At 43.6% G+C, this 72089-nt stretch overlaps 1 long non-coding RNA gene across 2 annotated transcripts; it reads right to left on the reverse strand.

Moving 5' to 3' along the window:
- Window positions 1-459: 459 nt before the first annotated feature.
- On the reverse strand, window positions 460-35896 carry LOC128344811 (uncharacterized). Of its 2 annotated transcripts, XR_008316068.1 has the most exons (4): window positions 35808-35896; window positions 32794-32903; window positions 12218-12284; window positions 11834-12085 (listed from the first exon to the last, which is right to left on the reverse strand). It is a non-coding gene; the product is annotated as an uncharacterized LOC128344811 (long non-coding RNA). The 2 variants fall into 2 exon arrangements; XR_008316067.1 differs by lacking the exons at window positions 11834-12085; window positions 12218-12284 and adding an exon at window positions 460-888.
- Between the last annotated feature and the right edge of the window lie 36193 nt (window positions 35897-72089).

Raw genomic sequence — 72089 nt, forward strand, 5'->3', positions numbered from 1 at the left:
TCTGGTTCTCCAGGGTTTTTAACTGTTTAAAATGTTTTAATTATTAATTAGTTTTATGCTGTTTTTATAGTTTTGTTTTTAATTGTTTTATTTTGATGTAAACTGCCCTGATCCATTTTTGGAAGGGCGGGATATAAATCATTCAATCAATCAATCTCAGACCTGCCAACTGCCCCAATTTACCCAGGACAGTCATGTTTTGCCATTTCATTTCCCAGCTCATGACTCTGCAATAGAAATTCATGATTCCCACCACCTCCCTCCTCCCCACTCACTTCAGAGAGATGTTGGTCTCTCATTCTCTGCCCTCTCCAGCTTTGAGGGAGGAGAAACACAGAGACTTCATCTCTCTGAAGGGAGCTTCCCTCAGACGATGTCTCTGTGCATCTCTCCTGCTTGTCAAAGAGGGCGGGGGAGTAAGTATGGCTGCCAGGAGTATATAAACCTCTGGCCACAAGGTCTCACTGTTTGTCTCAGAGTGCATGGATTTCCCTGCAGAAAAAGGTCTGATTCATTTGAGAGAGCACTTGCTTCAGAATTGTTTATATTATACATCCCTACAGAAAGGATCAGAGCACTGACTTTGCTTTTCAGAATAATTTCCTCTATTTATATTATATATCCCTGCAGAAAGGGAGATATTCCATTTGGGAGCCATATACACCTTGCTTGTTCACAAGTTATTCAGTTTATTTTTCTAATATTTCTGCATAAAGGAAGATACTATATTTGGGAGCATTATCCACCAGCTTGTTCATAACTTCTTCTGTTTAAATTTAATATTGCTTATCCCTGCAATAGGGGAGGCATTTCATTTGCGAGCTTTATCCACGTTTCTTGGGGAAACACTCGCAGTTTATTTTGAAGACCCTCCAAACACCAGTATGCCTAAGGAGAAATCAAAACAAAAACATAATGAAACCATATTCAATTTGTCATAATTCTTCAGATGGCAAGGGATTCATAAAGCCATCTAGGAAAGGAAACACCTATGCTTTCTGTTCCACAGGTGCATGTGATTTCTTGGTATGCCACTTTGGGATTCAGGATGTAAAACTGCATATAGTGACTGTGAAGTACAGGACATATGCAGAAAGTCAAAAGAGCTTAAAATCCTCCCATGCATTTGGTGCAATCCAAACAACCCAATGACAGACAAGGCAGTGAAAGTAGGTCCACATTTCAGGGGTAGATACTACAGCATAATTTGCCATTTGCTGTGAACTGGTAGGCAGAATGTTCCCAGACAGTGAAATAGCTAAGAAATATGCAAGTTGTGGATGCACAAACGACAGTCACCTTATCTACTGCACTGGAAAAGAGAGCATAGATGCCATCCAAAAGTAAATATCATCAAGTTCTGGAAAATTAAAGAAATACTTTCCGCTCAGTTCTGATGGCATTTCTGAGTCTGACAAGGATGACAAGTTCTTTCCAGTACTTGTCACCTTTGAGGTTTCAGACGGCTTACTTAGATATGCCCACAGTAAACCATGCAGATGCTGAAAACATTGCAGCAGCCATTGAAAAATGTCACTCTGATTCAGGACTCAGCCTAGAGAATTGTGTTGCTTTTGCCTCAGATAATGCCTCTGTAATGACTGGGAAACACAATGGAGTCCTGAGGCTTCTACAGAAGAAACAAACTGATGGAAAGGTTTCTGGTGTTGGTTGTCCATGCTATTTAACACATCTAGCAGCAAAACATGGGGCAAAGGCTCTTTCATTTGACTGAACTGTTTCAAAATCAAAACCAGGCAACCTCCCCTTAGCTTTCAACTCAAAAACCCGAATGCCATTTAACAGAAAAGCAACAAGAACTAAAGCAAAAAATAACTGAGCACATGAACCAAACAACCACCAGGGTTCGACTTCCAGCTCTAAAAACAGCTGCCAAAAAACAACTTGCTCAGGCATTAAAAGATGTCAATGCTGCACTTGCAGAAATAACAACCAATAATTTGCAAAAAACAAACCAACTAATGTACAGTGCAGCAACAACAACAACACAAGAGCTTGGATATAAGATCAGTGGAGCTGTAAAAAAAAGAAAGTAGTACATCACCTAAATGGAATATTAGATTAGAAAATAAAATTGCCAGGCTTAGATCAGATGCTAGTAAATTGAAAGATATGAAAGACAAGAAGCTGAAGAATGAAAACACCAAGGAGTATCTGATCCAAAAATATCACCTAGATTCAAGGAGAATTAGAGAAGTCCTGGAAATAATAAAGCAGCAAATAACAGCAGTGTCAAAGAAGATTAGCAGATACAAAGCCAGAATTACACAACACAGGCAGAATCTCCAATTCCAGTTGAATCAGAGACGTTTCTACCAAAGCATAGAAGCAGAAACTGCAAGAAACGTAGAAATACCAAATAAAGAAGCAACAGTGCAATTCTGGGGGAAATTAAGGGACAATCCAATAGATTATAATAAAAAAGCAGGCTGGGTGAAAGAGGTCGAAAAATGTAACCAACAAATGCAAGATCTAATAATAACACCAGAATTAATAAGTGAAAGAGCAAAGAAAATTAAAAATTGGACTGCACCAGGAGACGATGAACTGCATGGCTTTTGGCTTAAACACCTAACAAGCCTTCACAAACAACTATCAAAACAGCTCAATCACATTTTGCAAGGAAGTGATATTGAACAATGGCTAACAACTGGGAAAACTCACCTCATAATGAAAGACCCAGCAAAAGGTGCAGTTCCAAGTAATTATAGACCCATAACCTGCCTGCCAACCATGTTCAAATTATTAACTGGAATAATAGCAGATGAAGTAATGCAACACTTATAAACTAACAAACAGCTTCCAGTTGAACAGAAAGGAAATTATCCAAACACCAGAGGCACAAAAGACCAGCTGCAGACTGACAAAATGCTTTTAGAAAATGGCAAGAGAAGAAAAACAAATCTAAGTGTTGCATGCATTGACTACAAGAAAGCCTTCGACTCATTGCCTCACACATGGATACTAAAAAGTTTAGAAACAACTGGTGTCAGCAAAAACATTCAGATATTTATTTTAAAAAAGCAATGAGCATGTGGAGTACACACTTAACAATCAATGGTGAGAAACTTGGACAGGTTAGCATTAGAAGAGGTATTTTCCAAGGGGACTCACTATTCCCTCTGTTGTTTGTAATCGCCATGACTCCCCTTTCACAAATACTAAACAAAACAGTCCTCAGATACCAAACATCTAAAACATCAAGTAAAATCAACCATCTGCTGTACATGGACGATCTGAAGTTGTATGGAAAGTCCCAGTCAGAAATCGAATCACTGCTAAACACTGTCTGTATATTCAGTAGCGATATAGCAATGGAGTTTGGACTAGACAAGTGTGCTGCATTAATAATGAACAGAGGGAAAATAAGAAAAACAGAAGGAATAGAATTGCTCAATGGAAGCAAGATCAAGAACCTGGAAGAGAAAGAACATTACAAATACTTGGGCATTCTCCAGGCTGATAACATTGCACACACTGAAGTTAAAAGAAAAATGGGAAGTGAATACGTCAGGAGAGTTAGAAAAATCCTAAAGTCCAAACTCAATGGCAGGAACACCATACACGCCATAAACACCTGGGCTATACCTGTTATCAGATACACTGCAGGAATAATAGACTGGACCCAGGCAGAGCTAGAGACGCTAGATCCTAAGACCAGGAAAATCATGACCATCAATGATGCTCTGCACCCCCGCAGTCATGTAGATAGGCTATACCTCCCTTGCAGCTCAGGTGGAAGAGGAATGCTGCAAGTCCATCAAACAGTAGAGGAGGAGAAAAGAGGCCTTGAAGAATATATCAAGGACAGTGAAGAAGATGCACTTAGAATGGTCAATAACGAGAAACTATTCAACACCAATGAAAGAAAGCAGGCCTACAAGAAAGAACAAGTCAAGAACCGAGCAGAAAAATGGAAAAACAAGGCACTGCATGGTCAATATTTGCACAATATAAGTGGAAAATCAGACATCACCAAGACCTGGCAATGGCTTAAGAATGGCAACTTGAAGAAAGAAACAGAGGCTTTAATACTGGCTGCACAAGATCAGGCACTAAGAACAAATGCAATAAGAGCAAAAGTAGAAAAGTCAACAACAAACAGCAAGTGCCACCTTTGTAAAGAAGCAGATGAAACAGTGGACCACCTAATCAGCTGTTGTCAAAAGATCGCACAGACTGACTACAAACAAAGGCATGACAAGGTAGCATGGATGATACACTGGAACATCTGCAAAAAATACCAGCTTCTTGTAGCCAAAAATTGGTGGGACCATAAAATTGAAAATGTTGTAGAAAATGAAGATGTAAAAATATTATGGGACTTCCGACTACAAACAGACAAACATCTGCCACACAATACACCAGATATAACTGTAGTCGAGAAGAAAGAAAAACAAGTCAAAATAATTGACATAGCAATACCAGGGGATAGCAGAATAGAAGAAAAAGAAATAGAAAAAATCACAAAATACAAAGATCTACAAATTGAAATTGAAAGGCTGTGGCAGAAAAAGACCAAAATCCTCCCAGTGGTAATTGGCGCCCTGCGTGCAGTTCCAAAAGACCTTGAAGAGCACCTCAACACCATAGGGGCCACAGAAATCACCATCAGCCAATTACAAAAAGCAGCTTTACTGGGAACAGCCTATATTTTGCTATGATATCTATAATAACCAACAGTATTGATAATAAAATTCAGCCATCCCAGGTCCTTGGGAAGGACTTGATGTCTGGATTGACAAACCAGTCAATAACACCTATCTGACTGTGTAAACAAGAAATAATAAAATAATAATAATAATAATAATAATAATAATAAATAGACATTGTAATGGTGTACTTGCACAGGGAGGTTGTGCTAGCAAAAGGCTGCTGCACTAAGTAGTTGTGCTAATTCTGGAGCTTAGCACAGATGAGCTCTGGAGTAACTTGTGGCATGAGTCATATGTCTGGGTTGCACCAGTTCCAGTTCGGGCTCTCATGACTTAATATTCTTCTATGCAAAAAACCAAGCACCAGCCCCCATCCCTGCACATATAAAACCAGATGTCAGGAAGAAAAATTGAGCCTTCTACCCAATATCTAGATTTTCTAGGAAGCCTTTTGTATGGTGGAGGATTAGTCATGTGAACCTCCACCTCAAGTCATAGCCTAGACAAAAAGGCTCTTCTGTGAGAAGAGCCTGGGGAGGGTTTGTGAGGAGAGCGGGCTAAGCCTGCTCTCCCTGCAGACGAGCAGCAAGTCATGCCTGGGCAGCCACCCACACAACATCTGGGTCTGTCACAGAGCTGGCGGGGACTGGGGAGTTTGAGGGCCACAGCCCCTGGTAGTTCCAGCATGCCCTGCATGAGTGCACAAGGCATGCTGGAGAGACCCTTGAACCAGGAGGCTGCTTTTCAGGCTCCCCGTCAGGGGTCTCCTCGTGAGTTGCTGCGCCGCGGAGTCACCCCGCGGCAACTCACGATCCATTAATCCCAGTTAGTGGAGTGCTCGCTCCGCTAACCTGGGCAAAGGGGCAGGCTACTTAAGCGGGCTAGCCATTTGTATGCCTTCGGGCTTGCCTGCAAGCCCAGTGGTCTGCATGAGCAGCAAAAATCGGGCTAGGAGAACCTTTCTCAGGAACAAAAAACAAGCAATGCAGCAGATATAATCCATTCCCAGGCTGGCATGTAGCAGCAGGGGCAGGCAGGATGGGCACAGACTGGCAAGGCAGAAGGCAATAGGCAAGGCATGGCATGCCATGCTAAGGTAAAGCAAAGCAAAGCTCTCTCTCTCTCTCTCTCTTCTCCCATGAGGCAGAAAGGCAGAATGGTGGCTGCTGCCTCTTTAAATCTAATTGAAAATCCCTCCTTGAACTCCCCCCACCTTTGCCCCTGGCTAATGTGGCATCAGTCAGGAGTGGCAAGAGCCAAAAGAGCCAATCCGGAACCAGGAGGGAATCGTCAGCAGATCAGCCCATGCTTTCATTCACTGATCTGAAGCTTGGCAGGGCGGGAAATTCAAATAGATGTCAAACACAAAATGGAGACTACACAGAGATTGCCACAAAATGGAGGCCCGAACAAAACCTTTGACTCCGAAATTTGGGTGATTTGTTTTGGAGCCAAATCTTTCGGGACTTGCAGATGGGTGATTTGTTTTGTGCACAAATCGCCTGAAACAGGCAGATTCAGGTACAGATCATTCTGTACCCGAAACGTTTCACATATCCCTGCTCAGAAGCTTTGCTTCTTGAAATGCTGCAGCCCCCTACCTTCTCCCATTATTGAGTGAGGCAAATTCATCACCCCCAGCATGAGGCTGGGGTGTGGTGGTATTCTTTGATTTCACCACTGGAGCCACATTTGGTTCATAAACGTGCATACTGAGTTTGAAACTGCTACATTCCAATATGTATTGTGGAAATATGTTCCAATAACAAAAGAACTTGTTAAATAGTCCTGTGAAAGATGATGCTTGATGTTGAAAAGGGTACATATGTTGGCACACCATTTAGAAACCTTGGGAGCTAATGTGTCTCATTTACCTCTTAACATTCTGTTGGTTTCAGAAGTTTTTATCTTAAAAAGGAAGACTAATAGCAATGACAGATTGTAACTATTTTTATTACTGAGAAAAATTCAAAAAATAAAAAATCAGACTGGTTCCGAGATTGACATATCTTGGGTATTGTCTATTTGGAAAAGGCTGCAAATGTTTGACTACATGGTATGGTTATAATGAGCCATATGCGGCATGTAACCTCTGTACAGTGGCATATGCTGCCTGGAACGATGTTCATCTTGAATCATAATGCTCTATATCAGTCAAGACCAGCCACATGAGAAACATGTTTTTTTTCTGATGCAAACCACATGCAGTTCTGGCAACCTCCATTATTTTCCTATTTCCAGAGATATATTAATATATGGGGGAAAATATTAACTGTATCAGTATGCTCCCCCAGACATAACGGCAAACACCTACACGCAAAAACAGAAATGCTTTATGCTGCTTTTTGGGCAAACAGCCTGGAAATTAAAGTAATGAGAGAATTTATAGAGTATTGAGTAAAGCAGAAATGAATAAATATATAGTGCCATCTCATAAACACTAGGTGCAGCAAATGCCTGAGCTGCCCATGTATAATATGTTCAGGCTGCTATAGCACCTTTCTGAAAGTATTTCTCACAGCATGTAAATATGAAGGTGCTCAGTGGGCAATGATTCAGAGTTTCCCCCTATTTTGCTGAACTCTCCCCCACCTAATATCCCAAATCTCCTATGATGACCACCCAGGGTCAAAATACACATTACATTCAATGCAATCTTTCTGTTTGTACTATAGATAAAATAATAAAAATAATTTTAAAAAACCACAAATTCTTTGAGTCTATGAAACCCTGGGGAGCCACCACTAATCACCACTGATCAGTGTAGACAATATTGAGCTAGAAGGACCAGTGGTCCATCTTAGTATATGGTAGCTTCATAATTCATGTATTCTCACAAAGCTATGCTTGGAAGTCAATGTCCTTAATCTCAGGCATGCATCGTGCTGAATGAAACACTCTCTTATTGTTAGGAACTAACCCTGGCTGTACACTTGCTGCTGTATGCTTATAACACCTGCTCAGCCCTCATGTTTGTAAATTAAAAAGCTTATTATAAGTGAATAGTCTAAGGGGGGGGCAAACCAGATATGTGCCGTGGTGTTATAAGAACAGCCCTGATGGATCAGGCACAAGGCCCATCTAGTCCAGCATCCTGTTTCACACCAGATGCCTTTGAAGAGGCCCACCAGATGCCTTTGAAGAGCCCACAGGCAAGAGATATGTGCATGCCCTCTCTCCTGATGTTGCTCCCTTGAAACTGGTATTGAGAGGCATCGTGCCTCTGAGGCTGCAGATGGCCCACAGCCACCAGACTAGTAGCCATTGATAGACCACCTGTCCTCCATGAATCTGTCTAAGCCCCTTTTAAAGCCATCCAAGCAGGTGGCCATCACCACATCCCATGAGAAGGAATTCCATAGATTAATTATGCACGCTGTGAAAAAGTACTTCTGCTCGTCAGTCCTAAATTTTCCAACCTTCAGTTTCATGGGGTGACCCCTGGTTCTAGTGTTGTGAGAGAGGGAGAAAAATTTCTCTCTGTCTACCCTCTCCTCTCCATGCATAATTTTATACACTTCGAACATGTCTCCCCTAAGTCGCCTCTTTTCCAAGGTAGAGAGCCCCAGATGCTGTAGCCTAGCCTCATAAGGAAGGTGCTGCAAGCCCCTGATCATTTTGGTTGCCCTCTTCTGCACCTTTTCCAGTTCTATAATATCCTTCTTAAGATACAGTGACTAAAGCTGTAAGCAGTACTCCAGATGCGGCCGCACCATATATTTGTATAAGGGCATTATAATATTAGCATTTTTATTTTCAGTCCCCCTCCTAATGATTCCTAGCATGGAATTGGCTTTTTTTCAAAGCTGCCATGCACTGAGATGGCACTTTCAATGAGCTGTCTACCATGACCCCAAGATCTCTCTCCTGGTCACTTACCGACAGTTCAGATCCCATCAGCATATATGTGAAGTTGGTGGGTTTTTTGCCCCACTGTGCATCACTTTACACTTGCTTACATTGAACAGTATTTGCCATTTTGTCATCCAGTCCCCCAGTTTGGAGAGATCTTTTTGGAGTTCCTCCCCATCCATTGTGGATTTCACTACCCTAAATAGTTTAGTGTCATCTCCAAATTTGTGTGACCAGTGTGTGGGGCAGAAGAAGAGGGGTGAGTTTTTACTTTGGGTTGTCCCCTTTCCCCCCCTAGTGGTTTTTAAATAGGGCCTCCTTTTGTATTTGGGTGTGGGGAGGGATATTTTCCTGTGTCTCTCTTTTTTTTACAGGTTGTTTCTGGTTTTTACAGGTTCCCCCCCTCCACATTGTGTAGTTGTGTATTATTGATTGCTTTATTTGTTTTTATTGTATTGTTGTGGGTGGAGCGGGTGGGAAGCCGGATCTTCCTCTCCCTTTTATTTTTTTCTGAGCCCCCCTGCCCCCTCCCCCCTCTCTTTCTCCTCTTTTAGCTAGCAGCACACACGCACATGCACACACACACCAAATGCAAAAACACATGCATGCCGCTGCTCTGGTGCCACCACGTGCCTGGGGCCCTGTGTGGCCTAGAGCAAAGATGTGGTGGACCAGACACAGTATGAGGCATTTCAACCCACAGGCATTGTTATTTATTTATGAATTTTTAAAGATTATTTTTGCCTCCATTGGAAAGCATTGATAGACCTTTCACCTACTGACCTAATTGCTGTATTCCTGAACTCTTGAGTTCGGTTCATAGTAATTAAGGTCATAGTACAGTGTGTTCTTCTGAATGAAAGGCTCACCAATGTGTTCAATAATTGCAGGAGACTCCGATTGCCTTGGGGTTTGGTACCCCTGGATGCCTACCACCCACCTCACTTTAGGTGCTCTACAGAGTATAATGGGCTGGTTAGAGTCCCCATTATACCCCATGTAGAACAATTAGGACTGGTTTGAACTGGGTTCGAATTCAAACTGAACTGGGCGGGGGTATTTTTGCCCACCCCCGTTTGAAGCTGGGTCGAATTTGAACCGAACTGGGCAAACCGGTTTTGTGTACATCCCTACCCATTAGTACTGCCCTTTCTCTCTTTGATGCCTCTCTTATTTTTTTCTCCAACTCCAGGTAACTCTCAGCACTTCGATCCAGAGGACGATAGCACATCCCTAGTAACACATTTCCTTTCAGTCCTCATAATGTTACCCAAAATGATTCTGTGGAGGACTCTGGTCCACCTAGGTTTTCTAGCTTATTGGAATCTATCCCTTCTTTGATATACAGTGGCACTCCTCCCTCAACCCTCCCCTCCCTGTCCCTTCTATAGTGTTTATATCCAGGAATAATTCTGTCCCACTGGTTCTTACCATTCTACCAAGTTTTTGTTACACCCACTATATCTATGTTCTCATTAGTAACCAAGTACTCCAGTTCACCACCCATCTTGGCTCGGAGGCTTCTGGCATTGGTATACAGACACCTATATGCTGGATCCCTCACCTGGTGTTGGTGTGTGCTATCCCCCTTACTATCATTTGAACTATTTGGCAAGCTGTCCTGTGTTTCCCTCTGCTCAACTCCTGGGTCTACTCTGCTGCCTTCTGGTTTATCTGAAACATGTTCACCCTCACACCTTAGGGGATTTTGCCAGCTGAAGCAGATGCCACCATGTTCCTGCGGGCAATCCCCCAGGCGTCATTTTAAAAGCTGATCTGAGACCTTCTTGATTTTTAGCACCAGCAGTCTGGTTCCATTTTGGTGCAAGTGGAGCCTGTCCCCTTTGTACAGGCTTCGCTTCCCCCAAAATGTAACCCAGTTCCTAATGAATCTAAACCCCTCCTCTCGGCACCACCGTCTCATCCACGCATTGAGACCCCTCAGCTCTGCCTGTCTCGCTGTCCCTGTGCGTGGAACAGGTAGCACATCAGAGAACACTACCCTGGGGGTCTTTGACTTCAGTATGCTACCTAGCAGCCTAAATTTGGCTTCCAGGACCTCCCGACTGCATTTCCCAACATCGTTGGTGCCAACGTGCACCACGACAGCTGACTCTTCCCCAGCACTGCCCAACAACCTACCTAGACACAGCGTGATATCCACAACCTTTGCACCAGGCAGGCAAATAACCATGCGGTCTACATGCAAGTCACAGACCCATCTCTCTCTGCCCCTAATGATCAAATCACCCACTATTAAGAGGCCCTCACCCCCTGGAGGAGTATCCTCTGTGTGAGAGAATATGGGCGCATCACTCAAGGAAGGGGTCCCTGCTAAGGGAGTGTTTCCCTCTTGCCCAGACTGATGTCCTCCTTCCCTGAGACCCTCATTCTCCATGACAGCAGAAGCGCCATCAGCATGGGAGCAGGATGCCTCTACCACATCCCTGAGTGTCTCATCCACACACCTCTCTGCCTCCCTGAGCTTCTCCAGATCAGCCACCTTGGCTTCAAGGTGTCTTGGTGCCACCTGGGCAGGGCTGAGTTTTGCTAGGCAGCAGGGCAGGATTAACACAAGTCAGAGTCCAGAGGACTGTTGCACCAGCAATAGATGGCTGAGAGTGAGGTGGCTAAGTAGGAAACAAGAGGTCTCCACACATCTCCTGGCTCTACTCAGATTTGTCCCCCTAAGCCAGATCCTGAGGCTATTCTCATGTGCAGGCAAAACCAGGCTAACAAAGCCAAGCCTAGTCCTGCCCACGTGTGAGAACCTCAGAGATAGGGCCTGATCCCAGCAGTGCCTCGGTGCAAAACCCACCAAGCCAGCCTCCCTCCTAAACAAGGTTAAATGCTCTTTTAACTCCATTTTTGTAATTGTCTGCCAGCCCCAGCTGCTTGCAGTCGGGGCTGGCAGATGACTGGGTTCCCAGCTGGCTTAAGGAAGAGGAGGGGGGAGCCCCATAATGTAGCACACGCTCTCACAGTGCATTATGGAGGTTCTGGGGATGGTGGTGGGGCGATGCCTCCCAGCACCCCGATCTCCATGCTGCCTGAGGAGGCAGCTGCACATCTGGGCTCACAATCTCCACACCCAGACTCTCAACTAGGATCATCTGTGGGGAGGTAAGCTTTTTAATGACTTCCTCTCTGTAACCATTTCTCACCAATCATGAGAAAGGGATCCCTGTCTCCTCATGAGGTGACACTTCCTCATGAGGAGACCTTTCTAAAATCCATCTGTAAGCTGCCAGGTTAGCACGTCGCCATCACTATTGTAGCTTGGCCCAGCTACATACCCGGTAGTGATGTGGGTGGTCTTGTACCTGGGACTGGATCTATGGTTTTTGGGAGACAGTCTTCCAGGTTCTCAGGAGGAAGATGGTTCTTTGGTTCTAAATCAGGGGAGTTGGCCAATCATGGGTTCCAGATCAAGCAGCTGGGGGGTTGAAAGCTCTGGATCCATCAGGTGGCTGGCCACAGTTTCTTCCTCTTTCCTCTGAGGACTCACTCCCGAGAACTCATCAGGGTTGCAGTCACAGGGTCTCTAACACCTGGATCTGAGATCAATGGGAACACCATATAAACCACCTTGAGTTTTCTAAAGGAGGAGTAGAATATAAGAATAATAAATAAACTAGATTGCAAAGCATGGCACATCTCTAGTGCTTTCTCTTGCCAAGGGAATTTACCTGCTTTGAACTCTACATTGAATTGTGTCAATAGTGCATCTAAGTATTTTCTTTTGATATTGGATTCCTGAAAAATACAACAGAATGGTCATGTTTGGATATTGTTTCTGAAGTGCATATATCTTAACTCTTTTTGTTTTCCACTGGTTGAGCATTGCCCCTTTTCTTCTTTTGTGTTGTGTTTCATGTTATTTTGCAGTAACTGTTACATGCCTACCCTGCTGCTATCATTTCAGGAGAGCCGAAGCTCCTCACAAAGCACATTTTAGAAGCAAAAACAACAGTAACAGTTCAGGTGTCTTCTGTGCTGCAATAATTGCTCCTCTCATTTGATTGATACTTTCACACACCTCATCTAAGTAGCCACTAATCGCTTAAATGTGATAATTTTGTTTGATCCTCTCATTGCAGGCTAAGGAGGCCCTATGGATGCCTTTCTTGAGGGCTCTTATCTGGTGATATCCCTGCAATAACCATCTAAAATATTTGTATTGTTGCAATTATCCATGTTCATTCCTTTAAAAGCTCCTAATTGTTGGCTCAGCAATTTCAGGACTGGGATGTTAGTCTTGTACAGGATGGTTTTAAGTTGATTTTATATGTATGCTACACTTAAGCTCCAAAGAACAGTGAAATGTGTGCCTGAAAATCGACAGTGCCTGTTTGATGGCTCAGATACATTGAGCAGGCTGCCTACATACTGAACTCCCTTAATCATGGAAGAAACATTTGAAAAAGAATAATAACTGACACTCTTGGTACTCCCACCTTTGGTGACTCAGACACATCTCCTGAGCTTGAGGAAAGACTTTTACTTGTGTGGGCCACACAGACTGATGCCAATACTTTGTCCAATGAAATTATCCTTTCAGCAATGTGAAGGATAATCTTTCAGGAAGAAGACGACAAAAATCATCTTATAGGTTTCCCACACAGGGTAACGATCAGATATAATAGCAGTGTCTTGGTGGATTTATATGAAAGGTTGCAGAAGATACTGCTTCTTCCCATATGCTTTCTTTTTCTTCTTGCTCCCCTCCCCAACACAGTTCAGTAATTAATATCACAGAATGTTTAATTCAGGTGTAACTCTGAGCTGCAGTTCCCTCTGAGTTGAGGGAAGAAGTGCCTGCTTGCTTTTAAAAGTGTTTGGTGTGGCTTGGTTGAAAGCAACATTCTGTGTCCAGTCGTATTTGGTATGCCATGCAACATGAGAAAAGCAGCAGTGTCGAGGTAGCAGGTTCTACTCTTTGGAGCTGCCTTTAGTACCTACCAGGCTGAGCTTGAAGGGGTGCATAAGCATTATGCTGATGTATAATGTGGAACCCCACATGTCTCTGAGGTCTATCAGACATTTCCTTTTAATAGCATTTAAAACCAGCTGAAGGCTCAAAAACAACAACAACAACACAACCAACCTAAACACACACCCTGTCCCCAAGTCAAAATATTCCTTCTCCTAGATACTCCACTCTATTGCCCCCACAGCAAATAAAGACATGAATCAAATGTTGGAATAAATGATTAATATGGACAATCACAACCCAGAATCACCTTTTACACAGTACCTGTAACCCACACCCTCAATGCATTATGGGTTCTCTGAAAGGGAATTGTTGTGGAAGCAGACTAGCCTAAGATTCATCTCTTGCTGCACTCAGTGGTCTATGAAAGAAGGAATCACTATATGAGTGCTGAAACTACACATTACTACTGTATATCCAGGACAAGGTTTTTTTCCAAGTTCTTTGATATTAGAAATCAGCAAGTCTGCTTAAATTAAGAGTTCTTTTCCTTTCAGATAAATACAGTAAAACATATATTTAAGCTGTTTTTAAGGAGGTCGTCTTAAATTCAGAGTCATATTTGATTCTGGTAAATAGTTGGTACAGCCCTTCTGGGATTACCATTTCAGACTGCATATACATGATCTATGTGTATGACATAGAATCTTCTTTGGAAAATACTATTATCAAAGGAACCTTTCAGGGCACACCACCAGTGGATTTGAGGATTATGCGTGAGTTTCTGGATGGTTATGCAATTAATCTTCCTTACCTTTTGGGGGGCTTTCATTTCTATCTCTTATAACATTATGATTTCTCTATTCATAACCAATTTTCTGTCTTATGTACTTCTAGTAAACTCTCTTGTCCATGAATGTCATATGTGTGAGACAGGCAAAGAGGAATGCATTGGTTAGATCCACTCTCTGTGCTAGTGAGTTTCATGGCCAAACATCCCAAGCGTCCCACCCATTCAGCACTTTTCTGCACAGGCAAGCACTTCATCCGTCTGTCTATTGATCTATCTATCTGGTGATGATTATTATTATGACGACGATGATGCTATTTACACACAGTCTACCAGATATTATTGACTGGTTTTGGTACTTTAATTATCGGGCCCTTCCTAAGGATCTAGGATAACTAAAGAAAAATTAAATATAGCATTGTCGTATTCGTGCTGTCCTGAGTAGTGTGGTCTTCTGTAGCTGATGTGTTGTAATTTTATAAATGCCCAAGGTGTCAAGATGGTGTTCAAGTTCTTTTGGTACTGCAGCAAGGGCACCAACAACTATTGGCACCACTACTGTTTTCTTTTTCCAGAGCAGCTCAGTTCCACTCTGAAGGTCCTTGTATTTAGTTTTCTCCAATTGATTTTCATTGACTCATCTGTCCCCTAGGACTGCAATATCAGTTATCAGAACCCGATTCTTCTCGATGACTGTCAGATCCAGTGTATTATGCGCCAAATGCCTATCAGTTTGTACTCTAAAATCCCAAAAGATTTTTGCCTCCTCATTTTCTGTGACCTTCTCAATCGGATGATTCCACCAATTCTTGCTTGCTAGCAATTTGTTATTCTTTCAAAAGTTACAGTGGATCCTCACAGCAACTTTATTGTGTCTTTCCTTATAATCAGTCTGCGTGATTTTCTTAAATCAACATACAAGGTGCTCAACCGTCTCATCCACTTCCTTGCATAACCAACATTTACTGTCTTTCTGGGTCTTATTGATTTTTGCTTTTATAACATTTGTTCATAGTTATTGTTCCTGGGCTGCAAAAATGAGACCTTCCGTTTCTTTCTTCATTGTCCCCTTCTTTAACCATTGCCATGTTGCTGACTTTTGATTGTATGTCATTAAAGAACTGACCGTGCAATGGTTTGTTGTGCCATTTTTCTCGTCGATTCCTCATCTGCTGTTTTTTGTATTCGTCCTTTGATTCCTTTATTTTCAACAGTCCTGTCTTACTCTTTTCCTGTAGCATTTCTTCTTGGCTTTCATTGATGTATTCCGCCAATGCTCATTTTTCTTCTTCAACAGACTGTCTGACTTACAACATTCCATGTCCGCCTTCATTTCTTGGCAGGTACAGCCTATCAACATGACTTCTCGGGTGCAGGGCATCATTGATGGTTATTATTGTCCTGGTTTTCCGATCCAGCACATCCAATTCTGCTTGTGTCCAATCAACAATACCTGCTGTATATCAAATTACAGGAATTGCCCATGTGTTGATTGCTTTGATAGTGTTACCACCATTAGGTTTGGACTTCAGTGTCTTTCTTACTCACCTGATATATTCCTTACTAACTTTGGTCTTCACTTCAGCATGCTTGATCTTGTCACTTTGGAGAATGCCCAAATAGTTATAACTTTCCTCAGGTGACAGACTCTTTATGTTGTTTCTGTTTGGCAACTCAATTCCTTCACTAGTTGTCATTTTTCCTTGATTTATTGCCAATATAGCACATTTGTCCAGTCCAAACTCCATTGTGATATCACGGCTATAAATTCTAACTGAATTGAGTAATGACTCAATTTCAGATGGTAACTTTCTGTAAAGCTTTAGATCATCCATTTAAAGAATTCTCAAGATCATCAGCTAACTGAGAGGCAAAAAGAACTTAAAGGAAAAATTGTTGAACATATGAACGTAAGAAAAGAGCATAAAAGACTGCCTGCACTGAAGCTGGTGTCCAAAAAAGATCTGGCACAAGCATTAAATGACCTGAACAAAGCTGTAGCCGAGATTAAGACTGAGACATTACAGGAAACAAACCAGCTCATGTACAATGCAGCAGCAGTGATCACACAAGAGCGTGGATATGAATTTAACAAGTCAAAGATACAACAAAAGGAAAAACCAAAATGGAAGGTTAGATTGGAAAGTAAGATCAGTAAGTTAAGGGCAGATGGCAGCAAATTGAAGGGCATGAAAGAGAAAAAGCTTAAGAATGAAAAGATCAAGGAATAAGTACCACTTGGATACCAGGAAGATAGAAGAAGCCCTTGAAATTGTGAAACAGCAAATTACAGCAATAGCAAAGAAGATCAACCGATATGATGCTCGTGTCCTGCAATACCAACAAATTTCCTTTTCTTTTCAAATCAACATTAGTTTTATCAGAGTGTCAATGGAGAAAAATTGGATAACATTGTGCAACTGGACTGGGAACATCTACTCGGGTTTTGGAGAAACATTTGGGACAACCCTGTTGCTTACAACAAGAATGCAGAATGGATAACACCCCAACTGGTTGAAAACAAAGCAAAAATGATTAAGAATTGAACACCACCAGGAATGGATGAAGTACATGACTTTCGGCTCAAACATCTGACCAGCTTACATAACATATTAGCCAAGCAATTGAATGATATACTGGAAGGTGGAGAATTTGATGAATGGATGACAACTGGCAAGACTTGTCTCCTATGAAAGACTATGAGAAAGATGCAGTACCAAGTAACTATAGGCCAATAATTTGCCTTCCAACAATGTTCAAGCTCATTATAGCAATTGTAGCTGATGTCATGCAAGACCATCTAGAAAGGAACAGTTTGTTACCAATAGAATAGAAGGGAAACTGTCGGAAAACAAGAGGCACAAAACATCAGCTTCTTATTGACGTAATGGTTTTGGAAAATTGTAAAAGGAGGAAGACAAATCCAAACATAGCTTGGATTGACTATAAGAAAGCATTTTACTAATTACCACATAACTGGATTTTAAAATGCCTGGATATGACTGGAGTGAATGATAACATTAAAAACTTTGTTTAAAAAGGCAATGAACACATGGAAGACTCATTTGCTGGTAAATGGAGAAGTGGGAGAAGTTAATATCCGGAGAGGAATATTTCAAGGAGACTCATTGTAGCCTTTACTTTTTGTAATCTCCCTAATTCTGCCATCCATTATCTTGAACAAAACAAACCATGGATATCAAATTTCAAAAACATCATCATCATCATCATCATCATCTTATTACTAATACCACAGGGAGGGCGTTTCAAAGCTTCAGGGTGGCTATAGAGAAGGCCCGACCTTGAGTTGCCACCAGATGAGTTGGTGGTAACCATAGGCAGACCTCCCTAGAAGATCTAAATAAATGGTAATGTTTGCTTATAATGAATGGGGAAGAATTCTGGTGAGTGGAAACCCTGGCCATCCACATGAGGAGTTCTTTCTAGGAGATGAACTCTCCCCACATTCATGGGGTGAATTCTTCTTGAATTAACACACAAGTCCTGAATAAGGGGAGAATCTGTGTTGTGGCTATGAAACACATCTGTGCTCCTATTTCCCCCCACCCCATGTGTTTGCTATCCACAGATAGTGAGTGCTGTAGAAGACTCTAGTCTAAAACTTATTCCTTCCTCTTTCTGTGATTTACAACACTAAACTCTGGGTTTTGGTTTGGTTTGGGTTTTTGGGGGGATGGGGGGTACATTTTAGTGTATAACTCTGGACTATTCCTACTTCCAAGCATGCTGCTAAAGCCTTCTCTTCCCTAGATATTTTATGTTCCATTGTTGATTTCATTTCCCTTACAATGTTAAGTTACTTTAGAGTGTTGATAGGATGATCTGTTTGAAATGGTTTATGCATCTCATTATAGAATAACAGTTTCTTTTTAAAGGAGTGTGGTTTGTGAAAGCTACTTTGTGCTTTTAAAAATACTATTAGTTAATAAAGGCTTTCATTTTCACTAATCATGGTTTTTCTCTGACCACAAGAGCTATTGCGGTGTAGTGGCTAAGAGAATAAGCCAGAGTTCACAGTTTGAAACATACACATCTTAGGCATGAAATCACTAGGTTGGCTTAGGCCAGAACTAAACGTAATGGAAGCTGCATGGCTATTTCTGCAGCCCTGTGAGTAGTATTACAAGATGTGTGACATGACACCACTGTAAATTACAAAAAGGCTGCTGAAAACAAAAATGGCCACCTCACATGCTCAAATGGCCTCTGCAAGACCCAAGTCTAGATTTTTCCCTGATCTAGGGAGTCAGAAGAATGCAAAGTTGTTGGCAGGGGACCCGAGCATTTAAAAAACAGATATAAATGGCACAAAAATAAGTGGACAAAACATCCCTTAAAAAGACAATATTGGTTTAATACCTTGTAAGCTGGCAAAACTGAAGGGTGGGGTGGGGTGAGAGGCAGGGAATAAAATAGAAATATTTACTCGCATGCTGTTTAATTCTCTATACAGAGCTCTATCTTTATCTGAATATTTGTCAAGCAATCTGAATATAAGGTTGTAGGTGTTCAAACTTGGAAAGTGCCTGCCTTTAACTTGTATGGTGCTTAAAACAAAACACCTGAACATCACACTGTTTTGCTGTTCTGTGGCTAGTTGCAACTTCCACCTTCTTCCTGATCAGGCTGCTGGATCCAAGCCTATTGTAAGCTGCTGGATAATTTCAGATTGTTTGGAGCCCCTAGGATTTCCCATTGCAGCCATCTCCCTTTAAGGTAAAAGCTGGGCAGAAAAAACCCATCCCTGAATTTCTTGAAGACAGCAACCTGTAGTGAGGTGTGCTGAGGTGGCAGAGCATTTGCTAAAGAGAGCTTTCACTGCTTAGCTCTATGGAGGCATGCCCAGCACATGGATGTGCAGCATTTCCTTGGGAAGGCAACTGGCACATATGTGCCACATGTGTGGTTGTATGCATGTGTGTGTTGCTTACAACCGGTTTCTCCTGAAAATGTCTAAACTTGTATTTTTGAGCTGATATTATGGTAAAGTCATCTGAAAGATGGGTGTCAGATGTCTGGACAGGGGCACAATTTAAGTGCTTGCCCTAGGCGCCATTTTCCCTAGATACGCCTCTGTTCAGCATCTTCCTATATCGCTGCCAGAGGCGTATCTAGGGAAAATAGCGCCTAGGGCAAGCACTGAAATTTTGCCCCCTGTCCAAACTTCTGACACCCATCTTTCAGATAACTTTACCATAATATCAGCTGAAAAAGTCAAGCTCGTTCATCTTTTAATATTTCAAAAAATATTTAGCAGTGGACGTAGCCAGACCAAAAAATGCTGGAAAACTACAAATTTCAGTATGCTGGGGCTCATGAAATACCCAAATACTATGTGGAGGTGTACTTGGAAAACTAAACAGAAGTGCCTGTCTAATTCTCTACTATGCATTGTAGCATCACTATTACATAAGTGTTAAAAATAAATGGAGAATTTGACTTTTCCCAAATACTCTGAAAATCATTAAAGGATATGCAGGGTAAACTGTGTCACTGCTTGGAATATATTCTAGACTTTCAGAAAGACAGTTAAAATGAAAGAAAGAAAGCAAGAAATTCCCAGTGGGCCTTAATACTAAGGATTTCACACTGATTCAAAGACAAACTCACCATTAATAGCCATATTATTAAGACATCACATTTAACTCACTCATCACAAGAAGCAAAGTAAGAACAAATGAATACAATCCTAGCTCATAAGCTTCAGCTCAGTATTCACAAGTCCTGATTCTCTGTACATAGTGCCAAACTGAATATGTGTACAGTGACTTATATTATATTAAATCAAAAATATATATACCTGTAGCCCCTTCTGGGGGCTTCCTAAAGGCTGTGGGGAGGGTCTGCAAAGGTTCCCCCTCCCCCTGCTGGCCTCTAGGGTCTTGCAGGGACCATTTGAGCATGTGTGGTGGCCATTTTTTAAAATAGTTTTTTTTTAAAAAAATGGCCGCTGAAAACAAAATGGCTGCCGCACATGCTCAAATGGCCTCTATGAGGCCTGGCATGGCTTGGGGCCTCACAGCGGCCATTTGAGCATGCACGGTGGCCAATTTGGTTTTGGCAGCCATTTTCTTAAAATTTTAATTTTTAAAAATGGTGCCCCCCTTCAAGTGGCGCCCGGGGCACGTGCCCTGCATGCCCTACCCTAGATACGCCCCTGATCACTGCTGCCCGATATAGTGCCAGCAGGGATTTGAACCGGCAACCTTCTGCTTGTTAGTCAAGCATTTCCCCGCTGCACCACTTAAGGTGACCACACATCTACAGTAGGAGGATAATAATACTGAACTTCTGTACAGGGTTGCTGTAAGTCCATAACCATGACTGGTCATTAGTTAGGGGCCATATTTTCAACTGAGCAAGAGCTGAAGGGCCAGCAGCATTAGCTCCATCCACCTGATCCCACATGAGGCAAGAAGCAGGCAAGAGAATCCTTAAGTCCCTCTCCCACAGTGTGAGGGAGACACTTTGGAACAGCCTTTTCTTTAGTCACCTCAGCAGCTAACTAGCATCTCTTGGCTGCTGTATAGGAATGAACAGCTGTAATGTCTGCCGAAACCTCTCTTGCCATTTAAGCCGAGGGCAGCAGGGAGCTCTTTGCTTCAGTTTGGGCAAAAATAGAGGAGGTCTATAGGGAGGGGGTCTTGGGATCAGGGGCTCTGCTGGGGATCAGATGAGCAACCTTTGGGACTAGATTCCAAAGCTCCAGGTGCCTAGCACTACTGTAAAGATTAATAAGATAGTGGGGCTATTCTGACGACCAGCAAAAATCGAGCTAGCCTCTGCTAGCCCGATTTATGCTGATCATTAGAACCACCGGGCTCACAGCTGAGCCCGGTGGTTCTGGAGTGGCTAACTTGCTCTGGAACCCTTGGTAAATAGCAGGTTTGCGGAGCGAGTGCTCCGCAAACCTGCTTTTTACAATCGTGAGTAGCCACAGCGTGCCGTCGCGCTGCGCCTTCTCATGAGTAGACCCCCAGCCAGGAGGCAAAAAGCCGCCTCCCAGCTCGGGGGTTTCCCCAGTATGCCCTGTGCACTCACGCAGGGCATACTGGGGCTTGCGGGGGCCGCACGGCCCCCTAGTTCCCCAGCCCCTGCCGGCTCCGTCTCAGAGCCGGCAATTCTGTGGGCGGCCGATCCGGCCGCCCAGGGCTCCCTCTCCTCTTGTGAGCGGGGAGAGCGGGCTTACCCCACTCTCCCCGCTCACCCGAAGAAACTGGGTCTCACGGATCGTGAGACCTGGCTCAGTGTATGAGGTAAGATAAGCCCAATTCCGACATTATGCTGTACGAATGTACAGATGTTTGTACACTCATACATGTGTTTGTGTGAATGGCTGTACCTGTGTTCATTTTAAAAGTGAACCTGGATACAGGCCCTTCAAATGCATGGTACAGATAGGATGTGTATTTCTGTACAACATAACATGTGAATTATTGTACCTCTGTACAGATCTGTACCTGTGTACACTGTACACTCATTGTACAAGTGTTGAACCTAACGTGTGAATGGGCTTATTGAGTACCCAGAAGTAGTATATAAAGGATAAGCAGTAGCGAGTGATAATCACAGTTGTCATCATCCAGCTTCAGAACATCCCTCTGTGCTCTAGGGTTTGTGTAAGGAACAGTAAACTAACGTTTTAAAATTACTGCTATAGTTGGGATCAAAGATTAATGTATATACTTGTAACTCTGAAACGAGGGATCACATTTCTTAATACCCCATGACAGAAACAGGGAGATCTTTTGTTCTCTTCATAGGTTACTGCCCCATCAAACTGAATGCATTATATTTTAAAGTGTGAAAGCAGCACCCAGAGGCCCCATCTAAGAGCCTGAACCCTACTAAAGGGGCACTGAATGAACTCATCCTTCATACACTGAGCTTTCCAAACGTGAGAAGAAAATACTCTTGACATGGATTACAGAGCTCTGCTTAGGACGAAGAATGTTGTTTCAAGTAGCACAAATAAAGGCAAGAAAGAGCTACCCCAAGGAGAAAAATACACCCTCTTCTTGAAGTTGGGCAGTGGAAGAAATGAAGGCTGGGGTCAGGGAGGGGACTATGGCTGCCAGGTGCCTGGCTGGTAATTATATGTATTAGTAATTAAAAGGAAACATTTAATAAGCTCTGATGTAAACCCACGTCTAATTGACATGTTCACACTACCTTACCCAGGACTCTCTCAAAAGTCAATTCCCACTTTTATGCTGTTGCTAAATCACTGGGCGATGTTGATTTAACCTCCTCTGATATTTGATATAAATATGGACAAGAGAGAACATAACCAGAAACAGCAGCAATCTGTCTCCGCTCAGTCTTCTGCTAATATAGTTAGGACTTCTGTAACTGACTTGTGTGAGTGATGATTTTATAGCTGGCCCTATCTGCCAGCGACCCAACTGCAATGAAATTGCCTCCTTCCTCTTGAGAGGCACAAAATTTAACTTGCATCCATCAAAGGAGCTGCCTGTAGAGAGGGCAGGAGCAGTGAGCCATTTAGAACTGGGGGTGGGGGGGATCTGTGCACAATTTGAGTTTCCTGTAATTTAAATCCATTATGCTTGCAGCAGCTAAAAAATATGGCATTTGTTAATTAAATTTATAGGCCTTTAAAAACAGGCAACATGTTTATCATAATTTAGAGAATAAAAATATTCTCTTGGCTCACTGTTGTAAATCCCAACAAAGGCCTGTAACTGAGTCTGCTCCTACAATAAAGGAGTAACGGGATTTAATCTAGGGTACACTAGGTGTTAAATGAAATGTGCAGGTGCCACCAAAAACGGCAGCCTTTTGTCAGGTTTCTTCTCCATGTATTCAACATATAATGCCCTAAAGCCATTAAACTGTTTCATTTTCCTGTCCTCACCATTGGCAGCCAATGATATAGTGCAGGAACAGAGAAATACATAATATAATAGCCACATTCAGGCATTATACAATGGAGGCTGTACTCTGAGAGTGGGAGGTTCCTTCCTGTACCTGAGCCTCCCACTCATGGAAGCACCCTCCATCATGATTACAGCCTTCCCTTCTTCAGATAAAGGATGAAAGCATGACAGACCTGCCCAGCAGGGGAGAGTGACTGATGCTCTAGGGAAGATTTCCTCCTCTTTTCAGAGGCTAAATGCAAGTACAGCCTCCATTATAGAATGCCTGAATGAGGCTAATGACATCTGGACATGAGCTAAATTGTATTACATGTACATAGAAGGGAGCCCCCACAACTCCTTCATCAGTATTTTAGCCATCCTTGCTTGCTAAGCCAGCCATGTTGAATGTAAATCATAAAAGCATCCCTATCTGTTTAGATCTTCAGGGAGTGCCTGCTCCAAATATCATCTTCCAAAGAGAGAACCACTGCCGGAATTAGCAGGACCCCCAATCATTCATGGCCCCCAATCAGTGGCATAGCCACCGTAGAATGGGGGTGACAAATGTCCCTGGACCACTGGGGCCCAGGGGCCACCCCAGGCCTGTTGGGCACCCCCTTGCTCCCCAGGGCACCCACCCAGTCAGCAAAGTGCTTGCTGGCAGGGAGGGCAATGGGATTTGACACAGGATCTGTGGCCAGGATCGAAGCATGGCTGCATCACTCATAACCTGCCGAAAGTCCCAGGTTCAATCCCTGGCATTTCCTGTTTAAATAATCTCAGCTGCCGAGATCAAGAAAGCCCTCCCCTTGAGACCACAGAGAGCTGCTCCCAGCTGGAGTAGAGGGCACTGGGCTATGTGGACCAATAGCCTGATTCAGGCTATTATTGATTCAGGCTATTGTTCTCAAAACCACAGGGAGCATAGTTAAAGAGTTAACTGTGATCGCTGAGCCCTGTGTGATCCAATCCTTGCTTGATCAAGATCACTCAGAATTTCTGAGTTCTCACATCACGCTCCGCAGGAGCGTGTGGATCACAGCAATCATGGTTAACTCTTTAACTTTACTCCCCATAGTCATGAGAATGAGGCCTCAGTGTAAAGCAACTTTATAAGTAATCCTCCCCAAACTGATTTTTTATAATGTAAAGTTGCAAAAGCCCTGGAAGTTTTTCGTACTCATCTTTTAGTTCACACCTCCTCTGGAATGGAGATGTGTGTTCACATATCGGCCAGATTTACCCCGAAATCCCTAGGAGCTATCAAGGAGCACTTCACACACAATTCAGGTTTTTTCATTGTGCATTAGAGTGTATCCTGATTTATATTTGGAGTTAAAGAAATCAACTTTTTGCATTGGTCTTTTTGGGCAAATTTGAACTCGCAGTAAAACCTCACAGCAAGCCCATGGTAAAGCCTGCTGTCTGGGAAAGCTCCTGCTAGAGCAGATCAAAGGCTGATCTAGCCCAGTATTCTACTTCCGATAGTGGCCAACCGGATGCCTTTGAGAAGTCCACCTACAAGAGATGAAATCATACTTCCTCTCCAGCCATGGCTCCCCTGCAACTGGCTTCAGAGGTAAACTTCCACTGGAGCTCAAATGCTGATTGGGAGTTTCTAATGTGTGGGTATTTGGGGTGCACTCAGTCAGTGAGCCCCCTACATACAAAACCCCCTTGAATTGTCTTAAGGGCCTAAATGCTTCTGCTACAACTGCTGCTTGTATGTTGCATGATAATATTGCTGCAAAGGCAATTGGCAATTGGAAGTAGCCATGATTAGCCAGCTTTTTGATGGATAGCCTTTGTCAAACCTGAGGGATAAAAACCCATACTAGACCTATTATAATTGTATATTTATCAAAAGAAGAAAAAGTAATTGCATCTTTCTGACAGCTATCCACCTTGAATATTAGTCACCCTCAGAGAATTGTGCAAGACCAGTTTGTCTTAAAATGAATGAATCTTGAGAGGATTCCAGGTATTTTGCAACTACATCATAAATTCCATTCAGTTCTTTACATGCACCTCACACACAATCTTCTGCAGGAGGAAAAAGTAATGAAATGATTCCCCACCCCATTCCATTTGCTTCTTTCCTTAGTGCTGCATAATTTCATTACACAATTATGCATGTGCAACATGTGTCTCCACAATGTATTTTACAAAGAAAAATTACAAAGTTATAACTAAAGTGGAAATCAGAAACAATGCAGGACTCCACTTCACAAAAACCATGAGCTGATAATCTTTTATAGACAGCTTGCCATGGAACCAGCTTGGAAGTGTTACTTACAACTAGTGCTGCAGCAAATTGTTTGTGTTGTTAAATTTCAAAAGGCATGCAAAGGTTCTACCTTCCACTGTTTTGTAATTTGTTTTACCAACTGCCAGGGGCTAGGAAAGACAGCCTCCCCACCCACACACCAACATGACCCTAATTATATTATATCTTTCTGTGGATTTTAATTATAAGCCACTTTGGGAGCCAGTCTTGGCAGCAAAAACAGGGAATAAATGGCCAAATTCAGACGTAACATGAAACTGGAGTTAAAAGGGGCAGAGGTTGTCACTCCATTACATCCAAATTTGTGCAACTGCAGTTTTGAGGCCAAAGTGACCTGTAGTTTGCCTCACCAAACTCCAATTTGAACTAGTTTGTGAAGTTTGCCATCAAGACTTCTGGTTTGGCCACTGAAGCATTATGTCTACGCCTGGATGCCACCACAACCATGGTTTCATTCTGTTTTTGAAACCATGATCATAGAGATGGTGGAGCAGTCCCATGTGTGAGTGTACTCGCTCCATGCCTCTGGCACTCGTCACTGGCCACCTCACTGAGCACCAGCCCCTCTCCTCCTGTTACCCATCCAGCAATGTAGCAGCCCAGCAACAGGGACACCACCATGTCCCATCAAAAGCTTGTCAGCCTGCCAAGAGGCAAAGTCACACAGGAGCATCCCTCCCTTCCCACTCTGTCCCTTGCTCCCCCCTCCTGGCAAGCAGTAAGGGCCTGGTGACAGGGCAGGGGGAATGTGCTTTGCTCTCCAAAAAGGAAGTGATAAAGATATATGTTCACAAGCATATACAGTTGCGGTAGCAACATAAACAGGGCAACCCCATTAGATTGCTGGGGTGGTAACATATGGCAGGGCGGTGATGCCTGGGGTCAGGATTAAAAGGCAGCTCTCCAAGTATAAAGCAACCCTGAGAATAAAGTATGTTCAAAAACACAAACACTCCAGGTGGCAACATAAGCAGGGCACCCCATCACAATGCCAGAACGGGGACATGTGGCTGTGGAGGGGTGGGTGGGTACCTGGGGTTGGGTGTAAAAGGCAGCCCCAACCAGGGATTCTTGAGCAGCCAATTTCTAACTTTTTCACAAAAAGGTAGGGGAAGAGGGGGCAGCCCCTTTTCCTTTGGGGACTTTGTGCTTCCTAGGCTTTCCCATGAGAAGGGCCAGGCAGAAGAATCAGCAAAAGAATCCAGTGAAAGGAGTGATTCCTCATATGCGATGAGGATGGATGCTGACCCAGGGCAGACCATGCACCCTCAAGAGCGTGCCAGGCCATGGGGATGCCCTCTCACAACTCATGAGAAGAAATGTCTGCAGCAACAAGGGTGTGTGCCACAATCTCTAATAATGTGTGACAGCAAAACAATCCATTCTCCCATGGACAGCTTGTTCATGAAAGTGTCAAGCCATGGGGGCTCTATATCGAGTGGGGATGTGCAAACTGGTTCGGGGGTTTGGGTTAGAACCAACCCCCCCACCCCCGGTCCGGCTGGATTGAACCGAATCCCCCCTCCCCAGTGCATGAATTGTTTTTTAAAATATTTTTTCACTTGTAGCCCCTTTGGGGTGCTTCCTAAAGGCTGTGTGTGTGTGTGTGTGTGTGTGTGTCTGCAAAGGTTCACCCTCCCCCAGCTGTCCTCTTAATTCACCGCTGCAACTCATCCCGGGCTGATTTTTGGGCCCATTCGGGCCTGCAAAGATTGGCTCAGTGGCCATTTTGGAGGCTGCTGTGCATGCTCAAATGGCCTCTGCAAGGCCTGGCAAGGCCTAGGGCATCACAGGGACCATTTGAGCATGTGCAGTGGCCATTTTTAATTTTTTTTTTTAAAAAAAATGGCTGCTGAAAACAAAATGGCCACCATGCATGCTCAAAAGGCCTCTGTGAGGCCTGGCATGGCCCAGGGCCTCACAGAGGCTAATTGAGCATGTGCAATGGCCATTTTGTTTTTGGAGGCCATTTTTTTTTAAAAAAACATATTTTTAAAATGGCCGCTGTGCATGCTCAAATGGTTTCTACAAGGCCCTAGACCTTGCCAGGCCTTGCAGAGGCCATTTGAGCATGCACGACAGCTTCCAAAATGGCTGCCGCACTGATCTTTGCAGGCCCAAAGAGGCCCGAAAATAAGCCTGGGACGGGCTGTGCCAGTGAATTAAGAGGCCAGCAGGCAAGGGGAAAGCTTTGCAGACCCTCCGCGGCCTCTAAGAAGCCTCACAAAGGGGCTACAGGTGATTTTTTGATTTTTTTAAAAAATCACGAACCCCCCCAGACCAAACTGAACTGTGGGGGTTCAGGGGGTGCCAGACCAAACTGGCCCGGTCAGGTTCAGGTGCAGTTCCTACTCAAACCAAAACGGGCCAGCCAGTTCCATGCACACCCCTAATATCGAGCCAGGTTGCTCTATGGAGGAAAGCCGTGGGTATGGGTACCCTGGCAACTTCTCTCCTTGTCTTGGCAACTGCTGCCAAGTAGCAGTCAAAGCATGCCCCCATCTGCCCATGTGGACATGTGTGTCCTTTCTTGTGCCCTGAAACAGCAACCCCACTATCTTGGAGTCACTGGAAATTGGGCCTCCCCTCTTTTGCAAGTCCCCAAACCGGCAGATCTTCATACGATGCAACACTCAGAGCCAAGCCTCTTGACTTGGTAAGGTGAAACGTTCGTAAGGCTCCAGTGCTGCTGAGACATCTAATAGATGGGTGCTGTGTAGTGCTCCCCTGAAACGTAGCTTATTGGCAAGATTCTATGTGTCCATGTAACACCAGCACCTTCAATTACACCCAGAAACACACTGGTAAGCAGTGCAGTTGGTGCAATATACTCAAAGGGCCTTGCATTAGTCAAGGCTAATTTGTCAACAGTTTTCGTGACCAGGAGAACTTCCATGTTGCCTGGATTTAATGTTTGTTCTCATCCATTCCCTCTCCACTTCCAAACACTGATTTAGGTCAGCAATCACATCTCCAGCGGGAGAAAGCACAGATCTAAAAGGCTCCACATACTGATGACATTCAGCACCAGATCCCCAGTGTCAGGATGCCATGTTACCTGGTCACTTGGGTGGCCCTGTGGAGGCTGGAGAAGGGCGTGGCATCCCTCCTCTGAGGCTTTCATTCCCTTTAGGCAGCAGTGGGGATGAGAAGGTCCCAGGCTGGTCGGATCTCAGTGAGGTTGAGAGAACAAGGCAGGGAGAGCTGCAGGAAACCACTCTAGGGAGACAGCTAGGTTGGGTGTGGCAGGAAACAGGAAGCAAGGTCAGGAAGGGGGTGGATCTGAAAGTAGGCTTTAAGCCCTGTCAGCTCTGCACTGGAGTATTTAAAGATAAAGCAGCTGATGATGAGGAGCGGCTTCTGAGTATGGGAGCGAGGAGTGGGAACTGGCTGAATGCAGCAGGGCAGGAGGAGGACTCAAGTGACAAGCTATCCTCCTCCCGCTGTCTGTTCCTGAAGATGACCTTTTTGGGGTTGCTCCAGTCATTCTGGAGTTTAAGAAGGGCTAGGAGCCCCCCTTGTTCCCTGGGAGTCTGACACCCAGATTACCCCCAGTGGTTTCAAGTAGATGTTAAAAAGCACTGGGGACGGAATGAAACCCTGTGGGATGACATAGGCCAACAAGCAAGGCATTCCCACAGGTATCTCCCAGCACCACCTTCTGTGACACTCCTCCTCTTGCTCTGCCTTTCCAAAAGACAGCCGGCAGCAGGAATGGCACGGCATCACTGTCACCACAAGGTAGGGTAGGGACAGCCAGGCTAATAGATAGTGATGAGATGGCTAGAGGCAACGGGTCAGTAGTCTACCTTTGCCAATCTACCATCTGAGGTGGCCATCAGCACTTCTCATAATCAGGCTGCCACTATACTTCCTCATGCAAGTCATTTATTAAAATGTTGAACCACACAGGTCCCCTGACAGAAACCTATGGCGCTCTTTTCGATACCTCCTTCGAGGTTGTTGTGGTGCCATTAATAAGTACTCACTGGGTATGGTTGTTCAGAGAGCTGTGAATCCATCTACAATAGTATCATATTTTACCATCTTGTGAGCAGGGAAATCATATCATATAAAACTTTGTCAAATGCTTGGCTGAAATCAAGATACACTATGCATTCCCATGACCTACTAAACTAGTAATTCTACCAAAGAAGAAGATCTAACAGTAATGTTAGACATGTTTCTTTGCAAACCCATGCTGGCTCGTAGTAATCACCACTTTATTTTCCAAGTGATCACAGACCAACAGCTTAATAATCCATTTTTAGATTCTTGCCAGGCATCAGCATCAAGCTGACCAGGCTGTGGTTTTTCAGGTCCTCCTCCCCCCACTCCTTTTCACTTCCTTTGCTGTTGCCACAAAGTTTTACTAGTATGGATAGACACACTTTGAAATATTTCTTTGAAGAAATCAGGATGGTTAAGGGAGGAGGGCTGATGAGGACCAACTATTGTTTACACCCTGCAGGAAGTTAATAAACACATTTCTGGCATCTAAAGCATAATTATAAAAAGATCAAAATTTACTGGCTACAAAATGCTAGACTCAATATTACAATTAAAACTAATTGTTGTTAAAGCCTGCAATGCCAGCAAATATTTCTGTGATAAATAATCCTGTGCAGTGAAGTTTGCCAAAGCCTCTTGCTCTGTTTCATTTAGAATGGTATAGAATCTATAATAATTGGCTGTTCATAGTTGTATCTGGCACCCAGTCTTCAATCAGCCTTATCGTGCTATTGCTATTCTTCTCTTGCCCTGCATATCCTATCAAATTCATAATCTTTGCACACAAAAAATATCACCAGATACAGATAGAGTTTTTCATACAGCATGAGATTGTATACTATATCAGTAGCCATGCCAATGAGACCAAATGTTCCTCCATGTTTGTTTGAGCAATCAGTTAAGAAAATTGTTGCAATATATTATGTGCCTTTTCACAAATATGTCTTATGTACTAAAATGGATTGAGGCAAGACATGTGGATGTACAAATCTATTATTATAAAAAGATCCTTCTTCCTGTAAATTACTTTTCATAATAAGGTTGTGTATTATTGCATAGCAATGTAGCCCACTGTCATAGCAGCCCCAGGCATCTCATGCTTGCTTAAAATACTGTCTTACAGATTTTTAATTTTATGAATGATGATGAGCATATTTTAACATACATGTGAGTTCTGTGGCACTGGGAAGATTTAATACTTGGTTCATAGAAGAGCACCTTCAGATAGAACCTCGATTTCCCTAGACTTTGCAAATCCTTACTTCCAAGTACATTCAGCTTCTTAAATCTGGGAGAGAAGGCAAGAATTGGCCACCTATAAGGGTTGTCCCATAGTGGTAAAAGGACCACTGTTCCACACACCAAATATCAAGTTTATTAAGCTGATGCATGGTGACCAAGGGAAAAGGAAGAGTCTAACTTCAGTATAGGGAAAGGGAATTGCTCTGTATTTGCAGAATGAGATGGAGGCAAAGTCCATGGTCCAGGCTTCACCCTCAGGCAATTGTTATCAGTAACCAATGCAGGCTATTAACAGCGTTGGTCTGCACCCCAAACTCCTCCAAATTCCAGCAATCCTCTCCAGGCATCCATCTTCTCCACAAAAAATGTCAATAATGATTAATATGTATATAACACTTCTCAACAAAAGTTCCCAAAGCAGTTTAGATAGATAGATAGATAGATAGATAGATAGATAGATAGATAGATAGATAGATACAAACAAACAAACAAACAAAATGAATGCTACAAACACCATCTTAGCTATGAGGAACATGGTTAACTTCCTTCAGCAGGACAAGGAGGATGAGAAAGTGGTGGTAGCAGCAGGGAGTGGACAGGTGAGAAAGTAGGGTTGAGGGGAAAATTTATATACGATTTCCATTTCAAATATCAATTCAAGTACAATGCCAGCCTTTCAGCTGAATGAAGAATATGTTGAGTACTAGCACCACCAGATAACTTGGATCCATGCTGTTATCAGATCAATGTTGGGGAGGCCAATACAACCTTCTTGACACTATCATAGGGTCACTGTTGGTCCTTTATACTATTGGTATCGATATTGGGTTAGTGTTGACCCAATATTTTACCAATAATCCTTAGATAGATAGATACTTTATTTACAGCCGATGGCCAAAATATCAATAATCCTTATTGGAAGTTGGCTTGGAGAGAAAGTATCTCCAAGTCAGTTCCAGGCTGCACCCCTCAAATTGGGGCTGTGGTGGTGACAAGGTAACCCACGTGGGCCAGTGGTTGCTCTCTTGTAGGTTACCTTGGCCTCTCCATCCCCCAGTTTTGGGGGTGCAGTCCTTAAAGTCCAGGCCTCCTGACCTGGATTTTAAGCTCTGTGCTTTGGGGATGGTTTTTAATAGCAATAGCACTTACATTTATATACCGCTCTATAGCTGAAAGCTCTCTAAGCGGTTTACAATGATTTAGCATATTGCCCCCCAACATTCTGGGTACTCATTTTACCGACCTCGGAAGGACTGAAGGCTGAGTCAACCTTGAGCCCCTTGGTCAGGATCGAACTTGCAACCTTCTGGTTACAGGGCGGCAGTTTTTTACCACTGCGCCACCAGGGGCTCATTCTGCAAATTTAAGGATTTCACTCCCAAAAATGGAGGGTGGGAACAACAGTAATCCCCTAGGAAGCAATCACTGGCCCAGTGGGTGCTTCCTGGGGGGTTCCCTTAGTACCACCCCCCAATTTGGGGGGTTCAGTCCTTAAAAACCAGTCTGAAAGTCTCTCCAAGCTACAGGGCTGGTTTTGTATCAATATTACTATGGCACTCGTTTGCCACTGAGAGAAAAGACAAATGTGATATAAACGAGGATACTCAGTAGGGCTATGCAATTGTATCAGTCTGATGAGAACATCGGACTGAAGTACCCACCAATGGGCATTACTGAAAGGACAGCAGGGATTTTAGTTGGAATTCTGACTATTGGGGCTTCCTGCTATTGTATCGGAAATCATTTCAATAATGCCAAGTGGTGGAGACTTCGGTCTGATAGTCTCGTTGGATTGATGTGATTGCACAGCCCTATTGTGCAATATAAAGAAGTATTACATCTGTATTTTCTCTCACTGGCAAACCCACACATGCTTCTGTGTAATTTGTTAAATGGCCATAAAAAGATGATGGAGGAATAAATCATTTGTGGATTTTGGCCTTGCGTATCATATTACTATGGGTCTGAACAAATGATACATTAGCCTAAGAAGTGAATGCATGTAACTCCTCTCCACCTTTGCAACACACCATCCTGGCCTTTGGCCATCCCTGCAAGCACAAGGATGAAATATCCTTGCTTTGCAGTCGTTCCGCTCCTACCTCTCAGACAGATTCCAGATGGTGTCTGTTGGAGACTGTTGTTCTTCAAAATCTGAACTTTTGTATGGTGTCCGTCAGGTGTCCATATTGTCTCCAGTGTTGTTTAAAATCTATGTGAAACCGTCAGGAGAAACCAATAGGAGATTTGATGCAGGATGTTATCAGTATGCTGATGACACCCAAATTTCTCTATTTCTCCATGTCAGCATCATCAGGAGAAAGCATAACCTCCCTGAACTCAGACTGGGGAGACCCGAGTTCAAATCCCCATTCAGCCATGATACTTGCTGAGTGACTCTGAGCCAGTCACTTCTCTCTCAGCCTAACCTACTTCACAGGGTTGTTGTGAGGAGAAACTTAAGTATGTAGTACACCGCTCTGGGCTCCTTGGAGGAAGAGCGGGATATAAATGTAAGAAATAAATAAATAAGAAATAAATAAGACAGGGATAATTCGGGAGATGGGTTTGATTTGCATGTTTTGATCTCCCCAGATAATTGGGGAGATGGGTCTGATCTGCCTGTTCTGGATGGGGTCACACTTCCCTAGAAAGAACAGGTACACTGTCGGGTAGTGCTTCTGGATTCAAGCCGCTTGCTGGTGGCTCCGATTGAGGTGGTCGCCAGAGGTGCTTTTTATCTGCTTCGGCTGATAGGCCAATTGAGATAAATGACCTCAGAACAGTGGTACATCTGCTGGCAACCTCCAGACTTGACTACTGCAATGCGCTTTATGTGGGGCTACCTGTGTATGTAGTTTTGAAATTGCAGATGGTCCAGAATGTTGCAGCCAAATTGGACTCTGAGTCATCTCGGAGAGACCATATTACTCTGTATTGAAAGAGCTACACTGGCTACTGATAAGTTTCTGGGCAAAATACAAGGTGATGGTTATAACCCAGCAGCGTAGGGAAGCTGGCAGCAGCCCATGTGTGGCCACCATGGCTGCCTGCCCCCCCCACCCCCCATGTCTGACATCAGACACATGGGTCTGGCTAGTCATGCTCCTGCATCTGACATCAGATGTGGGGGCCTGTCTGGGGCTGCGCTCGCAGCCCCTGATTGGTGGCAGCCCTGGTTCTTTGAATCCGTTCGCCCAATGGTGGCTCCGCCCATTCTAACCTATAAAGCCCTAAACAGCTTGGGCCCAGCTCGGTTTTGCACACGCATGCGAACCACCAGGATTGGGCCCGATCCCAGCAGCATCATGGCAGCAAACCTGCCTACAAAGCCTCCCTTGAAAACGAGATTAAGGGAGTGAGCGCTCCCTTAATCTTGTTTTCCGGATCATCTGTCAGCCACAGCTGCAAGCAGCCATGCCTAGCAGACCCATTGGGGGGGGATCCCAATAATGCACCATGCACTTGTGTGGTGAATTATTGGAGCTCCAGGGGTGGGGAGGCATGTAGCAGTATGTACTAGCGCTCTGACCCTTGGAGCTGCCGGCAGAGGTGTAACTAGGGAAAATAGCGCCTAGGGCAAGCACTGAAATTGCACCCCTGTCCAGACAGGAATGATGGGACTTGTAGTCAACAATATCTGGAAATCCTTGTTAAAAGGAACACTGTACCATCTAGACATGGTTGTTGATCAAAACCTGAAAACATGAGCCATCTCTGTAAAAGACTTAGAACAGCAGTCAGGAGTTATGCGAGGATTCCAAGTGTCATTTTCTCTGTCTCATCTCATGCTTTTAAAAAAAACATGATTTTGTCCTAGAGGATCACCTGCCCAAATAGCCACTAGCAAAATAGGGGAAGAAGAAGGTGGTGGTGGTGGTGGTGGGTGTCTATAAACCAGTGAATGATTCCTGCCAGCCTTTGTCTTACGATGACTGTTGGCTCATGATGGGGTATATGTGCATTCACCACACCAATGCTTACTTTGACACCAAGAGGGAGGAGGATACATTAGTTTGCCACACTAGACAGAGGCATTTGCAACAGGAGCAGACAGCCAAGTTCGGGCAGGGCCAAAACCAGCCCCTGCCAGACTAAGAAATCATTGTAATTTGCCCCTTCCTGTCACAAGCAGTGTGCTGTTCTTTTATTATTGACTCCAACTCTCAAATATCCCAGTCATGGATGGAAAATTCAGTCAATTTACAAGAGACACATTTTCTACATGGAAGTTTCTTCTGTGCAGGTGTTGTGCAGAAACCCATGTGTAGTGACCGCCAGGGGCATAGCAAGGTTGGAATGGGCCAAGATGAGATTTTAAAATGGGCCCCCAGCCCCTCAAAGTCCAGGGCCTCAACACATCCCAGGCCCCCAAGGATTTAAGTCTGATATTTCAAAATACGTATGCTGCCTGGAAATACATTTCACTGAATACACACATGCACACTTCACAGTATATAGTGATATACATTGACTGAGTACTATATATTTGTGCTACTTTTAATGCCTAGAACACACTAGAAAGATGAATTATTAAAATGGGACCCTCGCTGCAGATTAGCAAAGGAGACTTTCAACCATGCAGGGTGAGCCTATGTTTGTTTTCTCAGAATTCTGAACAAATTCAGTCAAGTTTGATCCCAGGAGGTTTTTCACACGAGGCTTTTAAAGCGCTTTAAGACACATCTCCTCTGGAATGGAGGTGCTGCATTCACATGTTGGCCAGATTTACTCTGAAGTCCCTGCAAGTTATTGGAGAGCAGTTCACACACAAGAAAAATAAAATAAAATAAAAGCACAACACATGCTTCACAGTTCTCACTCAGACCTTCTGGGTTGCAAAATAACTTGAACATAAGTACATTTATAAATGAATGAAAGAAAGAATGAATAAATATATATTTGTTCCAGAAGTTTTTGTAGTTTTCTGACATGAAACAAGCCACTTATAGGCCTTTTTAGATAGTTTTTGTTTTTAAAGCCAGCACATTTTTCAGTCTGTTTTAAATTAAATATTCAGAGACTTCTCAGTCTCGCCCCACCACCCATATCAAAGCCCTATGGCAAGCAGATCCCTATATACGGGGGTAACCACAAAAAGGAATTCACAGCCTACCTGCAAAAGCTGTGCTGGATGGTCTGTTCTACTGCAGGGAGGGTCTGCTGCAGGGAGCTCTGCCAGCCTCCTTCCTGGCTTGCTGGGGCCTGCCGAGTTCAGGCTTCAGGGAGGCCTCTCTGGAAGCCCCGCCTACCCGCCAATCAGCTGAGAGGCGGGGAGAGAAGAGCTCTGCAGTTTGCAGGCTGCTCCAATCTAGGCCTTGCCGATCCTAGGCCGGAGCTGGAGGCAAGTGGCTGAGGGGCCCTGGGGCTGGGCAGGTGGGCAATGGGGTGGGGTGGCAGGAACTGGCGTGGCGCCCCCACCTCAGTGGCGCCTAGGGCATGTGCCCTGCCTGCCCCTCCCCGTTCCACCTATGGATGCCGGCCTGGGGAAGACAGCATGATTGTCTGTGGGGAGGTAAGCTCCTTAGGGCTTCCTCCCCACAAAACCTGCAGCCTTTTTTCACTGTTCATGAGAAAAGGCTCAATGTCTTCTTTGCCATGAACCCCACCACCCATTGAGATAATCAGGAGAGGTTTGTCTGTAGTTGCTACCAACTCCTCTGGTGGCTACTAAGAGACGGGCGTTCTCCGTTGCTGCCCAAACCTTGAGGCTTTGGAATGCACTCCCTGCTAAAATAAGAGCCTCCCCATCTCTGACAATTTTTTAAAAATCTCTAAAGACACATTTGTTCACTCAGGCTTTTAATTAGATACTGTTTCAACAGTTTTTAACAATGTGGTAAAATTTTAAATTATTGTAATGTTTTAACCTTTTTACTCTGTTGTAATTTGTATTATTTTATTGTAAACCACCCAGAGACATAAGTTTTGGGTGGTATACAAATATTTATTTATTTATTAAATTTACATTTTATATCCTGCTCTTCCTCCAAGGAGCCCAGGGCAGTGTACTACATACTTAGGTTTCTCCTCACAACAACCCTGTGAAGTAGGGTAGGCTGAGAGAGAAGTGACTGGCCCAGAGTCACCCAGCTAGTTTCATGGCTAAATGGGAATTTGAACTCGGGTCTCCCCGGTCCTAGTCCAGCACTCTAGCCACTACACCACGCTGGCTCTCATCATATGTCATACGTCAAATAAATCTTATCTTATGTCAAAATAAATAACTAAGCATCCGAGGGCCAAATTACCACTTGTCTGATTTTCTACATTAAAGAAGCAGTTAGCATTTAGACATTTCATCCCAATGTGTACTTGTGGTGATGGCCCAGGGTGGGGATAGTTGTGTGCACTCATTCCTCTCCAAGTGATGTGCCAATATATTGTCCAATCTGCCCCTGTATATTAATAATGCTACTAGCATTGTGTCACATGGCTACAGTCTCATAGGTTGTATAGCGCTTCTGGAACTTCACAGTACTATATCATATTCTGCAGCATCTTAATCGGCTTTAGTCAACAGCTAGGTTAAATAAGTAACTATTTCAAAAACTATTTTCCCCCTGAGTCAGCAGGGAACCAGTACAATATTGTGACATTTCACAATGATAGACTCTCCCGGGATGCGGCAAGCTGGTGGGGTGTGTGTATGTGTGTGTTTAACCTAAAAGCATAATATATCTCTTTGTGCCCTTCCAGGATCTATTGGCTGTGGTGCCCTCATTCTAATATATTTTTGTAATTCCACATACTTCCTGTTCGGTAAAACTTTGCTCTTGGGGAGGTGGGGCATCTTGACACTGGACTCTGAATATATTTAAACACTAGCTATTCACTGAGCTGGAAAATTGTAAATCTGCAATTTTATTTTAAAAATATGGTCATCCTATTCTTCAGAGACATCTGGATAATTAATGGAGCCTCAAGCAATACAGAGGCAAAAATTGCAAATTTCAATAACTCAATGCCTCTAATAAACAGACCTTCCACACCAGCTATGCTTATTCCTGCAGAGAATGAAGGCTAGTTAAAAATTAACATTTCATGCAAACCTGGGAGATTTAAATAATAATTTAAATGTAAAATTATGTCAGTACCAAACTTCTTAGTTTTGTGTAGACACTGAGGCTCTTCTCATGATTGGTGAGAAGAGCCTCTAGGGGGGTTGCGAGGAGAGTGGGCTAAGCCCGCTCTCCTCGCAGACGAGCAGACAGTCTGCTCTGGGTGGCTGCAGCGGCCACCCACACGACTGCCAGTTCCGTGATGGAGCCGGCGGGGGCTGGGAGGATCGGGGGCTGCATGGCCCCTGGAAGCTCCAGTATGCCCTGCACATGTGCGCAGGGCATACTGGAGAGACCCCCGAGCCGGGAGGCTGCTTTTAAGCCTTCCGCTGGGGGCCTACTCATAAGTAGCTGTGGCGTGGAGCTGCGCTGCAGCTACTCATGATTTTGAAAACCGGGTTTGCAGAGCGCTCACTCTGCAAACCGTGTTTAAGGGGAGGGGTACTTAGGCAGGTAAACCTCCTGGAAGCCACCGGGCTCGGTCAGGCGAAATTGGGCTAGGCTCTCCAAGCCCGATTTCACCTGATCATCAGAATAGCCGCAATGACAACTAAAACCATTTAAAATAGATTATTACATTAAGACAATATAATGGTGATATACAAATACTTCTATTCTTCAAACAAGTTTTTTTAGACCTTTTTGATGTGTGAAATAGAATAAAATAACAACAGCTCTTCCAAAATTGAGCAAACGTGTCTCAATGTCCAAACACCATTATCAATGCTCTATTGCAAGCAGCTGGAAATACTTAAGATTAGACACAGTAGAGGCTTGAAACAGAGCATTGATAATGGTGTTTGGGACATGTTTACTCAATTTTGGAAGATTCGTTGTTTATTTTATTCTATTTTACTCATTAAAGAGATCTAAAAAACTTATTATTACATTACCATCAGAATCAAACCAGTGTTAAACCATTGGTGGGGTATCACATTTTTTCAGTAAATGAGTGGTCTTAATTATATTTACAAAAATGAATTCCTGCTGGATGGGCTTGATAAAGAAATTAACCTATATTTCGACCAGGTTTTAATAGACACATTATTGAAAGTCAGTCTATGAAGAGAGATGAATCTCAACATAATACAGTCTAGGAAGCAATATGGACTGCATAGTGGTATAATGAGCCAATATCCTTTAATAGCACACTCCATGGCAAGTTCCTCCTAGCTCAAACTGCAAAACTACAATCGATTTCCATGTGTTCCTAACAATAGTAAGCCATTTTACAATCAACCAATGTAACCTCTTGCATTACAATGAATGGGAAGGGAGGCATACTGGAAGGGAATCAGGAAGAAGCCTGTATCTCTTCTTTACATTGTCCCTCCTAATTTACTGGTGTAGCAATTTCCACACTCTTCTCTTTGGGTAACCACCTGGGGTATTAATTATGGCCTCTGCTGGAAAGACAACTCTTTTCTAAAACATAGATTGTAATCCATAAGCCCAGGAGCTAAATAATATGATATCCCAGTCCTATTAATCAGCAAGGCCTGCAAGCAACTCAAAAAATAGCTTCTGCAGCAGCAGTTACTGCAGTCCTAAACCTGGAATAGGAAGCAGAACCATCAGATTTGCCTCCCTACCAGTGTTCCCTCTAACAGGGATTCCCAGATGTTGTTCACTACAACTCCCATAATCCCCAAGCAAAAGCCATCTGGGAACCCCTGTTAGAGGGAACACTGCTCCCTACCACAAAACTCACTCCCCAACTTATTTATTTTTACATTTATAGCCCACTTTTCCTCCAAGGAACCCAGAGCAGTGTACATGGTTTTATCTATCCTCACAACAACTCTGTGAGGTAGGTTGGGCTGAGAATTAAGTGTCTGGCTCAGAGTCATCCAGTGATTTTCATGACTAAATGGTGATTTGAACTCAGATCTCCCAGTCCTAATTCAACACTCTATGACTACAGCATGCTGGCTCACTCAGTCAAGATTGGCTTGGAATATGGTTGCATCAGAATTCTGTGAGTCTGATTGAGTCCAAAGACTCATAGGATGTTACATAGGGTGAAATGGGATGGGGACAGAGGGTGTCTTGAGCCTGTTTGGGGCAACTTAAGGGTCAGATCACTGGAGTTCATGGCTGAAAAATGTTATGTGCGTGTGTGTTCCAGATTCCTGTTTGCTTATTAACAATTTTATTTTTTCACAGAGTTGAACAACAAAAAACAAAAACCCTCTAGATGTTATAAGCATGAGTGGGGCACAACTGCAAATGTAGGGAGGAAGTCCTGCCCCATCTCCTCCTGCTGGGTGCACACACTTAAGCTGTTGTTTGTGTGAAAGGTGACATACCATAAGTGTGTTCACCAGCAATTCTGGAACCAACAAGCTGGATCGATCCAGACAGAAGGGAGTGAGAGACAGCGGAAGGGCGGGACTTCCTCCCTGCTTTTGCAGTTGTAAGCATGAGTGCTCCTTGTGCTTATAACATCTGAAGAGGGCTAAAGAAAACCCAGAATGTACCCATGTAAATTATTCACAAGCCTTTAGCACAAAGGTGGCTGGGGTTCTTAATAAATCATATTGGCTGACTCAATAATATTATGTACATATTTCATTCTTTTGGTGAAATATAATGTACTGTAAATAAATAACTTCATGAAATAATTGGAGGGAGTGTTGTTTTTAAAAAGTATCCTTTTGGGATTGCCTTGAATTCTTATTTTCTTTATGCTCAGGAAATTGAAAACAATTTACAGCTAATCAGGTCCTGATACACTTGTTTCTATAGTCATGCTCAGCATTCTGTCACATAAGTCATTTGGAGTCAGAGCTCTAGAGTGTGTTAACTTGTGGTCTCTTGCTTCCTTGGATAATTAGCAATTTCCCCACTTCAGCTTCCCCCCCTTTCCCCCTGAAAATGGCCATGGGATTATGCGGTACCCCTACTCATGCTCCAGCATTTGGAAGGAAAGCTGGCAGCAGGAATTGCTGTGATAGTGGCTGATATGATGTGCAGCATACCACCTCCATAACGGTCTGCCCCAGGGCCAGGGGTGGAGCCACCAGTGAGTGCACAGGTTCAAAGAACCCAACCGCAAGCCACGGAAGGGCCATGCAAGCCCTCCGGAGTTTATTCCCAGCCAGTGTTGGCTGGCTGGGTGCATTTATTTCCCTTACTTTCCCTTGCCGGAGGGAGAGGGACAAATAGATCCTCTGGAGACTGGGCCATGCCCCTTTTAAATATGACATCACACACACATGGGCATGTCCTAGTCTGTGTAGGGCTTGCATGAACCCTCCAGAGCTCATTCCCACTCAGTGTTTGCTGTCCGGGTTTATTTATTTCCCTTCTTCTCCCTCCAATGAGAGAAAGGGAAATAAATGCACCCAGACAGCAAATGCTAGCTGGGAATGCTCTCCGGAGAGCTTGTGCAGGCCCTCTGGTGACCGGGACATGGCCACATGCGAGTGATATCATTTGCAAGGGGTGTCACTGGTGCACACAGTGTGGACACAATGGGGTTGCCAGGGATGCAACTGACTCTGACTCTGCCACTGCATAGGGCTGCTGCAGTCTTCAAAGGCAGTCCTGATGCTGTTTAGGAGGAGTGGTTGTGGATGCAGGGTTTCTGCAGGTGCCCCCATTGGCAACAATGGAAAAACCTGTGGAATGGAAAAACCAATTGAAAAACCTGTGGCAATACAGCTTCTGGAACTTCTGCTTCTGAACAGCATCAAGGCTGCCTTTAAAGTCTGCAACAGGCCCAGGGCGGACCATTACGGAGGCGGTAGACTGCACATCGTGTTAGCAAGTGGAATTTAGAGTTTTGAAATCTGAAGCCAAATTCGAAGATCTGGATATTCTTCCATTATAAATGTTGAATTGTGACAATTTTATTTTAACTCTTATGTGAAGTGATATTGTATTCTGCAGAACTGTGCCTAAACTGTTTCACTTGGCTGCAAAAGAGTGACTGGTAAAACAGAATGACCCATTTCATCATCCTGGATGGGACCAGTTGCCATTTGGCTGTTTTGTCTGCTGCAGTGGAACAGATATGGGGCGGGTGTGTGTGTGGAATGACTGGCAGACAGACAGAGCCCCTCTGAGAAGTATCTTCCATGTGGATATGCTACCTGCCCATTATGTAATTTGGAAGTTTTGTTACCTAAAGTGGCTTGTTTTCCTCTCCATCCCTATTCCCTTTTGTATCTTGTCTGTTAGATTGTAATCCAGTATGTACTTTTAATCTATGTTCAGGCCCAAGAAAATGTTAGGTGCTTAATAAATAAACAAATAGACAGACAGACAGACAGAGCTCTTCTTTATATCATAAGATTTCTCAAATCATGTTATTCAGTTTAGTATTAAGACTACTTTTTAGCTCTGTCACCAAACCAGGCATATTATGTTTATTACAAATTATTTTCCTTTTGTTAGAATATCCAGATGCTTTCCAGCATACGTATCAACATGCAGTTCCAGATAACAACTTTGGACTTTTCACAGAACAGATAATCTGTCAACAGAATTGCTCGGCATAAAGCCAATGGAGTTTTGTGTAACTTTCCCTCAGTGTTTTTTTTAAATGAAAAGCTGAGGCCTGCAATCAGGAGTGGAGAAAGGGTTAATAAGGGTGCATCTCTCTTTTACTGCAGGTGATTTTACTTTTCATAATCACCTCCAGCTCCTTTTTACCCTGAAGGAGAAAATATATGGGGTAGGGGTGTGCATGAAGCGGAAAAAGCAGTTCAGCTCAAATTTGAATCAAATTTGAGCCAAACTGCATGTTGCCAAACCACTTCAGTTGAACCAGCTGGCCGTTCCATTTGACCGATCTGATTTGGCAGTTTGAGTGGCTAACACTTGTAAAAGGGGATCTGTTGAGGGTTCCCCTTTACAAGTAAATGGCTGGGGGTCCAGAAAATGTTCAGGGGAGGCTGGGCAGTAGCAGCAAGAGAGGTAAAAGCTGGTGTAGCTGCCAGTGCCACTGCTCACCTCCACTGGCGCAGCCTCAAGCATGTGCAAAGCTCCATTCAGGAAGCCACCCAGCTGGTGATGGCGAAATTCCAGGGTCCATGCATGTGCAGAGGCCATTTGTGTCACATTTGTGTATGCGCAGCTGCCATTTGCGTGGCCACACAAGTTGCCTTGCAAATGGACACACAAATGGCATCCACGCATGCATGAATGCCACACAAATGGCCTTCATGCATGTGCAGTGGCCGGAACCGTGCTGCCGCAAAATGGGCAACTTCCTAAACAAAGCTGCACACACGCTTGGGGCCATGCTGGGGGGGGGGCAGCAGCGTCAGCAGCCATGGTATGGTCAGGTGATTGTCTTTGTGCCTCTCTTGCCACTGAACCAGTTCACCCAGCTTGATCGGGGACTGAACCACCCTGAGGTGCTTGTATCTTTTTCTCTGCACTAGGAAACGCAGTTTTAGTGGTTTTGAAAAGAAAAATGACCTGTAGGGAAATTGTTGAGCACTCCTTCCCCAACAGCCCTTCCTTTTCTCCTAATTGCAAATTTCAGCAGCGTTTTTCATTTTTAAAAAACTGGGGTAAAGTTGTACAGAATGTGTATAGTTTCCCCCTCTAGTCCATAGACTAAGAATAAGGAAATGAGACTACATACAGTTGTATCAAAATTATCAATTGTTCACTTCATGTTTGCCTCTTTACCAAACCCCAACATATTTTTTACCAGTCATTCCTCTTCTTGTCATATTGTCAAATAATTTTCAAAATATGTGCCACCACTATGAAACCTCTTTCTGCCCAGCGGTAACATGTCTAGTATATTGAGTGTGATTGGCTGATGGATTGCATGTGACAGTGTTTTAGGAAGCAAAAGCCAAGGAAACAGCAGCAGCAGCAAGCAGCAGCAGCTTTACTGGAGCTGACAACTATTTGCAGAAGTGGTGGTCTCCAGCAGCAGCAGGGCAAACTCAACTGCCATGGCCACACCGCATGAAAAGACTCAATGCCCAGAAGACCCTGTGTGTTTCCCAGGCCTATATGCAGGGCAGAAGAAGAAGAAAAATATCTATGGAAGTTTTTCTGAAAGTGAAGGAGCCACAGCCTCTGCTCTCTTGCTGCCGGAGGAAAAACTGTTTAAAGAGATAATGTTCCTGCAGTCAGGGTGGGTGGGTGGTGTTCCATGGGGGTCTAAGGCTAAATCAAACCTGAATTGAATTGGGCTGTATTTGATCCAGTTCTATCCACTTTGACCCAATCTGACCTGAACCAAATGGTATTTCAGTTCTGATCTAATTGGTCCAAATGGGGCTCAGATTCAGATCCAGTTTGGGCTTTAAAGCTTTACACAGCCCCACTATTGAGACCCTTCTGGATGGAAAAGCTGGGTTTAAATAAAAGAAATCAGTAGGTATAAAATATATGCTGCTAGCTTTGAATATTATCTGTCAATAATTTTCAGGAACATAGGAAGCTGCCATCTACTGAGTCAGATCACTGGTCCATCTAGCTTGATATTGTTTACTCTGACTGGCAGCAGCTCTCTGGGGCTACAGAACGGGATTTTTTTTCCGTCCTAGTGAACCTGGGGCCTTCTGGGATTGAACCTGGGGCCTTCTTTATGCTAAGCAGATGCTCTACCACTGAGCCACCATGCCATTTATATCCTGTCACATGATATCAAAATGAACAGTTACATGAGCTAGCCATCTAACCGTGAATATAGCCATGCTTGTGATAGTTAGACTGTGGCTGCATTTGCAAGCAGCAGCAAACTGCAGGTAGATTAACCCAAGGTTAATTTTTGTAACCATGAATCACATCGCAGACGTTTGTCCAACCATAGCCCGGCAATCTCCAGTTTCAGGGTGGGGGAGCCACTTCCTCTTTCGGTTTTGCTGAAGCCACATCCCAGCAAGCTCCATAGCGCTCGCATCAACAGACCAAAGTGTCAGAACTTCTGCAGGGTGGCTGCCATTGGCCATGGACTTCAAGGGGTATGCCAAGCACAATTGTGCCTTCTGGGAATGGACCGCCTGCCCTTGACAGTGAAAATCCATTTAAATCATTTAAGCCCTTCTCCTGACAACTATTGCACAATTTCTGGCAACAGAAGGTGCTGAGGGGCAATGTTTTTCTGTTACTCCAGGAAGAGATCATGATGACTTCCTAGGAGGGACTATGTATATGAAGGAGTGTCAAAGGATCCTGGGGTCTGGTCCACTGTCACCAAGGATGCTCTTGCAATGGCAGATCCCAGCAAAGCAGTCCAGGAACATCCAAGCACACCCCTACCCCCATGTTGGCTTGCCGGCTGGAGATTAGCCCTCTCATGAGAGAGCCAGTCCACTGGGGAGGACCAGAGGCTCAGTAAGCTTCGGTGCTCCATCAGACTGTGCTCTTACGAGTTAGGCCATCCAAATTAAGAAGGGATGGCCCTCTGGTAAATAATAGAACTTGTATACCATGGCTCCCTCTTCTGCAGACAATCTTTTCATACTCTCAAGAAGCAGAGGCCACTCCATGTATCTGGGCAGTATTATGTGGGCAGACTAGGGAAACACGGGGGATAGATATTTACTCCCATTCAGATTTCTCGGGTTTGGACTGGCATTGCAGAGTATGCAGATCGTTCACTTCAGGGAATTGTGGGAGAGGGGAGCACCTATTAACAGTGATCCGACAAATGTAGGGTTGTGATACCTGGCAAAAGCAAACATGGATATGTGCCAATTAATGATCGGATTGGCAGAGAGAATGCTTGGATTGCTTCATCACAGCAGTCACCTGGACAGGCAAAGGTGTTGCTGGGGTACCCATCTCTGTGGCTTGCTTGTGTCGAGGAAGCAGGCTGGCGGCATCTGCCATCTGGCCCGCATTCGTGTCTCCATGGCCTTTTGCTCACAGGAGAGAGTGGCCCTTGGGAGAAGAGGCATCATCACACATTATTAACACAATGCTCTCTGAGTCCCCCAGGCAGTTCTTCTCACGGGTTATGCCATAGAGTGTGTGCTTTCACCCAAGGGGAAGGGGCTGGGACCCCCTTCCCGAACTTAATTGTACAAAAAAATGACATTCAAGAATTCCTTGGTGGGGCTGTCTTTTAAAGCTGACACTGGGTATCGCTGCTCTGCCATCTCTTATCTTTGCAGCGATCTAACCGGGTTGCTCAGTTTATGGCGCCACTGTGACTGCATGTGCTTATGAACATACTTCTTGACCAATTTATTTTTGATGACCAAAACACATAGTGCTTGTGTTGCCATCCTGTCCCCTTTCTCCTCTGGTTGCCAGAAGGGGAGAAAAAGAGACAGTGCAAAGCGGGCATCCCCCAATATGACTTCTCCCTTTGACAGACTTAGAAGCTTAGGATGGGACAAAGTGCCAGGCAACAGCTCAAGGAGCATGGAGATGTGGGGGGGGGGAGTGCGCAGCAGGGATGGAGCGGGTGCATTCCTGGGTGAGTCTGGGCTGCCCTCTCTATGATTTTGGTTCCCTAGACAGCATACAGCTGTAGTTATGGCAGCATCTGTGTTTGGACATAACACTGCCACTTTCAAACTTCAGGTTGGAGCAGCAAAAATCACTGCAAACTGAAGGTTCGAACTGGAGTTTGGAAAGGGAAATTGCAGGCCATTTTTGCCATGCAACTGTGGTTTCACGCATTTGGATGTATACAGATTCTAACCTCTGCTCCATTCAACTCTGATTTGGTATTATGTGAGAATGGGGCCTCTGTGTGTGTGTGTGTGTGTGTGTGCGCGCGCGCGCCCATGAGAAAAAGAGTATATTTATAATAGCTGGGCATGGTCCAGTGTTTCACTCAACATTCTAGCATCCGGCTCATTTATTTCAGCAGCTTCCTCCTGTAATGCCAGTGGCCTTGCTTCTCCTATATTAGAGCCAAAGTAGGTCCTTGTTTTGATCAAAGTGTGGCTCTTAGCTTTAGGGACGTTGACATCTGATCACAAAATGAAACTCTGAAAATTGGCTTTTTCAACCCCAGGACCTACCTTTCTGTTTTAACAAACAAACAAACAAAAAAGAATAATGCTTCTCTAAAGGCCAGATTTTACCAATGTATAATAATAATCAAAGAATTCAGTTTTGGGGTGTAGCCACATGATAAGCAGCGCTTTAAGCTTAACAACAGCTTTCACAGTATTCTGCTGTTGTTTACATATTCTTTGCTGGGGCATCATGTGATTAGACAGGCACTAATTATGTCTCTGTTGGAGAGGCGTGGAACAATTCAGTTCTGCATCCTTGATGCCTGGCTGATAAAGTGTAGGCTGCATCCAAACTAATGAAAGCTGTTCTTAGTGCTGCTGATAACAAGAGCCAGAGAGCAAATTTCAGTCACAATGGTTTCCCATCACATTTGTGATTCTCGCAATTTGGCCAACCTCATCAGGCTTCCAAAGCAGTAAATTCTAACAAAAGAGGATTTGCTTTGATTTATCTGTACAGAGTATTGATTCACTGCCACTGTGACTGGGCCTCCCAGTCCTGTGGATGTCTGGGAAGCAACAAGCCAAAATGATAGAAACACTGGGAAGAGAACCAGAAACACCAGGGAGGGAGACTGTTGCCCTGACTGAGGCCCATGTGCTCCAACTGAGGGGGGCACCTGTTGAGTTTTGTCATTCTAAGAATACTCACTTGCTCAGACATTGTGATCCAGGCGGGATATAGCGGTGGCTGCTACAGTGTTCCAATGACTAAATGTAAACAGTAACATGCTCTGAAACCTTACCAGAAAGGTACTTTTTTTTAAAAAAAAGAAGTGGCTAAATAGATCCCGACCCCCACCCCAATGCAAGATTCTGTTTTAATATTGGTTGTTATTGGAATTGCTGGTGACAGTGGCTTAGAAAGGCTTTTGTCTGCATTGTTCTATTTTTGGCATCCTGTGCTATGTCTCCTTTTGTTTTTCTTTGGACTCTTAAGGCATATTGCAGAAAGGCATGCGACACATAATCACAAAGGATCAACACACCTGCTTTCCCAAACTGAATAGTGTGTGCACTCTAGTGACAAGTTCATTCGGTTATTCAGGCTGGCAACGTTTAATGTGATCTGCTAAGACTGAGCAAGGTGGCATGGACAGTCCATGCCACACCCCACCTTTGCTGTAGGGGTATGCACGAGCCTCCAAACACTGTTTGGTTCAAATTCAAATTGGATTGAACTGGCCCCGGTTTGGTTCATGATCAAAAGACTGAACCGGCCAGGTTCAATGCAAACTGGCTTGTTATTCAACTGTTTGTGCACACCCCGACTTTGCTGGGGTGGGGCCATGGATCTTATGTCCAAGCTGTTGCACATGAGCTTTGAAACATTGTAACTCTGCACTCTTGTCTTCAGAGATACAGTGAGGCTCTTCACAAGAGCAGTGTGAAGAGCCATAATGGGGTTTGCGGGGAGAGCAGGTTTGACCTGCTTTCCCCGCAGATGATCACTAGCCCGTTGCTGGGAAGGCGGACCTCCCGTCCAGATGAGCGGCGACCTTGCTCAGGCGCTCCTGCATGCGGCTGCGGCTCATCTGGCAGCTCCGGGGGTCAGGCAAAGGGAAGCGCTGCTTTGCAGAGTACCACCCCCTGGAGCCCAAGCAATGCACTGTGCGATTCCTGGGGTCCACCCTCCCCTCTCCCCTTCCCCGAGTGTGCTTGCCACAGCTGCCAGCCACCGCGGCAGACACCCAACCAAAAAAAGGGGTTGAGGGAGACCTCATTCTGTTAACCTCATTTAAGGGAGCGGGCATTTAGGCGGCTTTAAGAATATAAGAACAGCCCTGCTTGATCAGCACAAGGCCGATCTACTAGTCCAGAATCCTGTTTCATACAGTGGCCCACCAGATGCCTCTGGGGAGCCCACAGGCAAGAAGTATGTGCATGCCCTCTCTCATGTTGTTGCTCCCCTGCAACTGGTATTGAGAGGCTTCGTGCCTCTGAGGCTGGAGATGGCCCACAGCCACCAGACTAGAAGCCACTGATAGATCTGACCTCCATGAATTTGTCTAAGCCCCTTTTAAAGCCATCCAAACAGGTGGCCATCACCACATCCCATGGAAAAGAATTCCATAGATTAATTATGCACTGTGTGAAAAAGTACTTCCTCTTGTCGGTCCTAAATTTCCTGACCTTCTGTTTCATGGGGTGACCCCTGGTTCTAGTGTTGTGAGAGAGGGAGAAAAAATTCTCTCTATCCACCCTCTCCACGCATAATTTTATGCACCCCTTAGTTGCCTCTTTTCCAAGGTAAAGAGCCTCAGATGCTGTAGCCTAGCCTCATAAGGAAGGTGCTCCAGGCCCCTGATCATTTTGGTTGCCCTCTTCTGCACCTTTTCCAGTTCTACAATATCCTTCTTAAGATATGGTGACCAAAAGCTATACGCAGTACTCCAGATGTGGCCGCACTATAGATTGGTATAAGAGCATTATAATATTAGCATTTTTATTTTCAATCCCCTTCCTAATGATTCCTAGAATGGAATTGGACTTTTTCACAGCTGCCACACACTGAGACAACACTTTCAATGTGTACCTTGCCGCTGGTAGCTGCACAGCTCCTGTTGTTGTACACTAGCAGCAGAAATTGGGCTGAGCTCCCTTAGCCCGATTTCTGCTGCTCATGTGAATCACCTCAGTAACCTGCTAGTTTCATGTGTTGGTTTCTTTTAACAGAATCTCAAACTAGCCACATGAATTTGACACCTGCAACCTGGAATCTAGTTATTTAATTTCTGCGCCTTTTTCATAATAGTCTTCTTTAAAATAAAAGCAGCCAGCAGCCCCTATTGGTGTGAGTGACAGATAGAGTCCAGTGTTTAGGGTGAAATGTTTAGACCCTGTTGTGTTCTGGATGATATAACTGGGTAAGAGCTGTGCAATATCACAGTTTGATAAGAATATTGGACTGATTTTCAATATCAGGCATTATCAATAAGATTTCTCATACAATAACAGGAAGCTCCAGTCGTTGGAATTCCAACTAAAATCCCTGCTGCCCTATCAGAAATCCTTCTACTTCTGATAGTATATCAGAACAAAACCAGCCCCATGGGTTGTAGAGACTTTCTCTCCAAACTGGATCCAGGCTAGTATTTAAGGACTGCACCCCCAGAATTGGAGGGGGGAGATACTAATCCCCCAGTAAGCACCCACTGGTTCAGTGGTGTTGCTAGCACTGCTTTTTGACAGGCTCCCAGAAACCTCTCTACTTATTTTTGAAACTGCAGTTGTATGGTTCTCACTCTTGACATACTCAGGAGCCTCATGGGATCGTAAACCCTCAGTTTGTTGGCATATTGGGGATCAGTCACCTAGTAGGCAGTGGGACAGTTACCCCCAGGTTTAGCAGCTGCAGAAGCCAACTTGAAAGGGAACTAGCCTCACACCTTCCCTTTGCTGGGATACCTAAGTAGACCCTAGCGTTAACTTGCAAAGGTTAACTCTCCATTCAAGGTCTCTCTGCATGATTGACCCTCCTTTAGTCTACCTCCCCTCCATAGATGCCTCAAATGAGCTAAAACCAACTGCCTCAAGCAAGGAAGTCAAATAAGACTCTGCAATGAAAATTCCCTCATCAGAAGAAAGCTAAAGCGAATGATAGAAACTCAGAGTTGTACCCATTAAAACAATGATGTTTACTTGGGTTCTTCTGACATTAAGAGATACCGGGGCTATTCTGACGATCAGCAAAAATCGGGCTAGCCTCCGCTAGCCCGATTTTTGCCGATCGTCAGAACCACTGGGCTCAGCTGCGAGCCCGGTGGCTCTCGAGCGGTTAACCTGCTCCTGTAGCCCTCCCCATAGCCTGGGTTTGCGGAGCGCACACACACACACACAGACTTTTGGAGATGAATTCTTTAAATCCAAGTCTGTTTTTTGAGCACTGTACTTACTTAAAAGTAGGAAGTGTGTGTGTGCAATTTGGGGGTGCAGTCTTTCAAGCCAATTCTGGAGCCAGCTTGGAGAGATTTTCTCTTCAAGGTGTCTTTAAGTATTATTGGTAAAATATAGGGTAACTGCATACCTGATACTGATAGTGTTAAGGAGGCCCTATTGGCCCTATTGGCCTCTCTGATTTTTTGTTTTGTTTTTTGCATATACAAGTTGAGTATCCCTTATCCAGATTCCTTGGGACCAGAAGTGTTCCAGATTTCAGATTTTTCCGGATGTTGGAATATTTGAATAATGAGATATCTTGGGCATGGGATCCAGAGCACCAAAACAGATGCCAACAGAGCAGGCGCCAAACTGAGCAGGAAGTGGAGGGGGGGGGGCTTTTCCTTTTCCCTCTAGCACCAAAGTGAGAACATCAAAAACATTAAAAAGCTTCACAATAAAAAGAGAACCACAACTAGAGAGAATTACAGACAAAACCCCTGTCACTAACAGCCTTCTGAAATAAGTAAGTTTTGACTGCATGTTTAAAAGTGTTGGAAGTGAAGGACTATGCGCTGTCTCTTGTCTTGTCTCAATGACAGTGGAGGACAGACTAGTGAGTCAGAGGGCTAGAGGGTCAAGACATTGGTCATCCCTTCTCTAATGCTCTGACACTATCCCTTTGGAATGTAGATTGCTACTCTCAGGGACACTTCCTTCCTTCCAGCCACTTCCTTCCTCTCTTCCTTCTCTTCCTGTTCCTTCTACCTTGCAACATGCAAGTTCCTCTCCCTGCACCATGTATGCAGAGATGCAGAATCCATCTGCATCCAGCTAGATAGATAGATTAGAGATCCTAACTCCTCACTTTCCAATCTAGAATGTTCTCTAATAAATATCATTTATATTGATTTGAAACTATGAACTGGCTCCAAATTACTTTACTCTCAGCATACATGCAGGCCTAACTAAATTTCGCTGTGTTGTGCTTCTGGGCACTCTGCTATAATGAAAAAGGGTTTCTCCTACCAGAGAGAATTCCCAACAAAAAGCAGCAAAACTGGGAATCTGAGAGAGAGAGAGCTGAGGTGTTTTGGTTTGGGTTTTTGTTACGGCGTGGTGTCCGGATTTTGGAGCATTCCTGATTTCGTATGTCTGGATAAGGGATACTCAACCTGTAAATATCCAAGGGATCCAGTTTGGTCCAATATTAATTGCTGGTGGTGGCCCAAATTTAGGATTGAAATATCCCAGAGCAGAAATATGCATCATAAAGGCCAAATGACTTATGTTTTCTTAACTAAAATCATACACCTTTTCCATTATGGCAGGTAAAGTACAAGGACTTCACCTCAGGTGGTAGGAGCAGGTACTGATACTGCCCTTAGGATGAAGTGAAGTTAATCCATTCTGATCTTCAGATTCTTGGGTGGGTTTGTGTGTGTGCAGTTTCTTCCCTCCAGTCTCCATCTCTGCATGACTCACCCCAAAATATGTCTTCCAAGACAAAGATACCAAGAACTGTCTTCCAAGACAAAGATACCACCCTCTAGGAACTCCCTTAACATATGCCCTAAATAAATGATTGCCCATGTGCAAAATGCACAGTTGTGTGCTAGCAGGCCCTAGCTTATTCAGCAGGGCCTGCAAAAGAGGCATTCACAGTGAATTGTGAATGCCCCATCAAGGTGAATATGAACTCCACCCCACCCACTCACCCGCCACAGACATACTAGCCTATCAAGTCAAAAGTGGTTTATATGTTGATACTTTTCTCTCAGCCTTTTTTGAACAAGCTGTGAAGGCATAGGGTTGAAAAAGTAGGAAGATTAGAACAGTTCAACTGTGCTCACATTATCTGGAATGCTGAATGAAACAGTCCATAATATATCTTTCTGGCCTAAATCTTAGCTCATGTTAGAATCTGGCAACGCGTAGATCAACCAGTTTAAGAACCCACAGGGAATAGCAGTGCTCCTTCACCACTGGTGACATGCCAAACAATAAGTTAGTTCTCACAACCATAACAGAGGTGGGGAGGGAGTGTTGAACCTACGTTCCCCCCCAGACGAGCAAGGAGCTCCACTTTGGCATGCTGGCAAGCACCCACACAATCCACGCTGCTCTTGGCAGTGTTCTTGGCACTCATGGAGGAATCCACCAATGTACTGTGCTCATCACACAGTGCATTGTGGGATTCCTCCATGAGTCAGGCACTCTAGCCATTTGACTCTGTGCGCACTCAGGCTGTGTCCAGCACACAATCCCGAACCCGGGGTTGAGGGCACACTTGTGCTCTCTAACCCTTGTTAAGAGCTGGAGTTCAAAGTTGGGCTAGCGGGAACAGAAGTACCGGGATCGGGAGCCATCCTAGGCTGGGTTGGGCTGCACATATGAATAACCTCAATGTGGAATACAAACTTAGGAAAAATGTTCCAAAACACACACAGGGAAGTAAATTAGCCACAGACAGACCCAAGGAAACAAAATATAAAGACTTTTCAGAAAATGCACTTGTAAAATGCGTAGGGTTCATGACATGACTACATAATTGTAACTGGCTTTATATAGTTTCTTGAAGAACACATATGAAAAGGGATTGGTGCCAGTGCTGCTCCTTTTGGAACTAATTTTGTAAATATTCCGGGGGCCTTCAAAGGAACTGCCTGAGTAATTGGTATGGTTGGAATGAAATGGAAAACTGCAGACCAATTTTCTGTAGTGCCTGGAGGGACCCGACCGGCAGATGCTGCAGCATCAATCTATGTGTGATAACATTTTGAAAATAGTATAAAAGAGGAGGAGGAGGAGGAGGAGGAAAATGCCTGTTCAAAGCTTCCTAGCAGATTATAGAGTTGGCCCTATATATCTGGTAATCAGTATTATATTGTTACTTGGGGTCACTGAGATTCATCAGCCATGGTTTCTGAAGTGATGATGCTTTGCTCCTGGCAGTGTTGGCCTTAAACACGATGGGACCTGTGTGTACAGATGTCCATTTCCACCATTGACATTCATTTCAGTGCAACTTGCCCAAGAGATGTTCCCAGGCCATTTCCCTTATGCTTGTGCACAACTTCAATCAGTTTATGTCATGCTTTAGCGGGAAATGTTCACTATATCCAGAGATGAATTCTGATATTATAAATAGCCTGGACAGCATTTCCTAAGAATATTTGGAACTCCACAAGGGTGAAAGCAGTCAAGAACAGCAGTTTTGAGTGGAGAAGCCAGAAGGGGAGGATCACAACTTTTCTCCGCCCACCACATGCCCCTACTACCCTCAAAATTGTCCTTCCCAACACTACTTTGCTTTAGATTAAGTTACCCTTGGACATGTTTCTAGATAATTAGGCCCCTTAATGTGGGAACTGGTCTTAGGCTTTCTAATCTATTTATTAGTGATGGTGCTGAAATTCATAATTAACTTGCTTGCAAAACAACTTGGCTTGCTTGTAATGTCTGATATTATGAAATAATCACTATTTTCTTTAACAGTTGTTTTCCAGCTCATATCTTAATTTGATATTAATCAGATCTGTTCCTCCACCCCTCACTAGTGCCTAGAACAGGACCATGGCAATGTCTCAGGTGCCAGGGAGTTTGGGAACTGCAATTCCCCTGGCCACCTGAGTCCATTCTATGGACAGCAGGAATGCTGGAAATTACTTTTCCCATGGCTTCTTGCACCGCGGATGCATGTTCAAGGGTTTTAGGTGCCAGAGAAGGTAATGCATAAAAGCATTTGGCAAAACGTCTCAAGCATCAGGTGCATTAGAAGGAAGAGAAGCAGCAGAGGGTAGGGTTTAGGATGAACGTGTTTAGATCCTGTTGTGTTATGGATGATATAACTGGGTGTACAATGGGGTCCAAATTTAGGATTGGGGAAAAAGCTATTTTCTCTTTTTTAAAAAAGCTTGAGTTCTCTTGAGTCTAATCCCAAATCAAGTAGACGAGAATCCACTCATTACTACTATTACAAAATTTGCAGAACATATATATATTTTTCTATGTATGTACCTATATGAACGTACTAAGATCGCTGCTAGATCAGGCCAAGAGTCCATCTAATCCAGCATCATCTTGTTTGCAAGAGTGGCCAGCTAGATGCCTGTAGAAAGTTTACAAGGAGGATATGCAGATGGATGCTGAAGACATACTATCCTATTGTATGTCTCTCGCACCTGCTATTCATAGGTATACTGCCAGGGAACATGGAGGCTTCATTCAGCTGCCATGGTTATTATCCATTTATAGACCAGTTAGGTCTCCAAATTTATTTATTTTATTTTTAATGTTTAATTAATTGTCACTGTAATATTGTCACTGTATTACTGGGGTGTGTGTGTGCTTACTTTAAACCAAGAGGCAGGCTCCCTTCCATCTTCCACATGGAAATTGGCTGCTTTCTGGGAGTCACAGACGAGGCTTTTTAGAACACCTTTTCCTGTAGAATCACCCAACAATACCTTGTTTAAGGAAGCAACATCACAACATTGCATCTTTTCTCCAGGCTAATTTGTGGACTGCCTAACTCATTTGAACCAAATTGGGTATCATTGCAGTGAGTGACACACAGGGACACCTCAGTGGCATAGTTTGCAATGATGTCACCCACACCAATTCAAGATGGCAGATGCATAAACCTTTGAAACACAAGTGGGCTAACTTGTGAACTGCTTAACCAATTTGAACCAAATTTGTTACAGTTGTATGGACACATAAAGATGCCCTAATGGTGTGGTGTGTGATGATGTCATTGACCCTAATCCAAGATGGCGGATGTGTGAATGTTTGAGGTGAAAGTGTGCTAACTTGTGAACCACTTAACTGATTTGAACCAAATCTGCTGCAGCTGTAGGGACACACAGGGACACCTCAATGGCATAGTTTGTGATGATGTAATTTACCCCAATCCAAGATGGTGGATGTGTGAACATTTGAGGCACAAGTGGGCTAACTTGTGGACTGCCTAACTGATTTGAACCAAATTAGGTACAGTTGTAGTGAGTGACACACAGGGACACCTGAATGGCATAGTTTGGGATGATGTCATCCACCATGATTCAAGATGGCAGAACCATAAACATGTGAGGTGCAAGTGAGCTAACTTGTGAACTGCTTAAATGATTTGAACCATGTTTGCTACAGCTGTAGGGACACACAAGGACACCTCAGTAGTGAAGACTGTGAGAATGTCATCCACCACAATACAAGATGGCGGACACATACACTTTGGAGGCACAAGTGCACTAACGTTTAGACAGTCCAACCAATTTGAACCAAAATTGGAACAGCTGTAGTGAGTGACACACAGGGACACCTCAATGGCACAGTATGTAATGATGTCATCCACCCTGATCCAAGATGGCGGATACATGAACATTTGAGGTGCAAAATTTAGTCCAAATTTAGTCTGGATGTAGAGACAGTGAAAGGAAAGTAGGCTGATTAGTTATTACAAGAACAACTTGATTCCCAGTAAAGTAGTGCTCTGGGAGGGGAAACACAACATAATGATGCCGCTTCCTTACCTTGAGTATTGTTGGGCCATTAAAAATGCAACATTTTAAAGTACTGCCTACTGCTATGAATATTTATATGCTACAATGACTACATGTATATACTGCTACCTTGTGGGCTGCAGCAGCTGCCCACAAGACAGCTGATTCCCATGTAGTAGATGGAAAATCTTGTTTTCAGGTAAGATTCCACCCACACTCCCAAATTATGCTTCAAACAGATCCAATATATTGGCTTGAAATGATGCATTCCCCCCTATGACGTTATCAACATGATGCAATAATTACCAAAATGGCATTGGAACCAATTCCATATTGGAATCAGTTCCAATCCAATACTAATAATTCCCTTCACACATAGCCCTAGTAAACATACATACTATTGGACTGCAAGTGAATCCAACTCATCTCCCTTCTTTGTTTTAGAGAAGTTACAGCTGCTAAATAGTTTGCTATAACTGGAACATATTTTGTATCAAATGTGTCGATCACAAAATGAATTAATATACAAACTGTTACTACAGCTTAGAATTTCCATTCATGCATAGCAACAGGAATGTGTTTTCCTGCCTCTTCTCTCTAAACACGGTGTACGTTTTTCGTGTTTGTAGTAAGAGGTGGGTTGGGGGGGGTAGATTTCTCATTTTGTTTTGATGAGCCTGATGTTTATAGCAGCCACCTTCTCTTCCTTGAGTGAGTAGAGTACCTATTGATAGGTCAAATAAAATATATGATATGTAGCAGTAAAGAAGGTCCTGGAGATTTGTTACTGTCTGTGAAGAATACACAAGAAGGGAACATGGTACTCTTGGTGCTTGGTGCTCCAGGCAGATTGGCAGAAGGTGTGGGATGGAGAAAACCAATAGCCCTGTGCAGTCATGATGGCAATATTTGGTAGCTTTGTTGTTAATTGTGAGCAGAAAACCAAAGAGCTAAGCTTTTGGATGCTCAGGTGGAGGCAATGGTCAGAAGTGCTTTTGCATAGTTTCAGTATCTTTCTCAAGAAGGCAGATCTGGCCACAGTTACCACATCTTAGCCTTGCCATGGTTATTATATAATAGAACTGTTTTGTTTTGTTTTTACAGTTGTTGCTTTGTGTTGTTGTTGTTTTTGCTACTATTTTATATAAGTTTTAAAACTTTTTAAAATATAGATATTATATTTATATTTATATTTAATGTCTGGACTTTTATATTTTAATTGTGCATTGTTTTAATTATATTGTAAACTGCTTTGGGATTATTTTAATGAAAGGTGGTATAGAAATCAAACAAAAAAGTAAGTTGTTATTTTGTTCAGAAGCCATCCTACCTTGTCAGCATGAAATCAGGATTGGCAATAACAAATTGTAAGGAGATCGCCATACACAGGCCAAATGTCTCTGTGCCACACAGATAAGAAAGATGGAGGAGTCCTGTAGCCTTATGGCCCAGGAGTATGAAACCCACAGCATGACCTTGCTGCTAATGAGGCATAACAGGGCAACATTGCCCTCCATGTAATCCCCCCAAAGAAATAAGATATAATCCAGGTCTCCAATCCTTGGATTTCTTGTGACTATTTTATTAATATTGAGTTTACTATAGGCTCAAACAAATGAACACTTTGAAATACAAGTATTACAGTTCAGAAAGTAAGGCATTTGGGGAAAGATTTAAAGAGCAGAGAAACTGATTTATTGGGTAGGAAAGAAAAAGAGAAAAAAGAAGAGCAATTGTGTGGGGGCAAGGGGGAAAGTGAGGAGGCCTGAAGTCATTTACATTAGATCCAGGGTGGAGTGGGGTGACTAAGTGTAATCTCATTAATGTTCCTGCAGCGTTGACATCTTTTGGGTTGCAGGTATCATCAAATGTCTCTAGAAGTAAATTCTTATCTGACAGAAATGTCTGTTCATATTTTGTCCAGACAGAAAGGTAGATACAGGCTTCATTTTGAGTTTAAGCATGTCTCCCTCCCACACTGCTAGGGCAGACATGTGCTCTACTCAATGATTATATTTGGGAGGAAAATTATCTTTCCATGTTACTTTGTAACAGTAGTATTTAAGAGATAAACTAAACATGATGATGGTGAACATATGTTTATTTTCACCTATCCCCCCGTTTACATATAAGACATGGGGTGGAGTGCCCCCCCCCCAGTAACAGTAAAAGAAATGGGCTGGGGAGGGGTATTGAACCCTTCCCCTCCCATATCTTACCTCTCCTCAGTCTGTTGCTTGAACCCAGTGTTCTCCATTCCTAGCTCATTTCAAAGAATTGGGACCAGGAACTGAGTGACTGGAATGCAAACTGTGGAGAGCTAAGCGATGGAGGGCAGGATGGTAGGTTCAGCATCTTTATCCTATACTCCTACATTTTAGTGTTGAAGATCCACACACACACACCACACTTTGTATGTAAATATGGCAGAAGTGAAATATTACTTCTGGCTTGGCCCTTTATTACCATTAAGGTGTACTATAAGACGGCATCATCACCAGAATGAAGAGCCACAATTTGGATATAATTCCAAGTATCACATGCCATGATTTCAGGGATAATGAGGTTTCTAAAATTACTTTTCGGGTAGTACAATCCATAGAGATTGTATTACTGGGCAGGACTAGGCCATTTCTCCTGTTCACTTCAAGAGGTATCTCAAGCAGGTCCCTTTGCAGATGCAGCCTGAATGGAGTCTAGTAAGGCTTCGGGAGTAATGTTTGCTGAATTACTCTGACATTAACAATGCGAGAAAACCTCTTTCCATTTGCTGTTTGATATGGATGTCATTAATGTTTCCACCTCCCAGCGTACTCCGCATTAGTTAGTGTCGGATTTAAAAATTGCCATTATGTCTTTATAAGTTTGTATTGTAGGTCTGAGTGAGAGGAAAATCCTAGGAGCTCAAAGAGCCTGACAAGAATCTGTAGGGGAGTTAATACATACATGCCCTTAACTTAACATTTGAAACATGAAAAAAGAAAGAAAGAAAGAAAGAAAGAAAGAAAGAAAGAAAGAAAGAAAGAAAGAAAGAAAGAAAGCTTCCATATCACTAGATATGATCTGTTTTTAATATGTTCATTCAATGTTGATTGAGGTAAATGCATTTGTTAAGAAGCCCTTAGAGTGAATTGTCAAATGCATGGCTATTACTGATTGACTTAAGTAACAAATGATGACTTGTATATGTGAAAGAGCCTCTATAGAACATTCTATGGTGGGACTGGCTTCTTCAGGGATATTCTAGGCCCCTTCCCTGCATGCTCAGGTTTTATTTTTTTAATTAGTCTCTGATTTTACTTGTATTGATGTAAAGAAAAGTGTACAGATGATATGCTATAAGATTTGCTCATTAAGAATTAAACCTGGTCTTGTATTTCAGTCTTCTGGCCAATGAATGAAAAGTCATTGGGATACCCAAGAATTCTATCTATGCAGCTATCTAATCAAATTTCATATACTAGGCTACCTTTATTTAAGTGCTGGCTATTGTGCATTGATTTCATGCACACACACACACACCCCGGTGGAGTCATAGATCCTTAGACTCACTGGTGATGTGCTGGAGCCACAGGAACACAGGAAACTTATTCAAGAAGACTCTGGACAGAAGCTTTATTTTGGAGCCCAGAAGGGCCCCATGGTATTTTTAATTGTTACCTACCCTTGGCCTCTGGGTAGGACATCAAAGAAGCACAGAATAAACAAATATTGAACTCATGGAAAGCTAAGGCATTAAGGCAGGGGTTCTACATCTAATGAAGAAAAATTATATTTTCCTTACTTCCTAAAGACTGCATCCCCTGTGAATGGAACTCGGCTAATATATAATTTGTAGGCATAAAAGGTAAAATGGCTTTGATGCTTATGAATCACTATTGTCAAAGCTGTACAAGCAAAATACAGTGTGTGGCGTGTATATATACACAGCAGTCTCCTTCATGTTTAAAACATTGCGGAGAGCTTAACAAGTGATAACCTAAGATAAAGCCACTGTTGGGTCAAAGAATGAGTTAAAGAAGAATTGCTTTTAGTCTGGACTTGAAAGCATTTATAGAGACAATGTTCTATATTTCTCCTGGCAGAATATTCAGAGATGGCTATGGAAGGAGCACTTAAGATGCAGAGCCTCTTTCAGCAATGGATTTATAATGATATTCCTGTAGAGCGTTTGTAGATCACAAAAAACCTGACTTGGGCAGTAAGGAAGTGATACCTCAGCTGGATACTCCAGGCCTAGAAGACAGATGAGAGTATGGAATGCTTTCAAGACCCACAACAAAGACCTCAGAATGGCTCACTTACCAGGGGTCCTGGAATGGTATCAGCCAACCCCTTCCTCCCTTCCCCGCTGCCTGCTGCTTTGGGGGTTCTCTCTCTGTCTGTGTTTCTCCCTCCCTCCTACCCTCAAGTCAATGCAATTCATTGCATTATTTTAACTGAACTCATACCCACAGAGTTTTCTCTTCTTTAAAAGTTAAATCAGTGGGTAGGCAAGGCTGCAGACCAACAATCCATGAAGCTGATATATGCTATACAATAGATAGAGGTCTGAATGACTCAACAAGATAATTCAATATACTGCTAAGGGATCGTGTTTGTTTGTTTGTCAAATTTCTACACCACTCCAAACGTTTGTCTCTGGGAGGTTAGCAACAACATTTATAAGTTGTACAACCTATTTATAAGTAAAGGGGAAGCTCATTCTACGGATTTTGCAAAACCAGAGTTGTGGTCTTGATAGAATTCTTCCTTTAGGCAAGACCCCAGATCATGGCTTAAAAGACTCCTACTCAAACCCTTTCTGACCTCCCTCACAAAGTACAATATCAAACAGAAAGTTTTCCAGTCTGATCCAGCAAAAGGTACATCCCACCAGCTATTATTCCTGTGGCTTGCCTCTGATATTCCTTTCATTTCCAGTGATTTGGACATGTCTTAACAAAGTAATATTTTATGACAATGGCTGACATTGTGAGCAAGGAAACACTGGTCCAGCAAAAGAGCAGTCTTACAGAACTTTCTAACTGCACTAATGCCAACGGGGGACTGGCAGCTTTTAACATCTTGCCCTTTCCCAGGAAGGCCTCTGTCACCTGAAAATACATCCCTGAGGGCTGCACAGCCCTCAGGGACATAGTTTTGGGTGGCACAGAGGGCTTTGTGGGGAAGGTGAAGGTGTCAACAATTGCCACTTCCTTGATGCACTGGTACAATTAGTTGGGAAGTTCTGTAAGGCTGCTTTGCACTGGGGCCATCCATTTTTCTTCCTGCTAGCTCTTTTTCACTATTGTCAGCAAATCTCTGCTCCTCATCTCCCAACATGAAATTAAAGAACAATCTATTATCCATATTGTGTGGTTGTTCTGCTGAGGCTGTTTGTTTGTTTTCCACTTATTTTATTTATTATAAAATGTACAGACTACCTTTCTGAAAATACACCCAAGGAAGCATACAGTAATCACACACACTCAAAATGAAAATGCCACTAAAACAATTTGAAACAGCAAAAAGGAATTCAGCAAACCATACTGCAGTGGACTACCCATCCAAAGAAAAACTCACTCTAGGCCACAGGCCCCGCAAAACAAGGCAGTCTTCAAAAGATGCCTTAAAATGTTGAACTTATCAATCACAGGCCTGCTGAGGGTCCCATCACCTAATGAGGGGCAGTCAGTGGTGACTCTGAACATGTCATTCTGTATGGTGAGGTCCCAATTGTGGCTTGCCCTTCCCCCTCAGCGTGGGGTAGCCCCTCTCACTGTATTTCACTGTGGTACTCGAACATTTTATTCAAGCAGGCACTTGAGCTTTTTTTATAGTTCTGTTTTTAATGGTTTTGCTGCTCTGCTTTGTTTTCTGTTTCATTATGGTTTATTTTTATGCTGTTTTATCATTTGTTATTTTATTTATTTTATTTTATTAAATGTATGCCACATTGATTGTATTGTGGACAAACAGTCTATAAATTCAGTTAAATAAATAAAGAGACCGAAGGAGCTGTGCAAACCTTCCAGGGAATAGAGTTCCACACCTCAGGTATGGAAAGACTCCTGTCCCAAGTGCCTGCAAGCCTCACCTTGGTCAGCAAAGCAACCTGGAGCAGGCCCTCTTCAGAGGATTTCAGCAGGCAGATAGTTTCATATGGAGGTCCTTCAAGTACCTCAGACTTTCCATCATATAGAGCTCTGTGTGGGATTATAAGCTGGAGATTCTTGAATCCAGATTTGTGAGCCCTTTCTCACAATCACAAGAAAGGGCCCAAAGGGGTGAGGAGAGGAAGTCTTTAAAAGCTTACCTCCCCTGCAGATGAGCCATTCTTCTTTGCTGGGTGCATGGATTGCACACCTAGATGATCTTCTGCTGCTGCCAGCAGCAGGGAGGTGTGGGGGCTGAGAGGCCCTCGGAATGCCCATAATGCATCGTGCAAGCATGTAGTGCATTATGGGGATTCCCTCAGAGCCGGCAAGGAGTCCTGCCGTCTCCCAGCCCTGGCTGCAAGCAAGCATCTGGGGCGGATGGAAGATAAAAAAGAAAAACATATCTGTCGGGGGGACACTTGCTCCCTTAACCTCATTTTGAAGGCAGGCCCCCTAAGTGGTTTTGCTGCCATGCTGCCGCTGGGAGCTGAGTAGCTCCCAATGGTTCTCACGCCCTGCCGAAATTTGGCTGGGCTTCCTTAGCCCAGTTTTGCCTGCGTGTGAGAACAGCCTCTGCGCCTTATAACAGGGCAGGGGGCAAAATCATTGGATTGCCAATTATTTTATTTCCTGCTTTGTGGTTTATTTGTGGTTTATTTCCTATCCTGTAGTTTTTATATCCTCCTCTGTGCAGCTAGACAAGCGAATGTGTCTGGCTTATCTAAGTTTTGCACTGAATCATGGAAAAACATGGAATACAAAGCTCAGTAGATCACTGCACCCTTTCATCCTTTACTTTTTAGACTGGTCATGGAGGGCTTACCTGAGCAGCAGGTGTCGTGTGCATGCTTTGTTGTAATAGTAGCTTGTTAGCATCACACCAAGGAGACTTAGCTGCACTATACTGTCTGAAGGTAGTGTATCTGTCCCTCTGAAATAATATTGTCTTTAATGCTGTCATGTTGCTTGAATTGCATGGATGTAAAGTATTCACAAAGCTAAAGCTGAGAGATGCACAAATACAGAGTAGAGGCTAATTCCAGAAGTCATAGAACACAGTTTTGCTAAAGGGATAAAATCCAAATACACATTTGTACTTGCCACTGTAAACAAAAAGACATGCTGGGGAGGTCGCCTCCAGCCAGCAGAATTTCCTTAAAAATCTTTTCTGGGGGGAAAGATCTCTACATTATTTATCAGCTGGAGAAGATTCATTGTTTGTGAAACAACAGGCAGCCCTTGTGCTACATCTATTGACATAGTGAAACTGACTTAGAGTGAATTTCCCATAAAAGAGAGGATTTCTTGAATAGGGCGCACTGAAATACTGTACACTCACATACAAATTTCTAGTGGAAATTTTCTCACATGTGGTGAGAAAATTATCAGCAGTGCTGCATGTGTGCTTTTAAATAATCAATGATTTATTTCAATACCTTTTAGGGCTGTGTGGAAGACATATTATTTCTATTTGGACACACAAATACAAATAAAATAAAAATAGTGATCGATTCATTTGCACGGCTGCCTCTACTCCTTGAACATCATAGCCCTTGCCAGCTGCCCCTGTTGCCTTAGTGCCATTAGTGCCTTAGTGCCAATTTTAGCTGCAGCAACTATTTATTTATTTATTTATTTATTTATTTATTTATTTATTTATTTATTTGACTTGATTTGATTTGATTTCTATACTGCCCTTCCAAAAATGGCTCTAGGCAGTTAACACAGAGAAATAACGAACAAATAAGATGGATCCCTGTCCCCAAAGGGCTCACAATCTAAAAAGCAACATCAGATAGATACCAGCAACAGTCACTGGAGGTACTGTGCTGGGGGTGGATAAGGCCAGTTACTCTCCCCCTGCTAAATATAAGAGAATCACCACATATCACATTGAAACTTTCACCATAGCCATGAACATGTACTAGTTTCAAAAGAGATATTGTACATAAGCAGACAGTGGTGCACATGTTATCAGTAAGCTATTGAATGAAGCTGCCCTAGTTTCATCAAGTTCAGTATTGTCTATGCTGAGGGGCAGTGGCCCTCTAGGGCAGGGATTCTCAATGTTGGGCCCCCAGATGTTCTTGGACTTCAACTCCCATAAACCCCAACCAAAGGCCACTGGGGCTGGGGATTATGGGAGTTGAAGTCCAACAACCTCTGGGGAGGCAACATTGAGAATCCCTGGTCTAGGGCAAGGGCAGCATTCTTAACCAGTGTGCTGTGACACACTAGCAAGCCAGTTCCAAAAGTTTAATCTATCCCACTTATCCCGTAATGCAGCAGGAAGGACGTATAGGAAGGAGCAAGTCAGCTCCAGGAGGGATAAGAGTGATGCCCTCAAACAAGAATAAAAAGGAGAAAGGAAGCAAAAACAAATACACACATAATCACACAGCAAACCCCCAGCATATTACCTCCAGTGACTGTTGCTGGTGTCTAACTTATGTTACTTTTTAGATTGTGAGCCCTTTGGGGAAAGGGATCCATCTTATTTATTTATTATTTCTCTGTGTAAACTGCTTTGGAAACTTTTGTTGAAATTTTTGTTAGTTGTCATTGCTGGGGGAAAAATGTTGCAGTGTTGGGGGGCAGTGTGCCCCCATTGGTTAAAGTGCAAGTTTGCATTGGGATGGAAAAGATTGGGAAACACTGTTCTAGGCTCCCAATCAGAGGTCTTTCCCAGCCCTATCCTGGGATTCTGCATGTAAAGCATCTGCTTTACCAATGAACTGTGGCCACTTGTCATTATCAACAAGGGTGGCAAAGAAGAGTGGCTTCCATCCTAAACATCTACTCAGATTCAGCATACTGTCTGCTAGACTAATGAAGCTAAGGCTTGTAAAAGGTTCTCACCCTTTACAACGCTACAAGCATCCGTGCAGCTGCTGAATTCTTCCAGGCACCTTCTCCTGCAAACACTCCAACAGAAGGGGACTCAGCCTAGGGGTATTCACAACTCCCAAAGCATCTGACAGACTCAAAAGTGCTAGCCTAACATGTATAAGTATGATCTAGACTATTTTCATTGTTGCTGTGTTTTAAATTTGTAAACCACCCAGAGATTTTATATGGGGCGGTATCTAAATATGATAAATAAATAAATAATAAAGAAATCTTACCCTGGAAATTCTCCCAGCAATAACAATTAACCAATTCTATTGGAAATGAAAGTTTCATAACCTATATTTTGCTTTGGGAAATTTTCAGTTAGAATGTTATGGATTTCTAATTCCACATGAAACACGTGATAAGGAGTGTGGGCTTTCTTCTCACCCAGCACACCACCCTGCCGCTGCATAATTGCATCGTGACAGAACATCTCAACATACTAGTATTTAAACTGCACGTGAGGGGTAGTTTGGATGTTCAGACACTCAGTTATGCAGGGGCTGGGTGGTACATCGGGTGGACCAGAGACGTGTATGCCCATGTTCCTCCTCATGTTATTCAGTGGGTTCACCAGCCCAAAGTGAAATGGTGAGGTGATCTACCACCTCTTCATGTTCTGGTTTTGGAACCTCAGATTCTGTCAGTTACTGGAACTGTGTCCTCGTGCCATGGAGACTTTGTCCTTTAGGTGATGTCCCATCCCTTTGAGCAGATAGAACAGAATTCTCCTTCATAAAATGGATCCTGTTCATGCACTGTAATAGCTGTAGCCTAGTCCCAGAGGATAATAGGGTACAATGTCCCATGGCAGCTGTGAGAGAGATGAAAAAGCCGACTGGAGCAGCTGGCTCTGTACTGCCAAATCATTCCCACAATTGGACCAGTTGCAGGAGAGGAATAGCAGGAGAGAGGGCTTGCACATACCTCATACCAGAGGCATCGGGTGGGCCACTGTGTGAAACAGGATGCTGTACTAAATGGGCCTTGTGCCTGATCCAGCAGGGCTGTTCTTATGTTCTTATGGCCACTAGCTCCATTGCTTAGATTAATGTGAGGAAATTATTTTTGAAAGCACTGACTTGATAAATTGAATCTTTGCCAGAAATCAGAGCAAAACTCTGGAGATGGAGTTTCCTGGTTCCCCCCGCCCCGTGCTTATTGATTAACTCATAGGAGAGAGCTTTGTCACAGGTGGAAAGTACTTTCCCTTCATTACCAAGTAAACACAGCCAGTCCTCATGCATGTGGAAACAGAGGGAAGGAATTCTGGATCCAGAGAGGTAGTGAGGCATAGGTGGCCCATGTTCCTACACAGGCAGCCTCCCTTAGCAGCGGCAGCAGTGTGCTCTGTAACCTGCCGGTGGTGTGCTTCCTCTCCCAGCAATGATGCACTCCCCACTTCCCAGCAGCACCTGCAGTGGTAGTAGCAGCTTTTCCCACAGAGATGGTGTGCTCCTACTGCTCACATCACATGTGGTGCTTCAGCTAGCTCTTCTCCCCAAATGGCTGGGACTAAAAGCATTCGTAAGCCCCGATAACTTGGGCGTACATGCACCCTTCTTCCCAGCCACCTTGGGGTCAGAATTCTGAGTGGCTGGGAAGCAGTGGTGGGCTGCAGGAGTGCAGTGCACCACTGAGGACAGAGGACAAAGTCAGCAACAGTGGCTAGGGATGTGCAAACAGGTTTGATTCTGGCCATGCAGAGGCCCATTGGGCATGCTTGGCGGCTTCCAAAATGGCCACCAGCACAGAGGGCAGGCCCGGAATGGGCCAAAGACTGCCCAAACTGGGTGATTTGGCCATTAACGGAGGATGGCTGGGGGAGGGGGACCTCCGGAGACACAAACACTCCGGCAGCCTCAGAGAAGGCCCACCACAGCAGCAGAGGTGAGTTATTTTTCTTATTCTCTTTAAAAAAAATCACAACCCTTCCCCCGCAACTGAATCGGGGGGGGAGTGTTTCGGGGTGTACAAAACCAGATATGCCCAGTTTGGTTCAAGTCTGGTCTGAACTCAAACTGAACAGGCAACCTAGTTTTGTGCACACCCTAACACTGGCCAACGGCAGCAGTGCAGTAGCCACATGAGTGACTGGTCCAATGGCTGACAAGGGAGGGGAGGGGAGCAAAGCAGCTTGGAGGCAGGTGGCACATGTTCTTTTTACACATCCACGCAATTATAGCTCCACCCCTGTCTGGGTCACAAGGCCTGACTTCCAATACAGCCTTGAGTGTGAGAATTGTCATGGGAATTTTCATGGGAATTTTTCATGGATGAAAAAGTATGTTGCATATAGGAAGACTATCTGGATCATGTAGAAGCAGGTCTTGTTCATATGAACTTATTTCTCAGATGCAATTGTGAGAGGACGTTGGTTCAAAATATTGTTATTCTGAATCAATCAACCTTCTTTACTTGGACAAAGGATCCCTGTTGTGCAGCACAATCTTAAGCATGTTTAAAGAGACTCCTGCCTGCAACCTTGGAGAAGCCACTGCCAGTCTGTGTAGACAATGCCGAGCTAGATGGACCTATGGTCTGACTCAGTATATGGCAGCTTCCTATGTTCCTATGTGTGCCGTTAAGTTGGTTTCGACTCTGGGCGCCCACAGAGCCCTGTGGTTGTCTTTGGTAGAATACAGGAGGGGTTTACCATTGCCATCTCTTGTGCAGTATGAGATGATGCCTTTCAGCTTCTTCCTATATTGCTGCTGCCTGATATAGGAATGTATGTTTCCATAGTCTGGGAAACATAACAGTGGAGATTCGAACCAGCAACCTCTGGCTTGCTAGTCAAGTCATTTCCCAGTTTACTTCTTAGTAGGCTTGAGCCCGAAACATTTCGGAGGCCATTATAAAGGCCTCCAAAATGTTTCTGTTCCAGGGGCCATTTTGGCACTTTGGCACTGGCAGGGGTAGTTCTTTAAAAGCAAGGAGGGTGCACTCACCCCTCCTGCCACATTTCCCTCACCGGTGCTCCGTTATTTTCAAGCCCCTCGGGGCGGCAGTGTTTCTCCCTGCCGCCCCATTGTCCTCATCAGCCAGAAGTGGCCAGAAGTAATGATCGTGCGTGTGCCTGTCACGTGCATGCACGCCCATCTGCTGTGCACGCAGCGGGCACACACATGATTGGTACTTCCGGCTGATGAGAACAATGGGGCGGCAGGGAGGAACACTGCCACCCTGAAGGGCTTGAAAAGAACAGAGCACCGGTGGGAAAAATGTGGCAGGAGGGGTGAGTGCACCCTCCCCCGCCCTTTTTCCCCCAAATTCAATTTTTATTAATTTTTAACAGCCCCGCCCTTAAAGAACTACTCCCGCCAGTGCTGAAGCAACTTCGGGCACATCCCTACTTCTTAGTAAATGTGCATAGGATAACAGCCTTAGTCAGGTGTCTCTCTCTGTGTGTATGTGTGTGTGTATGCATGCACCTGCACATGGGCACACTTGCTATTATCTGGTCACTATTTGTTTGTATTGCAATGTGGATTTCTCCTATTTCCATATAGCTAAGATAATTGCTAGTTTAGTAAAGAACCACTATTTCCCCCAAGGGCTCTTTTCCTCCCTTTCAAATTGTTTTGGCTTTTGTTTAACCATTGATCATGCAACCAATGCAGAGTCTACAGCTGCTTAGCTAAACTTCCATGCTAACTGACCATGGCTTAGGGGATTCAGTTGATTGAATGCTCCTTCACAGGAAATAAAAATCTCACCACATAGAAAAATAGATATCAAGGAGAAGTGTTCTTGCCTCAGCGGCTTCCTGACATGCTGGTTTTTGATGATGAGGGGAACTTTTTTAAAACTTTTTTTTTTTTTTTGGGTAAGGAGCATTCATTGCAATCTGAGATGGTACAGCCCAGATACAGGTTTAGCTTCTCAGCAAGAAACAAGCTCTGACTCAGGTTGCTGAGGACATCTACAAGTATAGTTACTCCAATATAACAAAACTTTGTTGTGCTATGCTGTTCTTATTGGGAGAGGAATGAAAACAAGGAGGATCAAGTGAAGGAAATCTTCTTTAAAGAGGAGTATGTACCATAATCCTAAACTGTAATGAGGGACAGGCCCACAACAAAAATATCTTGATTTGGAATGGGATCAGCTAAAATGATTTCGTAAAGAAAATAAAATAACTTATTTTATTTTTGTGCCCAGTTCAAAGTTTATGCTCTGTTACACGCTCCTGATGAAATTATTGGGAGAACTTCCCTGCCACAAGTGCAATTGTGTGCAAAAAGCATGCATGGAAAATTTTAGGCAGAAAATAACAGAAGCAATTTAGATTACAGAAGCACTATACTGATACAGAATCAGATTACTATAGAATCACTAATGCCATTTTTTAAGGCTTCCAAAAACATATAGCAATGCAATCTTATCCTTACTTTCTTGGGAGTAAGCCCTATTGAACTTTAGGACTTATTTCTGAGGAAACATGGATAGGATTGGGCTGCATGTGTGCTCTTCAGTTTCAGCATCACTGATGAAAAATTGAACCACCAGTGAATCAAGTAAAGCTTTAAGTGATTAAATTGATTAGAGCTTAGAGTCCCAATAAATATGAATAGAGGGGTCTCAAGTAAATGTATTTGTTTAAAATGGGTATTGACCCACAAGAGTAGCATGAAAACTGGAGTATCAAGAGTGGAGCAGAAATGTTGGTCATCTGACAGAACTGCAAGAAACTTCTACATATCTTAATCTTCACCTTCCCTCACTTGGAGCAAGGAAGAGAAAGAACACCCAGCAGGGCATTTTTCATACATGGCTTTTAGCTTGCTTCTCCTCTGGAATGTAGGGTGTGCATTCACATATTGGCCAGATTTACCACGAAGTCCCTGTGAGCTATTGGGGAGCACTTCACATACTTTGAGTTTTTCATTGCACATTAGAGTGTTGCCCAATTTATATCCAGGGTTTTAAAAAAATCCACTTTTTGCATCAGTTTTTTTTGGGCAATTTCAAACTTGCAGTAAACTTGCAGTAAGGTCCGCTGTGTGAAAAATGCCCTGGTGAACAAAGCACCAGTCAGCTGAGAAGGAATGAAGGGCATGTGTCCCTTCTGCCTGGTGCTGGCCATGCTCCTTGCCACCACAAAACCCCCTAGGATTCCAATTTATTTTGTATATATTTGGAGGCTGTGTACATATCCTTCTATCATGACTTGTTTTAAAAATGTTTCTTTACAATTAGTTTAGATGGCAGTTACGTTGCCTTGGTATGCCTATTTTAATGTGCTCTAAAATGGGTCCCCTTGTTGCTATCTGTCTGAAATTTGGCAGATGCCTACAGTTTTTCCCTAAAAGCAGAAGTGGTAAGTAATATTTAAGCAGAAACTTTACTGAACTAACCAGCTAATGGGGCCATTATCATGTCTGCAGTTTTCAGAGTTGTTTTCACTGTCTAGTTCATGAGAAACCATGTGTTTTTCTTGCGTAAATATAAACAGAAAAAATATCAGAAAAAAGAATCACATGGCTGTGAGTGTAACGTTTAGTTTGGTGCTCTGGGACAATGTGTCTCAATATATTAGACAGGGGCAAGACAGGCCTTGTGAGTGGCAGAAGCTCGCAAGCAGAAGTTTCTATTTCACTTTTGACTTGCAAATTACAAAGTAGCTTGTTATTTGTCTTTCACAGCTGGCAAACCAAACTGTGTCAGCCTGTCACACTACATAAATTGACTGGTAATGAAACAGTTCACATTCCCTTATTGAATCACACAACAGCAACAAATACTGAAAATGAACACTTTCCATTTGTGTATCTGCAAATGTGAAGAGACAGCCTGAACTTTAGTGCCAGAGAGAGAGAGAGAGAGAGAGAGAGTATTCTTTCTGGCTCTTCTATGAATTGTGTGAATGGTGACAACTCTAACTCTTTTTGTGAAAATTATTGTTAGCTTTTGTACTGTAGCTACTGTGGTTAAATTATCTTGAATGCAGTGGTTAAATAATTAATGTTGTCTTGGTTGCTAATGTGATGCTGGATACTTGTTACTTTGGGCTTTGTGACTGGTTACACTCCAGTGCCTTTAATCCCCGTCTACTCAGGATACTGTCTCAAACCAATTACGAAGGCTGATGCTTTTTTGTTGTGGCTGGTTATTAGGAAGCGTCTCAATGCTTCTTGTGATTCACAGAGCCTTAGCAGCAATGGAGAGGCTAGACAGCACCTCTTGATGCTATGCATCTCCTTTTTTGTTGTTGCAGAGCACAGGAAATGCAAAGGTGGGAATCAATCTCTATCCCCCTTCATAACCTATCAATAATTTGACTTCATTTGGCATATCTACAAGGCTCTGTTTCAGAGGTCCTTTTGGACCATTAAAATATGGAACAGAAGAAATCTTATACTGTGCTCCTGCCAGCCCAGTTCTGTCTCCTCTACCAATACCGCCTCTCCAGAGTCTCTCCCAGCTCTTCTATGCAAGATCATTTAACTGAAGGTACCAGGTGTCTCTGATCAAGGACCTGTGATAGGCAAAGCCAAAGTTTTACTTCTAAGCTATGATCCTTTCCCCCAGTTTAGCATCTCTGAAGTCTAGGTGTGTTGGTTGCCACAGCCTGCATAAAACCTCCAGTTCATACAGCTAACCAGAAACAGTTTGGAATGAGTCAAGGTTTCATTATCTGTATGGCTTGTTTCTCACATGTGAATGGCTGAGATAGCTCCCAAAGTCCCAGACTATTTCTAAAGGACCTGAAAAGTTGGCTGCTATGTTCTTTTTGTCACCTTGCAACACAGGTTCTATTTCGCCTCCTTGAGTTCGCCTCCTTGAGTTCACATGTAGTCAAAAAGATAAAACAACCCACCAATCACACACACACACACACACAATCCCCATATGCAAACCATATACATTATGCAGTCCAAAGAATGTATATGTATGCCAGACCAAGCTCCTCTTATGGGGAGTGGAGAAGGTAGGGGAGGAAGAAAGCTAGAACAAGGTTCCAGGAA

Source organism: Hemicordylus capensis, chromosome 1, assembly GCF_027244095.1.
Source record: "Hemicordylus capensis ecotype Gifberg chromosome 1, rHemCap1.1.pri, whole genome shotgun sequence".
Classification (NCBI taxonomy): domain Eukaryota; kingdom Metazoa; phylum Chordata; class Lepidosauria; order Squamata; family Cordylidae; genus Hemicordylus; species Hemicordylus capensis.